The sequence below is a fragment of the Narcine bancroftii genome, chromosome 2 (genome assembly GCF_036971445.1).
Source record: "Narcine bancroftii isolate sNarBan1 chromosome 2, sNarBan1.hap1, whole genome shotgun sequence".
In the NCBI taxonomy this organism is placed as follows: domain Eukaryota; kingdom Metazoa; phylum Chordata; class Chondrichthyes; order Torpediniformes; family Narcinidae; genus Narcine; species Narcine bancroftii.
Genome location: NC_091470.1, coordinates 263536860 through 263607118, shown reverse-complemented (window position 1 = coordinate 263607118; position 70259 = coordinate 263536860).

Here is a 70259-nt window from a genome sequence, read left to right as displayed (position 1 = left end):
CAGGGAATCTGAGGCAGGGAATCAGTAAAAGTTATCAGAGGCAGGGTATCAGAGGCGGGGAATCAGAGGCGGGGTATCAGATGCGGGTCATCAGAGGCGGGAAATCAGAGGCGGGGAATCAGAGGCGGGGAATCAGAGGCGGGGAATCTGAGGCAGGGAATCAGAGGCGGGCAATCAGAGGTGGCGAATCAGAGGCGTGGAATCAGAGGAGGGGAAAGAGATGTGGGGAAACGTAGGCCAGGAAAGTTGCGCGGAAATGGAGGCGGTGAATCAGAGGCAGGGAATCAGAGGCGGGGAATGAGAGGCGGGGAATCAGAGGCGTGGAATCAGAGGTGGGGAAAGAGATGTGGGGAAACAGGCGGGTAAACAGAAGCGGGTAAACATAGGTGCATAAATAGAGGCGGCGAAAGAGATGGGCGAAACATAGTGGTTGGAACTTGTATGTTGAAAATGAGGTACACGGAACAGATCAAAAAGTGTTGTTGAAATTGAGGGATGGAAAGAGAGGCATGGAAAGAGTGGAGGGGAATGAGTGAAGGCAAAGGAGAGGCGTAGAGACAGAGGTGGGGAATCAGAGGCGGGGAATCAGAGGCGGGGAATCCGAGGCATGGAATCAGATGAAGGGAATCTGATGCAGGGAATCTGAGGCAGGGAATCTGAGGCAGGGAATCGGAGTCAGGGAATCTGATGCAGGGAATCAGTAAAAGTTATCAGAGGCAGGGTATCAGAGGCGGGGAATCAGAGGCGGGGTATCAGATGCGGGTCATCAGAGGCGGGAAATCAGAGGCGGGCAGTCAGAGGCGGGGTATCAGAGGCGGGGAAAGATATGTGGGGAAACATAGGCCAGGAAAGTTGAGCGGAAAGGGAGGGAGTGAATCAGAGGTGGGGAATCAGAGGTGGGGAATCAGAGGCGGGGAATCAGAGGCGGGGAATCAGAGGCGGGGAATCAGAAGCGGGGAATCGGAGGTGGGGAATCAGAGGCGGGGAATCAGAGGCGGAGATTCATAGGCGGGCAATCAGATGCAGGGAATCAGAGGCAGGGAATCAGAGGCAGGGAATCAGAGGCAGTGAATCTGAGGTAGGGAATCTGAGGTGGGGAATCAGATGCGGGGAAACAGGCGGGTAAACAGAGGCAGGTAAACATAGGCGGGGAATCAGAGGCGGGGAATCAGAGGCGGGGAATCAGAGGCGGGGAATCAGAGGCGGGGAATCAGAGGCGGGGAATCAGAGGCGGGGAATCAGAGGCGGGGAATCAGAGGCGGGGAATCAGAGGCGGGGAATCAGAGTCGGGGTATCTGAGGAGGGGAATCAGAGGCGGGGAATCAGAGGCGGGGAATCAGAGGCGGGGAATCAGAGGCGTGGAATCAGAGGCGGGGATTCAGAGGCGGGGAATCAGAAGTGGGGAATCAGAGGTGGGGCACCAGAGGCGGGAAATCAGAGGCAGGGAATTAGAGGCGGGCAATCAAATGCAGGGAATCAGATGAAGGGAATCTGATGCACGGAATCTGAGGCAGGGAATCTGAGGCAGGGAATCTGTGGCAGGGAATCTGATGCGGGTTATCTGAAGGGGGAAACGAGATGTGGGAAACGAGATGCAGAGAAAGAGGCACGGAAATAGAGGCAGGGAAAGAGAGGCAGGGTATCAGAGGCGAGTCATCAGAGGCGTGGAATCAGAGGCGGGGAATCAGGGACACAGAAAGAGAGGCGTGGAATCAGAGGTGTGGAATCAGTGCTGGTGAATCTGAGCCGGGAAATCAGAAGCAGAGCAACAGAGGCGGTGAAACATGGGTGCGGAATCGGACGCGGGGAATCAGAGGTGGGGACTCAGAGGCAGGGAATCAGAGGCAGGGAATCAGAGGCAGGTTATCAGAGGCAGGGAATCAGAGGCGCGAATCAGAGGCGGGGACTCAGAGGCAGGGAATCAGAGGTAGGGAATCAGAGGCAGGTTATCAGAGGCAGGGAATCAGAGGCGGGGAATCAGAGGCGGGGAATCAGAGGCGGGGAATCAGAGGCGGGGAATCAGAGGCGGGGAATCAGAGGTGGAGAATAAGAGCCGGGCAATCAGATGCAGGAAATCAGAGGCAGGAAATCAGAGGCAGGGAATCAGAGGCAGGGAATCTGAGGCAGGGAATCAGAGGTGGGGAATCAGAGGCGGGGAATCAGAGGCAGGGAATCAGATGAAGGGAATCTGATGCAGGGAATCTGAGGCAGGGAATCTGAGGCAGGGAATCTGTGGCAGGGAATCTGATGCGGGTTATCAGAATGGGGAAATGAGATGTGGGAAACGAGATGCAGAGAAAGAGGCACGGAAATAGAGGCAGGGAAAGAGAGGCAGGATATCAGAGGCGAGTAATCAGAGGTGTGGAATCAGAGGCGGGGAATCAGAGACACAGAAAGAGAGGCGTGGAATCAGAGGTGCGGAATCAGTGCTGGTGAATCTGAGCCGGGAAATCAGAAGCAGAGCAACAGAGGCGGTGAAACATGGGTGCGGAATCGGACGCGGGGAATCAGAGGTGGGGACTCAGAGACAGGGAATCAGAGGCAGGGAATCAGAGGCAGGTTATCAGAGGCAGGGAATCAGAGGCGGGGAATCAGAGGCGGGGAATCAGAGGCGGGGAATCAGAGGCGGGGAATCAGAGGCGGGGAATCAGAGGCGGAGAATCAGAGGCGGGCAATCAGAAGCAGGAAATCAGAGGCAGGGAATCAGAGGCAGGGAATCAGAGGCAGGGAATCTGAGGCAGGGAATCAGAGGTGGGGAATCAGAGGCGGGGAATCAGAGGCAGGGAATCGGATGAAGGGAATCTGATGCAGGGAATCTGAGGCAGGGAATCTGAGGCAGGGAATCTGTGGCAGGGAATCTGATGCGGGTTATCAGAATGGGGAAATGAGATGTGGGAAACGAGATGCAGAGAAAGAGGCACGGAAATAGAGGCAGGGAAAGAGATGCAGGGAATCAGAGGCGGGGAATCAGAGGTGGGGAATCAGAGGCGGGGAATCAGAGGCGGAGAATCAGAGGGGGGAATCAGAGGCGGGGAATCAGAGGCGGGGAATCAGAGGCAGGGAATCAGAGGCGGGAAATCAGAGGCAGCGAATCTGAGGCGTGGAATCAGAGGTGGGGAAAGAGATGTGGGGAAACGTAGGCCAGGAAAGTTGCGCGGAAAGGGAGGCGGTGAATCAGAGGCGGGGAATCAGAGGCGGGGAATCAGAGGTGTGGAATCAGAGGTGGGGAAAGAGATGTGGGGAAACAGGCGGGTAAACAGAAGCGGGTAAACATAGCTGCATAAATAGAGGCAGCGAAAGAGATGGGCGAAACATAGTGGTTGGAACTTGTGTGTTGAAAATTATGTACACAGAACAGATCAAACAGAGTTGTTGAAATTGAGGGAGGGAAAGAGAGGCACGGAAAGAGTGGAGGGGAAAGAGTGCAGGCAAAAGAGAGGCGTAGAGACAGAGGTGGGGAATTAGAGGCGTGGAATCAGAGGCGGGGAATCAGAGGCAGGGAATCAGATGAAGGGAATCTGATGCAGGGAATCTGGGGCAGGGAATCTGAGGCAGGGAATCGGAGGCAGGGAATCTGAGGCAGGGAATCAGTAAAAAGTTATCAGAGTCAGGGTATCAGAGGCGGAGAATCAGAGGCGGGGTATCAGATGCGGGGAATCAGAGGCGGGGTATCAGAGGCGGGGAATCAGAGACGGGGAATCAGAGGCGGGGAATTAGAGGCGGGAAATCAGAGGCGGGGAATCAGAAGCGAGGAATCAGAGGTGGGGAATCAGAGGCGGGGAATCAGAGGCTGGGAATCAGAGGCGGGGAATCAGAGGGGGGAATCAGAGGTGGGGAATCAGAGGCAGGGAATCAGAGGCAGGGAATCAGAGGCGGGAAATCAGAGGCGGCAAATCTGAGGCGTGGAATCAGAGGTGGGGAAAGAGATGTGGGGAAACGTAGGCAAGGAAAGTTGCGCGGAAAGGGAGGCGGTGAATCAGAGGCGGGGACTCAGAGGCGGGGAATCAGAGGCGGGGAATCAGAGGCGTGGAATCAGAGGTGGGGAAAGAGATGTGGGGAAACAGGCGGGTAAACAGAAGCGGGTAAACATAGCTGCATAAATAGAGGCAGCGAAAGAGATGGGCGAAACATAGTGGTTGGAACTTGTGTGTTGAAAATTAGGTACACAGAACAGATCAAACAGAGTTGTTGAAATTGAGGGAGGGAAAGAGAGGCACAGAAAGAGTGGAGGGGAAAGAGTGCAGGCAAAATAGAGGCGTAGAGACAGAGGTGGGGAATCAGAGGCGGGGAATCAGAGGCGGGGAATCAGAGGCAGGGAATCAGATGAAGGGAATCTGATGCAGGGAATCTGAGGCAGGGAATCTGAGGCAGGGAATCGGAGGCAGGGAATCTGAGGCAGGGAATCAGTAAAAAGTTATCAGAGGCAGGGTATCAGAGGCGGAGAATCAGAGGTGGGGATTCAGAAGTGGGGAATCAGAGGTGGGGAATCAGAGGCGTGGAATCAGAGGCGGGGAATCAGAGGTGGGGAATCAGAAGTGGGGAATCAGAGGTGGGGAATCAGAGGCGGGGAATCAGAGGCGTGGAATCAGAGGCGGGCAATCAGAAGTGGGGAATCAGAGGCTGGGAATCAGAGGCGGGGAATCAGAGGCGGTGAATCAGAGGCGGGGAATCAGAGGCGGGGAATCAGAGGCGGGGAATCAGAAGTGGGGAATCAGAGGTGGGGAATCAGAGGCGGGGAATCAGAGGCGGAGAATCAGAGGCCGGCAATCAGATGCAGGGAATCAGAGGCAGGGAATCAGAGGCAGGGAATCAGAGGCAGGGAATCTGAGGCAGGGAATCAGAGGTGGGGAATCAGAGGCGGGGAATCAGAGGCAGGGAATCAGATGAAGGGAATCTGATGCAGGGAATCTGAGGCAGGGAATCTGTGGCAAGGAAACTGATGCGGGTTATCAGAAGGGGGTAATGAGATGTGGGAAACGAGATGCAGAGAAAGAGGCACGGAAATAGAGGCAGGGAAAGATAGGCAGGGAATCAGAGGCGGGGAATCAGAGGTGGGGAATCAGAGGCGGGGAATCAGAGACGGGGAATCAGAGGCGGGGAATCTGAGGCAGGGAATCAGAGGCGGGCAATCAGAGGCGGCGAATCAGAGGCGTGGAATCAGAGGAGGGGAAAGAGATGTGGGGAAACGTAGGCCAGGAAAGTTGCGCGGAAATGGAGGCGGTGAATCAGAGGCAGGGAATCAGAGGCGGGGAATGAGAGGCGGGGAATCAGTGGCGTGGAATCAGAGGTTGGGAAAGAGATGTGGGGAAACAGGCGGGTAAACAGAAGCGGGTAAACATAGGTGCATAAATAGAGGCGGCGAAAGAGATGGGCGAAACATAGTGGTTGGAACTTGTATGTTGAAAATGAGGTACACGGAACAGATCAAAAAGTGTTGTTGAAATTGAGGGATGGAAAGAGAGGCATGGAAAGAGTGGAGGGGAATGAGTGCAGGAAAAGGAGAGGCGTAGAGACAGAGGTGGGGAATCAGAGGCGGGGAATCAGAGGCGGGGAATCCGAGGCATGGAATCAGATGAAGGGAATCTGATGCAGGGAATCTGAGGCAGGGAATCTGAGGCAGGGAATCGGAGGCAGGGAATCTGAGGCAGGGAATCAGTAAAAGTTATCAGAGGCAGGGTATCAGAGGCGGGGAATCAGAGGCGGGGTATCAGATGCGGGTCATCAGAGGCGGGAAATCAGAGGCGGGCATTCAGAGGCGGGGTATCAGAGGCGGGGAAAGATATGTGGGGAAACATAGGCCAGGAAAGTTGAGCGGAAAGGGAGGGAGTGAATCAGAGGTGGGGAATCAGAGGTGGGGAATCAGAGGCGGGGAATCAGAGGCGGGGAATCAGAGGCGGGGAATCAGAAGCGGGGAATCGGAGGTGGGGAATCAGAGGCGGGGAATCAGAGGCGGAGATTCAGAGGCGGGCAATCAGATGCAGGGAATCAGAGGCAGGGAATCAGAGGCAGGGAATCAGAGGCAGTGAATCTGAGGTAGGGAATCTGAGGTGGGGAATCAGATGCGGGGAAACAGGCGGGTAAACAGAGGCAGGTAAACATAGGCGGGGAATCAGAGGCGGGGAATCAGAGGCGGGGAATCAGAGGCGGGGAATCAGAGGCGGGGAATCAGAGGCGGGGAATCAGAGGCGGGGAATCAGAGGCGGGGAATCAGAGGCGGGGAATCAGAGTCGGGGTATCTGAGGAGGGAAATCAGAAGCAGAGCAACAGAGGCGGTGAAACATGGGTGCGGAATCGGACGCGGGGAATCAGAGGTGGGGACTCAGAGGCAGGGAATCAGAGGCAGGGAATCAGAGGCAGGTTATCAGAGGCAGGGAATCAGAGGCAGGGAATCGGAGGCAGGGAATCTGAAGCAGGGAATCAGTAAAAAGTTATCAGAGGCAGGGTATCAGAGGCGGAGAATCAGAGGTGGGGAATCAGAAGTAGGGAATCAGAGGTGGGGAATCAGAGGCGTGGAATCAGAGGCGGGGAATCAGATGAAGGGAATCTGATGCAGGGAATCTGAGGCAGGGAATCTGAGGCAGGAAATCGGAGGCAGGGAATCTGAAGCAGGGAATCAGTAAAAAGTTATCAGAGGCAGGGTATCAGAGGCGGAGAATCAGAGGTGGGGAATCAGAAGTAGGGAATCAGAGGTGGGGAATCAGAGGCGTGGAATCAGAGGCGGGGAATCAGAGGTGGGGAATCAGAAGTGGGGAATCAGAGGTGGGGAATCAGAGGCGGGGAATCAGAGGCGTGGAATGAGAGGCGGGCAATCAGAAGTGGGGAATCAGAGGCGGGGAATCAGAGGCGGGGAATCAGAGGCGGTGAATCAGAGGCGGGGAATCAGAGGCGGGGAATCAGAGGCGGGGAATCAGAAGTGGGGAATCAGAGGTGGGGAATCAGAGGCGGGGAATCAGAGGCGGAGAATCAGAGGCCGGCAATCAGATGCAGGGAATCAGAGGCAAGGAATCAGAAGCAGGGAATCAGAGGCAGGGAATCTGAGGCAGGGAATCAGAGGTGGGGAATCAGAGGCGGGGAATCAGAGGCAGGGAATCAGATGAAGGGATTCTGATGCAGGGAATCTGAGGCAGGGAATCTGGGGCAGGGAATCTGAGGCAGGGAATCGGAGGCAGGGAATCTGAGGCAGGGAATCAGTAAAAAGTTATCAGAGTCAGGGTATCAGAGGCGGAGAATCAGAGGCGGGGTATCAGATGCGGGGAATCAGAGGCGGGGTATCATAGGCGGGGAATCAGAGACGGGGAATCAGAGGCGGGGAATTAGAGGCGGGAAATCAGAGGCGGGGAATCAGAAGCGAGGAATCAGAGGTGGGGAATCAGAGGCGGTGAATCAGAGGTTGGGAATCAGAGACGGGGAATCAGAGGCGGGGAATTAGAGGCGGGAAATCAGAGGCGGGGAATCAGAAGCGAGGAATCAGAGGTGGGGAATCAGAGGCGGGGAATCAGAGGCTGGGAATCAGAGGCGGGGAATCAGAGGGGGGAATCAGAGGTGGGGAATCAGAGGCAGGGAATCAGAGGCAGGGAATCAGAGGCGGGAAATCAGAGGCGGCAAATCTGAGGCGTGGAATCAGAGGTGGGGAAAGAGATGTGGGGAAACGTAGGCAAGGAAAGTTGCGCGGAAAGGGAGGCGGTGAATCAGAGGCGGGGAATCAGAGGCGGGGAATCAGAGGCGGGGAATCAGAGGCGTGGAATCAGAGGTGGGGAAAGAGATGTGGGGAAACAGGCGGGTAAACAGAAGCGGGTAAACATAGCTGCATAAATAGAGGCAGCGAAAGAGATGGGCGAAACATAGTGGTTGGAACTTGTGTGTTGAAAATTAGGTACACAGAACAGATCAAACAGAGTTGTTGAAATTGAGGGAGGGAAAGAGAGGCACAGAAAGAGTGGAGGGGAAAGAGTGCAGGCAAAATAGAGGCGTAGAGACGGAGGTGGGGAATCAGAGGCGGGGAATCAGAGGCGGGGAATCAGAGGCAGGGAATCAGATGAAGGGAATCTGATGCAGGGAATCTGAGGCAGGGAATCTGAGGCAGGGAATCGGAGGCAGGGAATCTGAGGCAGGGAATCAGTAAAAAGTTATCAGAGGCAGGGTATCAGAGGCGGAGAATCAGAGGTGGGGATTCAGAAGTGGGGAATCCGAGGTGGGGAATCAGAGGCGTGGAATCAGAGGCGGGGAATCAGAGGTGGGGAATCAGAAGTGGGGAATCAGAGGTGGGGAATCAGAGGCGGGGAATCAGAGGCGTGGAATCAGAGGCGGGCAATCAGAAGTGGGGAATCAGAGGCGGGGAATCAGAGGCGGGGAATCAGAGGCGGTGAATCAGAGGCGGGGAATCAGAGGCGGGGAATCAGAGGCGGGGAATCAGAAGTGGGGAATCAGAGGTGGGGAATCAGAGGCGGGGAATCAGAGGCGGAGAATCAGAGGCCGGCAATCAGATGCAGGGAATCAGAGGCAGGGAATCAGAGGCAGGGAATCAGAGGCAGGGAATCTGAGGCAGGGAATCAGAGGTGGGGAATCAGAGGCGGGGAATCAGAGGCAGGGAATCAGATGAAGGGAATCTGATGCAGGGAATCTGAGGCAGGGAATCTGAGGCAGGGAATCTGTGGCAAGGAAACTGATGTGGGTTATCAGAAGGGGGTAATGAGATGTGGGAAACGAGATGCAGAGAAAGAGGCACGGAAATAGAGGCAGGGAAAGATAGGCAGGGAATCAGAGGCGGGGAATCAGAGGTGGGGAATCAGAGGCGGGGAATCAGAGGCGGGGAATCAGAGGCGGGGAATCTGAGGCAGGGAATCAGAGGCGGGCAATCAGAGGCGGCGAATCAGAGGCGTGGAATCAGAGGAGGGGAAAGAGATGTGGGGAAACGTAGGCCAGGAAAGTTGCGCGGAAATGGAGGCGGTGAATCAGAGGCAGGGAATCAGAGGCGGGGAATGAGAGGCGGGGAATCAGTGGCGTGGAATCAGAGGTTGGGAAAGAGATGTGGGGAAACAGGCGGGTAAACAGAAGCGGGTAAACATAGGTGCATAAATAGAGGCGGCGAAAGAGATGGGCGAAACATAGTGGTTGGAACTTGTATGTTGAAAATGAGGTACACGGAACAGATCAAAAAGTGTTGTTGAAATTGAGGGATGGAAAGAGAGGCATGGAAAGAGTGGAGGGGAATGAGTGCAGGAAAAGGAGAGGCGTAGAGACAGAGGTGGGGAATCAGAGGCGGGGAATCAGAGGCGGGGAATCCGAGGCATGGAATCAGATGAAGGGAATCTGATGCAGGGAATCTGAGGCAGGGAATCTGAGGCAGGGAATCGGAGGCAGGGAATCTGAGGCAGGGAATCAGTAAAAGTTATCAGAGGCAGGGTATCAGAGGCGGGGAATCAGAGGCGGGGTATCAGATGCGGGTCATCAGAGGCGGGAAATCAGAGGCGGGCATTCAGAGGCGGGGTATCAGAGGCGGGGAAAGATATGTGGGGAAACATAGGCCAGGAAAGTTGAGCGGAAAGGGAGGGAGTGAATCAGAGGTGGGGAATCAGAGGTGGGGAATCAGAGGCGGGGAATCAGAGGCGGGGAATCAGAGGCGGGGAATCAGAAGCGGGGAATCGGAGGTGGGGAATCAGAGGCGGGGAATCAGAGGCGGAGATTCAGAGGCGGGCAATCAGATGCAGGGAATCAGAGGCAGGGAATCAGAGGCAGGGAATCAGAGGCAGTGAATCTGAGGTAGGGAATCTGAGGTGGGGAATCAGATGCGGGGATACAGGCGGGTAAACAGAGGCAGGTAAACATAGGCGGGGAATCAGAGGCGGGGAATCAGAGGCGGGGAATCAGAGGCGGGGAATCAGAGGCGGGGAATCAGAGGCGGGGAATCAGAGGCGGGGAATCAGAGGCGGGGAATCAGAGGCGGGGAATCAGAGTCGGGGTATCTGAGGAGGGAAATCAGAAGCAGAGCAACAGAGGCGGTGAAACATGGGTGCGGAATCGGACGCGGGGAATCAGAGGTGGGGACTCAGAGGCAGGGAATCAGAGGCAGGGAATCAGAGGCAGGTTATCAGAGGCAGGGAATCAGAGGCAGGGAATCGGAGGCAGGGAATCTGAAGCAGGGAATCAGTAAAAAGTTATCAGAGGCAGGGTATCAGAGGCGGAGAATCAGAGGTGGGGAATCAGAAGTAGGGAATCAGAGGTGGGGAATCAGAGGCGTGGAATCAGAGGCGGGGAATCAGAGGTGGGGAATCAGAAGTGGGGAATCAGAGGTGGGGAATCAGAGGCGGGGAATCAGAGGCGTGGAATGAGAGGCGGGCAATCAGAAGTGGGGAATCAGAGGCGGGGAATCAGAGGCGGGGAATCAGAGGCGGTGAATCAGAGGCGGGGAATCAGAGGCGGGGAATCAGAGGCGGGGAATCAGAAGTGGGGAATCAGAGGTGGGGAATCAGAGGCGGGGAATATGAGGCGGAGAATCAGAGGCCGGCAATCAGATGCAGGGAATCAGAGGCAGGGAATCAGAAGCAGGGAATCAGAGGCAGGGAATCTGAGGCAGGGAATCAGAGGTGGGGAATCAGAGGCGGGGAATCAGAGGCAGGGAATCAGATGAAGGGAATCTGATGCAGGGAATCTGAGGCAGGGAATCTGAGGCAGGGAATCTGTGGCAGGGAAACTGATGCGGGTTATCAGAAGGGGGTAATGAGATGTGGGAAACGAGATGCAGAGAAAGAGGCACGGAAATAGAGGCAGGGAAAGATAGGCAGGGAATCAGAGGCGGGGAATCAGAGGCGGGGAATCAGAGGCGGGGAATCAGAGGCGGGGAATCAGAGGCGGGGAATCTGAGGCAGGGAATCAGAGGCGGGCAATCAGAGGCGGCGAATCAGAGGCGTGGAATCAGAGGAGGGGAAAGAGATGTGGGGAAACGTAGGCCAGGAAAGTTGCGCGGAAATGGAGGCAGTGAATCAGAGGCAGGGAATCAGAGGCGGGGAATGAGAGGCGGGGAATCAGAGGCGTGGAATCAGTGGTGGGGAAAGAGATGTGGGGAAACAGGCGGGTAAACAGAAGCGGGTAAACATAGGTGCATAAATAGAGGCGGCGAAAGAGATGGGCGAAACATAGTGGTTGGAACTTGTATGTTGAAAATGAGGTACACGGAACAGATCAAAAAGTGTTGTTGAAATTGAGGGATGGAAAGAGAGGCATGGAAAGAGTGGAGGGGAATGAGTGCAGGCAAAGGAGAGGCGTAGAGACAGAGGTGGGGAATCAGAGGCGGGGAATCAGAGGCGGGGAATCCGAGGCATGGAATCAGATGAAGGGAATCTGATGCAGGGAATCTGAGGCAGGGAATCTGAGGCAGGGAATCGGAGTCAGGGAATCTGAGGCAGGGAATCAGTAAAAGTTATCAGAGGCAGGGTATCAGAGGCGGGGAATCAGAGGCGGGGTATCAGATGCGGGTCATCAGAGGCGGGAAATCAGAGGCGGGGAATCAGAGGCGGGGAATCAGAGGCGGGGAATCTGAGGCAGGGAATCAGAGGCGGGCAATCAGAGGTGGCGAATCAGAGGCGTGGAATCAGAGGAGGGGAAAGAGATGTGGGGAAACGTAGGCCAGGAAAGTTGCGCGGAAATGGAGGCGGTGAATCAGAGGCAGGGAATCAGAGGCGGGGAATGAGAGGCGGGGAATCAGAGGCGTGGAATCAGAGGTGGGGAAAGAGATGTGGGGAAACAGGCGGGTAAACAGAAGCGGGTAAACATAGGTGCATAAATAGAGGCGGCGAAAGAGATGGGCGAAACATAGTGGTTGGAACTTGTATGTTGAAAATGAGGTACACGGAACAGATCAAAAAGTGTTGTTGAAATTGAGGGATGGAAAGAGAGGCATGGAAAGAGTGGAGGGGAATGAGTGAAGGCAAAGGAGAGGCGTAGAGACAGAGGTGGGGAATCAGAGGCGGGGAATCAGAGGCGGGGAATCCGAGGCATGGAATCAGATGAAGGGAATCTGATGCAGGGAATCTGAGGCAGGGAATCTGAGGCAGGGAATCGGAGTCAGGGAATCTGATGCAGGGAATCAGTAAAAGTTATCAGAGGCAGGGTATCAGAGGCGGGGAATCAGAGGCGGGGTATCAGATGCGGGTCATCAGAGGCGGGAAATCAGAGGCGGGCAGTCAGAGGCGGGGTATCAGAGGCGGGGAAAGATATGTGGGGAAACATAGGCCAGGAAAGTTGAGCGGAAAGGGAGGGAGTGAATCAGAGGTGGGGAATCAGAGGTGGGGAATCAGAGGCGGGGAATCAGAGGCGGGGAATCAGAGGCGGGGAATCAGAAGCGGGGAATCGGAGGTGGGGAATCAGAGGCGGGGAATCAGAGGCGGAGATTCATAGGCGGGCAATCAGATGCAGGGAATCAGAGGCAGGGAATCAGAGGCAGGGAATCAGAGGCAGTGAATCTGAGGTAGGGAATCTGAGGTGGGGAATCAGATGCGGGGAAACAGGCGGGTAAACAGAGGCAGGTAAACATAGGCGGGGAATCAGAGGCGGGGAATCAGAGGCGGGGAATCAGAGGCGGGGAATCAGAGGCGGGGAATCAGAGGCGGGGAATCAGAGGCGGGGAATCAGAGGCGGGGAATCAGAGGCGGGGAATCAGAGGCGGGGAATCAGAGTCGGGGTATCTGAGGAGGGGAATCAGAGGCGGGGAATCAGAGGCGGGGAATCAGAGGCGGGGAATCAGAGGCGTGGAATCAGAGGCGGGGATTCAGAGGCGGGGAATCAGAAGTGGGGAATCAGAGGTGGGGCACCAGAGGCGGGAAATCAGAGGCAGGGAATTAGAGGCGGGCAATCAAATGCAGGGAATCAGATGAAGGGAATCTGATGCACGGAATCTGAGGCAGGGAATCTGAGGCAGGGAATCTGTGGCAGGGAATCTGATGCGGGTTATCTGAAGGGGGAAACGAGATGTGGGAAACGAGATGCAGAGAAAGAGGCACGGAAATAGAGGCAGGGAAAGAGAGGCAGGGTATCAGAGGCGAGTCATCAGAGGCGTGGAATCAGAGGCGGGGAATCAGGGACACAGAAAGAGAGGCGTGGAATCAGAGGTGTGGAATCAGTGCTGGTGAATCTGAGCCGGGAAATCAGAAGCAGAGCAACAGAGGCGGTGAAACATGGGTGCGGAATCGGACGCGGGGAATCAGAGGTGGGGACTCAGAGGCAGGGAATCAGAGGCAGGGAATCAGAGGCAGGTTATCAGAGGCAGGGAATCAGAGGCGCGAATCAGAGGCGGGGACTCAGAGGCAGGGAATCAGAGGTAGGGAATCAGAGGCAGGTTATCAGAGGCAGGGAATCAGAGGCGGGGAATCAGAGGCGGGGAATCAGAGGCGGGGAATCAGAGGCGGGGAATCAGAGGCGGGGAATCAGAGGTGGAGAATAAGAGCCGGGCAATCAGATGCAGGAAATCAGAGGCAGGAAATCAGAGGCAGGGAATCAGAGGCAGGGAATCTGAGGCAGGGAATCAGAGGTGGGGAATCAGAGGCGGGGAATCAGAGGCAGGGAATCAGATGAAGGGAATCTGATGCAGGGAATCTGAGGCAGGGAATCTGAGGCAGGGAATCTGTGGCAGGGAATCTGATGCGGGTTATCAGAATGGGGAAATGAGATGTGGGAAACGAGATGCAGAGAAAGAGGCACGGAAATAGAGGCAGGGAAAGAGAGGCAGGATATCAGAGGCGAGTAATCAGAGGTGTGGAATCAGAGGCGGGGAATCAGAGACACAGAAAGAGAGGCGTGGAATCAGAGGTGCGGAATCAGTGCTGGTGAATCTGAGCCGGGAAATCAGAAGCAGAGCAACAGAGGCGGTGAAACATGGGTGCGGAATCGGACGCGGGGAATCAGAGGTGGGGACTCAGAGACAGGGAATCAGAGGCAGGGAATCAGAGGCAGGTTATCAGAGGCAGGGAATCAGAGGCGGGGAATCAGAGGCGGGGAATCAGAGGCGGGGAATCAGAGGCGGGGAATCAGAGGCGGGGAATCAGAGGCGGAGAATCAGAGGCGGGCAATCAGAAGCAGGAAATCAGAGGCAGGGAATCAGAGGCAGGGAATCAGAGGCAGGGAATCTGAGGCAGGGAATCAGAGGTGGGGAATCAGAGGCGGGGAATCAGAGGCAGGGAATCGGATGAAGGGAATCTGATGCAGGGAATCTGAGGCAGGGAATCTGAGGCAGGGAATCTGTGGCAGGGAATCTGATGCGGGTTATCAGAATGGGGAAATGAGATGTGGGAAACGAGATGCAGAGAAAGAGGCACGGAAATAGAGGCAGGGAAAGAGATGCAGGGAATCAGAGGCGGGGAATCAGAGGTGGGGAATCAGAGGCGGGGAATCAGAGGCGGAGAATCAGAGGGGGGAATCAGAGGCGGGGAATCAGAGGCGGGGAATCAGAGGCAGGGAATCAGAGGCGGGAAATCAGAGGAAGCGAATCTGAGGCGTGGAATCAGAGGTGGGGAAAGAGATGTGGGGAAACGTAGGCCAGGAAAGTTGCGCGGAAAGGGAGGCGGTGAATCAGAGGCGGGGAATCAGAGGCGGGGAATCAGAGGTGTGGAATCAGAGGTGGGGAAAGAGATGTGGGGAAACAGGCGGGTAAACAGAAGCGGGTAAACATAGCTGCATAAATAGAGGCAGCGAAAGAGATGGGCGAAACATAGTGGTTGGAACTTGTGTGTTGAAAATTAGGTACACAGAACAGATCAAACAGAGTTGTTGAAATTGAAGGAGGGAAAGAGAGGCACAGAAAGAGTGTAGGGGAAAGAGTGCAGGCAAAATAGAGGCGTAGAGACAGAGGTGGGGAATTAGAGGCGTGGAATCAGAGGCGGGGAATCAGAGGCAGGGAATCAGATGAAGGGAATCTGATGCAGGGAATCTGGGGCAGGGAATCTGAGGCAGGGAATCGGAGGCAGGGAATCTGAGGCAGGGAATCAGTAAAAATTTATCAGAGTCAGGGTATCAGAGGCGGAGAATCAGAGGCGGGGTATCAGATGCGGGGAATCAGAGGCGGGGTATCAGAGGCGGGGAATCAGAGACGGGGAATCAGAGGCGGGGAATTAGAGGCGGGAAATCAGAGGCGGGGAATCAGAAGCGAGGAATCAGAGGTGGGGAATCAGAGGCGGGGAATCAGAGGCTGGGAATCAGAGGCGGGGAATCAGAGGGGGGAATCAGAGGTGGGGAATCAGAGGCAGGGAATCAGAGGCAGGGAATCAGAGGCGGGAAATCAGAGGCGGCAAATCTGAGGCGTGGAATCAGAGGTGGGGAAAGAGATGTGGGGAAACGTAGGCAAGGAAAGTTGCGCGGAAAGGGAGGCGTTGAATCAGAGGCGGGGAATCAGAGGCGGGGAATCAGAGGCGGGGAATCAGAGGCGTGGAATCAGAGGTGGGGAAAGAGATGTGGGGAAACAGGCGGGTAAACAGAAGCGGGTAAACATAGCTGCATAAATAGAGGCAGCGAAAGAGATGGGCGAAACATAGTGGTTGGAACTAGTGTGTTGAAAATTAGGTACACAGAACAGATCAAACAGAGTTGTTGAAATTGAGGGAGGGAAAGAGAGGCACAGAAAGAGTGGAGGGGAAAGAGTGCAGGCAAAATAGAGGCGTAGAGACAGAGGTGGGGAATCAGAGGCGGGGAATCAGAGGCGGGGATTCAGAGGCAGGTAATCAGATGAAGGGAATCTGATGCAGGGAATCTGAGGCAGGGAATCTGAGGCAGGGAATCGGAGGCAGGGAATCTGAGGCAGGGAATCAGTAAAAAGTTATCAGAGGCAGGGTATCAGAGGCGGAGAATCAGAGGTGGGGATTCAGAAGTGGGGAATCAGAGGTGGGGAATCAGAGGCGTGGAATCAGAGGCGGGGAATCAGAGGTGGGGAATCAGAAGTGGGGAATCAGAGGTGGGGAATCAGAGGCGGGGAATCAGAGGCGTGGAATCAGAGGCGGGCAATCAGAAGTGGGGAATCAGAGGCGGGGAATCAGAGGCGGGGAATCAGAGGCGGTGAATCAGAGGCGGGGAATCAGAGGCGGGGAATCAGAGGCGGGGAATCAGAAGTGGGGAATCAGAGGTGGGGAATCAGAGGCGGGGAATCAGAGGCGGAGAATCAGAGGCCGGCAATCAGATGCAGGGAATCAGAGGCAGGGAATCAGAGGCAGGGAATCAGAGGCAGGGAATCTGAGGCAGGGAATCAGAGGTGGGGAATCAGAGGCGGGGAATCAGAGGCAGGGAATCAGATGAAGGGAATCTGATGCAGGGAATCTGAGGCAGGGAATCTGAGGCAGGGAATCTGTGGCAGGGAAACTGATGCGGGTTATCAGAAGGGGGTAATGAGATGTGGGAAACGAGATGCAGAGAAAGAGGCACGGAAATAGAGGCAGGGAAAGATAGGCAGGGAATCAGAGGCGGGGAATCAGAGGTGGGGAATCAGAGGCGGGGAATCAGAGGCGGGGAATCAGAGGCGGGGAATCTGAGGCAGGGAATCAGAGGCGGGCAATCAGAGGCGGCGAATCAGAGGCGTGGAATCAGAGGAGGGGAAAGAGATGTGGGGAAACGTAGGCCAGGAAAGTTGCGCGGAAATGGAGGCGGTGAATCAGAGGCAGGGAATCAGAGGCGGGGAATGAGAGGCGGGGAATCAGAGGCGTGGAATCAGAGGTTGGGAAAGAGATGTGGGGAAACAGGCGGGTAAACAGAAGCGGGTAAACATAGGTGCATAAATAGAGGCGGCGAAAGAGATGGGCGAAACATAGTGGTTGGAACTTGTATGTTGAAAATGAGGTACACGGAACAGATCAAAAAGTGTTGTTGAAATTGAGGGATGGAAAGAGAGGCATGGAAAGAGTGGAGGGGAATGAGTGCAGGAAAAGGAGAGGCGTAGAGACAGAGGTGGGGAATCAGAGGCGGGGAATCAGAGGCGGGGAATCCGAGGCATGGAATCAGATGAAGGGAATCTGATGCAGGGAATCTGAGGCAGGGAATCTGAGGCAGGGAATCGGAGGCAGGGAATCTGAGGCAGGGAATCAGTAAAAGTTATCAGAGGCAGGGTATCAGAGGCGGGGAATCAGAGGCGGAGTATCAGATGCGGGTCATCAGAGGCGGGAAATCAGAGGCGGGCATTCAGAGGCGGGGTATCAGAGGCGGGGAAAGATATGTGGGGAAACATAGGCCAGGAAAGTTGAGCGGAAAGGGAGGGAGTGAATCAGAGGTGGGGAATCAGAGGTGGGGAATCAGAGGCGGGTAATCAGAGGCGGGGAATCAGAGGCGGGGAATCAGAAGCGGGGAATCGGAGGTGGGGAATCAGAGGCGGGGAATCAGAGGCGGAGATTCAGAGGCGGGCAATCAGATGCAGGGAATCAGAGGCAGGGAATCAGAGGCAGGGAATCAGAGGCAGTGAATCTGAGGTAGGGAATCTGAGGTGGGGAATCTGATGCGGGGAAACAGGCGGGTAAACAGAGGCAGGTAAACATAGGCGGGGAATCAGAGGCGGGGAATCAGAGGCGGGGAATCAGAGGCGGGGAATCTGAGGCGGGGAATCAGAGGCGGGGAATCAGAGGCGGGGAATCAGAGGCGGGGAATCAGAGTCGGGGTATCTGAGGAGGGAAATCAGAAGCAGAGCAACAGAGGCGGTGAAACATGGGTGCGGAATCGGACGCGGGGAATCAGAGGTGGGGACTCAGAGGCAGGGAATCAGAGGCAGGGAATCAGAGGCAGGTTATCAGAGGCAGGGAATCAGAGGCAGGGAATCGGAGGCAGGGAATCTGAAGCAGGGAATCAGTAAAAAGTTATCAGAGGCAGGGTATCAGAGGCGGAGAATCAGAGGTGGGGAATCAGAAGTAGGGAATCAGAGGTGGGGAATCAGAGGCGTGGAATCAGAGGCGGGGAATCAGATGAAGGGAATCTGATGCAGGGAATCTGAGGCAGGGAATCTGAGGCAGGAAATCGGAGGCAGGGAATCTGAAGCAGGGAATCAGTAAAAAGTTTTCAGAGGCAGGGTATCAGAGGCGGAGAATCAGAGGTGGGGAATCAGAAGTAGGGAATCAGAGGTGGGGAATCAGAGGCGGGGAATCAGAGGCGGAGAATCAGAGGCCGGCAATCAGATGCAGGGAATCAGAGGCAGGGAATCAGAAGCAGGGAATCAGAGGCAGGGAATCTGAGGCAGGGAATCAGAGGTGGGGAATCAGAGGCGGGGAATCAGAGGCAGGGAATCAGATGAAGGGAATCTGATGCAGGGAATCTGAGGCAGGGAATCTGAGGCAGGGAATCTGTGGCAGGGAAACTGATGCGGGTTATCAGAAGGGGGTAATGAGATGTGGGAAACGAGATGCAGAGAAAGAGGCACGGAAATAGAGGCAGGGAAAGATAGGCAGGGAATCAGAGGCGGGGAATCAGAGGCGGGGAATCAGAGGCGGGGAATCAGAGGCGGGGAATCAGAGGCGGGGAATCTGAGGCAGGGAATCAGAGGCGGGCAATCAGAGGCGGCGAATCAGAGGCGTGGAATCAGAGGAGGGGAAAGAGATGTGGGGAAACGTAGGCCAGGAAAGTTGCGCGGAAATGGAGGCGGTGAATCAGAGGCAGGGAATCAGAGGCGGGGAATGAGAGGCGGGGAATCAGAGGCGTGGAATCAGTGGTGGGGAAAGAGATGTGGGGAAACAGGCGGGTAAACAGAAGCGGGTAAACATAGGTGCATAAATAGAGGCGGCGAAAGAGATGGGCGAAACATAGTGGTTGGAACTTGTATGTTGAAAATGAGGTACACGGAACAGATCAAAAAGTGTTGTTGAAATTGAGGGATGGAAAGAGAGGCATGGAAAGAGTGGATGGGAATGAGTGCAGGCAAAGGAGAGGCGTAGAGACAGAGGTGGGGAATCAGAGGCGGGGAATCAGAGGCGGGGAATCCGAGGCATGGAATCAGATGAAGGGAATCTGATGCAGGGAATCTGAGGCAGGGAATCTGAGGCAGGGAATCGGAGTCAGGGAATCTGAGGCAGGGAATCAGTAAAAGTTATCAGAGGCAGGGTATCAGAGGCGGGGAATCAGAGGCGGGGTATCAGATGCGGGTCATCAGAGGCGGGAAATCAGAGGCGGGGAATCAGAGGCGGGGAATCAGAGGCGGGGAATCTGAGGCAGGGAATCAGAGGCGGGCAATCAGAGGCGGCGAATCAGAGGCGTGGAATCAGAGGAGGGGAAAGAGATGTGGGGAAACGTAGGCCAGGAAAGTTGCGCCGAAATGGAGGCGGTGAATCAGAGGCAGGGAATCAGAGGCGGGGAATGAGAGGCGGGGAATCAGAGGCGGGGAATCCGAGGCATGGAATCAGATGAAGGGAATCTGATGCAGGGAATCTGAGGCAGGGAATCTGAGGCAGGGAATCGGAGGCAGGGAATCTGAGGCAGGGAATCAGTAAAAGTTATCAGAGGCAGGGTATCAGAGGCGGGGAATCAGAGGCGGGGTATCAGATGCGGGTCATCAGAGGCGGGAAATCAGAGGCGGGCATTCAGAGGCGGGGTATCAGAGGCGGGGTAAGATATGTGGGGAAACATAGGCCAGGAAAGTTGAGCGGAAAGGGAGGGAGTGAATCAGAGGTGGGGAATCAGAGGTGGGGAATCAGAGGCGGGGAATCAGAGGCGGGGAATCAGAGGCGGGGAATCAGAAGCGGGGAATCGGAGGTGGGGAATCAGAGGCGGGGAATCAGAGGCGGAGATTCAGAGGCGGGCAATCAGATGCAGGGAATCAGAGTCGGGGAATCAGAGGCAGGGAATCAGAGGCAGTGAATCTGAGGTAGGGAATCTGAGGTGGGGAATCAGATGCGGGGAAACAGGCGGGTAAACAGAGGCAGGTAAACATAGGCGGGGAATCAGAGGCGGGGAATCAGAGGCGGGGAATCAGAGGCGGGGAATCAGAGGCGGGGAATCAGAGGCGGGGAATCAGAGGCGGGGAATCAGAGGCGGGGAATCAGAGGCAGGGAATCAGATGAAGGGAATCTGATGCAGGGAATCTGAGGCAGGGAATCTGAGGCAGGGAATCTGTGGCAGGGAAACTGATGCGGGTTATCAGAAGGGGGTAATGAGATGTGGGAAACGAGATGCAGAGAAAGAGGCACGGAAATAGAGGCAGGGAAAGATAGGCAGGGAATCAGAGGCGGGGAATCAGAGGCGGGGAATCAGAGGCGGGGAATCAGAGGCGGGGAATCAGAGGCGGGGAATCTGAGGCAGGGAATCAGAGGCGGGCAATCAGAGGCGGCGAATCAGAGGCGTGGAATCAGAGGAGGGGAAAGAGATGTGGGGAAACGTAGGCCAGGAAAGTTGCGCGGAAATGGAGGCGGTGAATCAGAGGCAGCGAATCAGAGGCGGGGAATGAGAGGCGGGGAATCAGAGGCGTGGAATCAGTGGTGGGGAAAGAGATGTGGGGAAACAGGCGGGTAAACAGAAGCGGGTAAACATAGGTGCATAAATAGAGGCGGCGAAAGAGATGGGCGAAACATAGTGGTTGGAACTTGTATGTTGAAAATGAGGTACACGGAACAGATCAAAAAGTGTTGTTGAATTTGAGGGATGGAAAGAGAGGCATGGAAAGAGTGGAGGGGAATGAGTGCAGGCAAAGGAGAGGCGTAGAGACAGAGGTGGGGAATCAGAGGCGGGGAATCAGAGGCGGGGAATCCGAGGCATGGAATCAGATGAAGGGAATCTGATGCAGGGAATCTGAGGCAGGGAATCTGAGGCAGGGAATCGGAGTCAGGGAATCTGAGGCAGGGAATCAGTAAAAGTTATCAGAGGCAGGGTATCAGAGGCGGGGAATCAGAGGCGGGGAATCAGAGGCGGGGAATCAGAGGCGGGGAATCTGAGGCAGGGAATCAGAGGCGGGCAATCAGAGGCGGCGAATCAGAGGCGTGGAATCAGAGGAGGGGAAAGAGATGTGGGGAAACGTAGGCCAGGAAAGTTGCGCGGAAATGGTGGCGGTGAATCAGAGGCAGGGAATCAGAGGCGGGGAATGAGAGGCGGGGAATCAGAGGCGTGGAATCAGAGGTGGGGAAAGAGATGTGGGGAAACAGGCGGGTAAACAGAAGCGGGTAAACATACGTGCATAAATAGAGGCGGCGAAAGAGATGGGCGAAACATAGTGGTTGGAACTTGTATGTTGAAAATGAGGTACACGGAACAGATCAAAAAGTGTTGTTGAAATTGAGGGATGGAAAGAGAGGCATGGAAAGAGTGGAGGGGAATGAGTGCAGGCAAAGGAGAGGCGTAGAGACAGAGGTGGGGAATCAGAGGCGGGGAATCAGAGGCGGGGAATCCGAGGCATGGAATCAGATGAAGGGAATCTGATGCAGGGAATCTGAGGCAGGGAATCTGAGGCAGGGAATCGGAGTCAGGGAATCTGAGGCAGGGAATCAGTAAAAGTTATCAGAGGCAGGGTATCAGAGGCGGGGAATCAGAGGCGGGGTATCAGATGCGGGTCATCAGAGGCGGGAAATCAGAGGCGGGCAGTCAGAGGCGGGGTATCAGAGGCGGGGAAAGATATGTGGGGAAACATAGGCCAGGAAAGTTGAGCGGAAAGGGAGGGAGTGAATCAGAGGTGGGGAATCAGAGGTGGGGAATCAGAGGCGGGGAATCAGAGGCGGGGAATCAGAGGCGGGGAATCAGAAGCGGGGAATCGGAGGTGGGGAATCAGAGGCGGGGAATCAGAGGCGGAGATTCAGAGGCGGGCAATCAGATGCAGGGAATCAGAGGCAGGGAATCAGAGGCAGGGAATCAGAGGCAGTGAATCTGAGGTAGGGAATCTGAGGTGGGGAATCAGATGCGGGGAAACAGGCGGGTAAACAGAGGCAGGTAAACATAGGCGGGGAATCAGAGGCGGGGAATCAGAGGCGGGGAATCAGAGGCGGGGAATCAGAGGCGGGGAATCAGAGGCGGGGAATCAGAGGCGGGGAATCAGAGGCGGGGAATCAGAGGCGGGGAATCAGAGGCGGGGAATCAGAGTCGGGGTATCTGAGGAGGGGAATCAGAGGCGGGGAATCAGAGGCGGGGAATCAGAGGCGGGGAATCAGAGGCGTGGAATCAGAGGCGGGGATTCAGAGGCGGGGAATCAGAAGTGGGGAATCAGAGGTGGGGCACCAGAGGCGGGAAATCAGAGGCAGGGAATTAGAGGCGGGCAATCAAATGCAGGGAATCAGATGAAGGGAATCTGATGCACGGAATCTGAGGCAGGGAATCTGAGGCAGGGAATCTGTGGCAGGGAATCTGATGCGGGTTATCTGAAGGGGGAAATGAGATGTGGGAAACGAGATGCAGAGAAAGAGGCATGGAAATAGAGGCAGGGAAAGAGAGGCAGGGTATCAGAGGCGAGTCATCAGAGGCGTGGAATCAGAGGCGGGGAATCAGGGACACAGAAAGAGAGGCGTGGAATCAGAGGTGTGGAATCAGTGCTGGTGAATCTGAGCCGGGAAATCAGAAGCAGAGCAACAGAGGCGGTGAAACATGGGTGCGGAATCGGACGCGGGGAATCAGAGGTGGGGACTCAGAGGCAGGGAATCAGAGGCAGGGAATCAGAGGCAGGTTATCAGAGGCAGGGAATCAGAGGCGCGAATCAGAGGCGGGGACTCAGAGGCAGGGAATCAGAGGCAGGGAATCAGAGGCAGGTTATCAGAGGCAGGGAATCAGAGGCGGGGAATCAGAGGCGGGGAATCAGAGGCGGGGAATCAGAGGCGGGGAATCAGAGGCGGGGAATCAGAGGCAGGGAATCAGAGGCGGGGAATCAGAGGCAGGGAATCAGAGGCGGGGAATCAGAGGCGGGGAATCAGAGGGGGAGAATCAGAGGCGGGCAATCAGAAGCAGGAAATCAGAGGCAGGGAATCAGAGGCAGGGAATCAGAGGCAGGGAATCTGAGGCAGGGAATCAGAGGTGGGGAATCAGAGGCGGGGAATCAGAGGCAGGGAATCGGATGAAGGGAATCTGATGCAGGGAATCTGAGGCAGGGAATCTGAGGCAGGGAATCTGTGGCAGGGAATCTGATGCGGGTTATCAGAATGGGGAAATGAGATGTGGGAAACGAGATGCAGAGAAAGAGGCACGGAAATAGAGGCAGGGAAAGAGATGCAGGGAATCAGAGGCGGGGAATCAGAGGTGGGGAATCAGAGGCGGGGAATCAGAGGCGGAGAATCAGAGGGGGGAATCAGAGGCGGGGAATCAGAGGCGGGGAATCAGAGGCAGGGAATCAGAGGCGGGAAATCAGAGGCAGCGAATCTGAGACGTGGAATCAGAGGTGGGGAAAGAGATGTGGGGAAACGTAGGCCAGGAAAGTTGCGCGGAAAGGGAGGCGGTGAATCAGAGGCGGGGAATCAGAGGCGGGGAATCAGAGGTGTGGAATCAGAGGTGGGGAAAGAGATGTGGGGAAACAGGCAGGTAAACAGAAGCGGGTAAACATAGCTGCATAAATAGAGGCAGCGAAAGAGATGGGCGAAACATAGTGGTTGGAACATGTGTGTTGAAAATTATGTACACAGAACAGATCAAACAGAGTTGTTGAAATTGAGGGAGGGAAAGAGAGGCACGGAAAGAGTGGAGGGGAAAGAGTGCAGGCAAAAGAGAGGCGTAGAGACAGAGGTGGGGAATCAGAGGCGTGGAATCAGAGGCGGGGAATCAGAGGCAGGGAATCAGATGAAGGGAATCTGATGCAGGAAATCTGGGGCAGGGAATCTGAGGCAGGGAATCGGAGGCAGGGAATCTGAGGCAGGGAATCAGTAAAAAGTTATCAGAGTCAGGGTATCAGAGGCGGGGTATCAGATGCGGGGAATCAGAGGCGGGGTATCAGAGGCGGGGAATCAGAGATGGGGAATCAGAGGCGGGGAATTAGAGGTGGGAAATCAGAGGCGGGGAATCAGAAGCGAGGAATCAGAGGTGGGGAATCAGAGGCGGGGAATCAGAGGCTGGGAATCAGAGGCGGGGAATCAGAGGGGGGAATCAGAGGTGGGGAATCAGAGGCAGGGAATCAGAGGCAGGGAATCAGAGGCGGGAAATCAGAGGCGGCAAATCTGAGGCGTGGAATCAGAGGTGGGGAAAGAGATGTGGGGAAACGTAGGCAAGGAAAGTTGCGCGGAAAGGGAGGCGGTGAATCAGAGGCGGGGAATCAGAGGCGAGGAATCAGAGGCGGGGAATCAGAGGCGTGGAATCAGAGGTGGGGAAAGAGATGTGGGGAAACAGGCGGGTAAACAGAAGCGGGTAAACATAGCTGCATAAATAGAGGCAGCGAAAGAGATGGGCGAAACATAGTGGTTGGAACTTGTGTGTTGAAAATTAGGTACACAGAACAGATCAAACAGAGTTGTTGAAATTGAGGGAGGGAAAGAGAGGCACAGAAAGAGTGGAGGGGAAAGAGTGCAGGCAAAATAGAGGCGTAGAGACAGAGGTGGGGAATCAGAGGCGGGGAATCAGAGGCGGGGAATCAGAGGCAGGGAATCAGATGAAGGGAATCTGATGCAGGGAATCTGAGGCAGGGAATCTGAGGCAGGGAATCGGAGGCAGGGAATCTGAGGCAGGTAATCAGTAAAAAGTTATCAGAGGCAGGGTATCAGAGGCGGAGAATCAGAGGTGGGGATTCAGAAGTGGGGAATCAGAGGTGGGGAATCAGAGGCGTGGAATCAGAGGCGGGGAATCAGAGGTGGGGAATCAGAAGTGGGGAATCAGAGGTGGGGAATCAGAGGCGGGGAATCAGAGGCGTGGAATCAGAGGCGGGCAATCAGAAGTGGGGAATCAGATGCGGGGAATCAGAGGCGGGGAATCAGAGGCGGTGAATCAGAGGCGGGGAATCAGAGGCGGGGAATCAGAGGCAGGGAATCAGAAGTGGGGAATCAGAGGTGGGGAATCAGAGGCGGGGAATCAGAGGCGGAGAATCAGAGGCCGGCAATCAGATGCAGGGAATCAGAGGTGGGGAATCAGAGGCGGAGAATCAGAGGCGGGGATTCAGAGGCGGAGAATCAGAGGCGGTGAATCAGAGGCGGGGAATCAGAGGTGGGGAATCAGAGGCGGGGAATCAGAAGTGGGGAATCAGAGGTGGGGAATCAGAGGCGGGGAATCAGAGGCAGGGAATCAGAGGCGGGGAATCAGAGGCGGGGAATCAGAGGCGGGGAATCAGAGGCGGGGAATCAGAGGCGGGGAATCAGAGGCGGAGAATCAGAGGCGGGCAATCAGAAGCAGGAAATCAGAGGCAGGGAATCAGAGGCAGGGAATCAGAGGCAGGGAATCTGAGGCAGGGAATCAGAGGTGGGGAATCAGAGGCGGGGAATCAGAGGCAGGGAATCGGATGAAGGGAATCTGATGCAGGGAATCTGAGGCAGGGAATCTGAGGCAGGGTATCTGTGGCAGGGAATCTGATGCGGGTTATCAGAATGGGGAAATGAGATGTGGGAAACGAGATGCAGAGAATGAGGCACGGAAATAGAGGCAGGGAAAGAGATGCAGGGAATCAGAGGCGGGGAATCAGAGGTGGGGAATCAGAGGCGGGGAATCAGAGGCGGAGAATCAGAGGGGGGAATCAGAGGCGGGGAATCAGAGGCGGGGAATCAGAGGCAGGGAATCAGAGGCGGGAAATCAGAGGCAGCGAATCTGAGGCGTGGAATCAGAGGTGGGGAAAGAGATGTGGGGAAACGTAGGCCAGGAAAGTTGCGCGGAAAGGGAGGCGGTGAATCAGAGGCGGGGAATCAGAGGCGGGGAATCAGAGGTGTGGAATCAGAGGTGGGGAAAGAGATGTGGGGAAACAGGCAGGTAAACAGAAGCGGGTAAACATAGCTGCATAAATAGAGGCAGCGAAAGAGATGGGCGAAACATAGTGGTTGGAACTTGTGTGTTGAAAATTATGTACACAGAACAGATCAAACAGAGTTGTTGAAATTGAGGGAGGGAAAGAGAGGCACGGAAAGAGTGGAGGGGAAAGAGTGCAGGCAAAAGAGAGGCGTAGAGACAGAGGTGGGGAATCAGAGGCGTGGAATCAGAGGCGGGGAATCAGAGGCAGGGAATCAGATGAAGGGAATCTGATGCAGGGAATCTGGGGCAGGGAATCTGAGGCAGGGAATCGGAGGCAGGGAATCTGAGGCAGGGAATCAGTAAAAAGTTATCAGAGTCAGGGTATCAGAGGCGGAGAATCAGAGGCGGGGTATCAGATGCGGGGAATCAGAGGCGGGGTATCAGAGGCGGGGAATCAGAGACGGGGAATCAGAGGTGGGGAATCTGAGGCGGGAAATCAGACGCGGGGAATCAGAAGCGAGGAATCAGAGGTGGGGAATCAGAGGCGGGGAATCAGAGGCTGGGAATCAGAGGCGGGGAATCAGAGGGGGGAATCAGAGGTGGGGAATCAGAGGCAGGGAATCAGAGGCAGGGAATCAGAGGCGGGAAATCAGAGGCGGCAAATCTGAGGCGTGGAATCAGAGGTGGGGAAAGAGATGTGGGGAAACGTAGGCAAGGAAAGTTGCGCGGAAAGGGAGGCGGTGAATCAGAGGCGGGGAATCAGAGGCGGGGAATCAGAGGCGGGGAATCAGAGGCGTGGAATCAGAGGTGGGGAAAGAGATGTGGGGAAACAGGCGGGTAAACAGAAGCGGGTAAACATAGCTGCATAAATAGAGGCAGCGAAAGAGATGGGCGAAACATAGTGGTTGGAACTTGTGTGTTGAAAATTAGGTACACAGAAGAGATCAAACAGAGTTGTTGAAATTGAGGGAGGGAAAGAGAGGCACAGAAAGAGTGGAGGGGAAAGAGTGCAGGCAAAATAGAGGCGTAGAGACAGAGGTGGGGTATCAGAGGCGGGGAATCAGAGGCGGGGAATCAGAGGCAGGGAATCAGATGAAGGGAATCTGATGCAGGGAATCTGAGGCAGGGAATCTGAGGCAGGGAATCGGAGGCAGGGAATCTGAGGCAGGGAATCAGTAAAAAGTTATCAGAGGCAGGGTATCAGAGGCGGAGAATCAGAGGTGGGGATTCAGAAGTGGGGAATCAGAGGTGGGGAATCAGAGGCGTGGAATCAGAGGCGGGGAATCAGAGGTGGGGAATCAGAAGTGGCGAATCAGAGGTGGGGAATCAGAGGCGGGGAATCAGAGGCGTGGAATCAGAGGCGGGCAATCAGAAGTGGGGAATCAGAGGCGGGGAATCAGAGGCGGGGAATCAGAGGCGGTGAATCAGAGGCGGGGAATCAGAGGCGGGGAATCAGAGGCGGGGAATCAGAAGTGGGGAATCAGAGGTGGGGAATCAGAGGCGGGGAATCAGTAAAAATTTATCAGAGTCAGGGTATCAGAGGCGGAGAATCAGAGGCGGGGTATCAGATGCGGGGAATCAGAGGCGGGGTATCAGAGGCGGGGAATCAGAGACGGGGAATCAGAGGCGGGGAATTAGAGGCGGGAAATCAGAGGCGGGGAATCAGAAGCGAGGAATCAGAGGTGGGGAATCAGAGGCGGGGAATCAGAGGCTGGGAATCAGAGGCGGGGAATCAGAGGGGGGAATCAGAGGTGGGGAATCAGAGGCAGGGAATCAGAGGCAGGGAATCAGAGGCGGGAAATCAGAGGCGGCAAATCTGAGGCGTGGAATCAGAGGTGGGGAAAGAGATGTGGGGAAACGTAGGCAAGGAAAGTTGCGCGGAAAGGGAGGCGTTGAATCAGAGGCGGGGAATCAGAGGCGGGGAATCAGAGGCGGGGAATCAGAGGCGTGGAATCAGAGGTGGGGAAAGAGATGTGGGGAAACAGGCGGGTAAACAGAAGCGGGTAAACATAGCTGCATAAATAGAGGCAGCGAAAGAGATGGGCGAAACATAGTGGTTGGAACTAGTGTGTTGAAAATTAGGTACACAGAACAGATCAAACAGAGTTGTTGAAATTGAGGGAGGGAAAGAGAGGCACAGAAAGAGTGGAGGGGAAAGAGTGCAGGCAAAATAGAGGCGTAGAGACAGAGGTGGGGAATCAGAGGCGGGGAATCAGAGGCGGGGATTCAGAGGCAGGTAATCAGATGAAGGGAATCTGATGCAGGGAATCTGAGGCAGGGAATCTGAGGCAGGGAATCGGAGGCAGGGAATCTGAGGCAGGGAATCAGTAAAAAGTTATCAGAGGCAGGGTATCAGAGGCGGAGAATCAGAGGTGGGGATTCAGAAGTGGGGAATCAGAGGTGGGGAATCAGAGGCGTGGAATCAGAGGCGGGGAATCAGAGGTGGGGAATCAGAAGTGGGGAATCAGAGGTGGGGAATCAGAGGCGGGGAATCAGAGGCGTGGAATCAGAGGCGGGCAATCAGAAGTGGGGAATCAGAGGCGGGGAATCAGAGGCGGGGAATCAGAGGCGGTGAATCAGAGGCGGGGAATCAGAGGCGGGGAATCAGAGGCGGGGAATCAGAAGTGGGGAATCAGAGGTGGGGAATCAGAGGCGGGGAATCAGAGGCGGAGAATCAGAGGCCGGCAATCAGATGCAGGGAATCAGAGGCAGGGAATCAGAGGCAGGGAATCAGAGGCAGGGAATCTGAGGCAGGGAATCAGAGGTGGGGAATCAGAGGCGGGGAATCAGAGGCAGGGAATCAGATGAAGGGAATCTGATGCAGGGAATCTGAGGCAGGGAATCTGAGGCAGGGAATCTGTGGCAGGGAAACTGATGCGGGTTATCAGAAGGGGGTAATGAGATGTGGGAAACGAGATGCAGAGAAAGAGGCACGGAAATAGAGGCAGGGAAAGATAGGCAGGGAATCAGAGGCGGGGAATCAGAGGTGGGGAATCAGAGGCGGGGAATCAGAGGCGGGGAATCAGAGGCGGGGAATCTGAGGCAGGGAATCAGAGGCGGGCAATCAGAGGCGGCGAATCAGAGGCGTGGAATCAGAGGAGGGGAAAGAGATGTGGGGAAACGTAGGCCAGGAAAGTTGCGCGGAAATGGAGGCGGTGAATCAGAGGCAGGGAATCAGAGGCGGGGAATGAGAGGCGGGGAATCAGAGGCGTGGAATCAGAGGTTGGGAAAGAGATGTGGGGAAACAGGCGGGTAAACAGAAGCGGGTAAACATAGGTGCATAAATAGAGGCGGCGAAAGAGATGGGCGAAACATAGTGGTTGGAACTTGTATGTTGAAAATGAGGTACACGGAACAGATCAAAAAGTGTTGTTGAAATTGAGGGATGGAAAGAGAGGCATGGAAAGAGTGGAGGGGAATGAGTGCAGGAAAAGGAGAGGCGTAGAGACAGAGGTGGGGAATCAGAGGCGGGGAATCAGAGGCGGGGAATCCGAGGCATGGAATCAGATGAAGGGAATCTGATGCAGGGAATCTGAGGCAGGGAATCTGAGGCAGGGAATCGGAGGCAGGGAATCTGAGGCAGGGAATCAGTAAAAGTTATCAGAGGCAGGGTATCAGAGGCGGGGAATCAGAGGCGGAGTATCAGATGCGGGTCATCAGAGGCGGGAAATCAGAGGCGGGCATTCAGAGGCGGGGTATCAGAGGCGGGGAAAGATATGTGGGGAAACATAGGCCAGGAAAGTTGAGCGGAAAGGGAGGGAGTGAATCAGAGGTGGGGAATCAGAGGTGGGGAATCAGAGGCGGGTAATCAGAGGCGGGGAATCAGAGGCGGGGAATCAGAAGCGGGGAATCGGAGGTGGGGAATCAGAGGCGGGGAATCAGAGGCGGAGATTCAGAGGCGGGCAATCAGATGCAGGGAATCAGAGGCAGGGAATCAGAGGCAGGGAATCAGAGGCAGTGAATCTGAGGTAGGGAATCTGAGGTGGGGAATCTGATGCGGGGAAACAGGCGGGTAAACAGAGGCAGGTAAACATAGGCGGGGAATCAGAGGCGGGGAATCAGAGGCGGGGAATCAGAGGCGGGGAATCTGAGGCGGGGAATCAGAGGCGGGGAATCAGAGGCGGGGAATCAGAGGCGGGGAATCAGAGTCGGGGTATCTGAGGAGGGAAATCAGAAGCAGAGCAACAGAGGCGGTGAAACATGGGTGCGGAATCGGACGCGGGGAATCAGAGGTGGGGACTCAGAGGCAGGGAATCAGAGGCAGGGAATCAGAGGCAGGTTATCAGAGGCAGGGAATCAGAGGCAGGGAATCGGAGGCAGGGAATCTGAAGCAGGGAATCAGTAAAAAGTTATCAGAGGCAGGGTATCAGAGGCGGAGAATCAGAGGTGGGGAATCAGAAGTAGGGAATCAGAGGTGGGGAATCAGAGGCGTGGAATCAGAGGCGGGGAATCAGATGAAGGGAATCTGATGCAGGGAATCTGAGGCAGGGAATCTGAGGCAGGAAATCGGAGGCAGGGAATCTGAAGCAGGGAATCAGTAAAAAGTTTTCAGAGGCAGGGTATCAGAGGCGGAGAATCAGAGGTGGGGAATCAGAAGTAGGGAATCAGAGGTGGGGAATCAGAGGCGGGGAATCAGAGGCGGAGAATCAGAGGCCGGCAATCAGATGCAGGGAATCAGAGGCAGGGAATCAGAAGCAGGGAATCAGAGGCAGGGAATCTGAGGCAGGGAATCAGAGGTGGGGAATCAGAGGCGGGGAATCAGAGGCAGGGAATCAGATGAAGGGAATCTGATGCAGGGAATCTGAGGCAGGGAATCTGAGGCAGGGAATCTGTGGCAGGGAAACTGATGCGGGTTATCAGAAGGGGGTAATGAGATGTGGGAAACGAGATGCAGAGAAAGAGGCACGGAAATAGAGGCAGGGAAAGATAGGCAGGGAATCAGAGGCGGGGAATCAGAGGCGGGGAATCAGAGGCGGGGAATCAGAGGCGGGGAATCAGAGGCGGGGAATCTGAGGCAGGGAATCAGAGGCGGGCAATCAGAGGCGGCGAATCAGAGGCGTGGAATCAGAGGAGGGGAAAGAGATGTGGGGAAACGTAGGCCAGGAAAGTTGCGCGGAAATGGAGGCGGTGAATCAGAGGCAGGGAATCAGAGGCGGGGAATGAGAGGCGGGGAATCAGAGGCGTGGAATCAGTGGTGGGGAAAGAGATGTGGGGAAACAGGCGGGTAAACAGAAGCGGGTAAACATAGGTGCATAAATAGAGGCGGCGAAAGAGATGGGCGAAACATAGTGGTTGGAACTTGTATGTTGAAAATGAGGTACACGGAACAGATCAAAAAGTGTTGTTGAAATTGAGGGATGGAAAGAGAGGCATGGAAAGAGTGGATGGGAATGAGTGCAGGCAAAGGAGAGGCGTAGAGACAGAGGTGGGGAATCAGAGGCGGGGAATCAGAGGCGGGGAATCCGAGGCATGGAATCAGATGAAGGGAATCTGATGCAGGGAATCTGAGGCAGGGAATCTGAGGCAGGGAATCGGAGTCAGGGAATCTGAGGCAGGGAATCAGTAAAAGTTATCAGAGGCAGGGTATCAGAGGCGGGGAATCAGAGGCGGGGTATCAGATGCGGGTCATCAGAGGCGGGAAATCAGAGGCGGGGAATCAGAGGCGGGGAATCAGAGGCGGGGAATCTGAGGCAGGGAATCAGAGGCGGGCAATCAGAGGCGGCGAATCAGAGGCGTGGAATCAGAGGAGGGGAAAGAGATGTGGGGAAACGTAGGCCAGGAAAGTTGCGCCGAAATGGAGGCGGTGAATCAGAGGCAGGGAATCAGAGGCGGGGAATGAGAGGCGGGGAATCAGAGGCGGGGAATCCGAGGCATGGAATCAGATGAAGGGAATCTGATGCAGGGAATCTGAGGCAGGGAATCTGAGGCAGGGAATCGGAGGCAGGGAATCTGAGGCAGGGAATCAGTAAAAGTTATCAGAGGCAGGGTATCAGAGGCGGGGAATCAGAGGCGGGGTATCAGATGCGGGTCATCAGAGGCGGGAAATCAGAGGCGGGCATTCAGAGGCGGGGTATCAGAGGCGGGGTAAGATATGTGGGGAAACATAGGCCAGGAAAGTTGAGCGGAAAGGGAGGGAGTGAATCAGAGGTGGGGAATCAGAGGTGGGGAATCAGAGGCGGGGAATCAGAGGCGGGGAATCAGAGGCGGGGAATCAGAAGCGGGGAATCGGAGGTGGGGAATCAGAGGCGGGGAATCAGAGGCGGAGATTCAGAGGCGGGCAATCAGATGCAGGGAATCAGAGTCGGGGAATCAGAGGCAGGGAATCAGAGGCAGTGAATCTGAGGTAGGGAATCTGAGGTGGGGAATCAGATGCGGGGAAACAGGCGGGTAAACAGAGGCAGGTAAACATAGGCGGGGAATCAGAGGCGGGGAATCAGAGGCGGGGAATCAGAGGCGGGGAATCAGAGGCGGGGAATCAGAGGCGGGGAATCAGAGGCGGGGAATCAGAGGCGGGGAATCAGAGGCAGGGAATCAGATGAAGGGAATCTGATGCAGGGAATCTGAGGCAGGGAATCTGAGGCAGGGAATCTGTGGCAGGGAAACTGATGCGGGTTATCAGAAGGGGGTAATGAGATGTGGGAAACGAGATGCAGAGAAAGAGGCACGGAAATAGAGGCAGGGAAAGATAGGCAGGGAATCAGAGGCGGGGAATCAGAGGCGGGGAATCAGAGGCGGGGAATCAGAGGCGGGGAATCAGAGGCGGGGAATCTGAGGCAGGGAATCAGAGGCGGGCAATCAGAGGCGGCGAATCAGAGGCGTGGAATCAGAGGAGGGGAAAGAGATGTGGGGAAACGTAGGCCAGGAAAGTTGCGCGGAAATGGAGGCGGTGAATCAGAGGCAGCGAATCAGAGGCGGGGAATGAGAGGCGGGGAATCAGAGGCGTGGAATCAGTGGTGGGGAAAGAGATGTGGGGAAACAGGCGGGTAAACAGAAGCGGGTAAACATAGGTGCATAAATAGAGGCGGCGAAAGAGATGGGCGAAACATAGTGGTTGGAACTTGTATGTTGAAAATGAGGTACACGGAACAGATCAAAAAGTGTTGTTGAATTTGAGGGATGGAAAGAGAGGCATGGAAAGAGTGGAGGGGAATGAGTGCAGGCAAAGGAGAGGCGTAGAGACAGAGGTGGGGAATCAGAGGCGGGGAATCAGAGGCGGGGAATCCGAGGCATGGAATCAGATGAAGGGAATCTGATGCAGGGAATCTGAGGCAGGGAATCTGAGGCAGGGAATCGGAGTCAGGGAATCTGAGGCAGGGAATCAGTAAAAGTTATCAGAGGCAGGGTATCAGAGGCGGGGAATCAGAGGCGGGGAATCAGAGGCGGGGAATCAGAGGCGGGGAATCTGAGGCAGGGAATCAGAGGCGGGCAATCAGAGGCGGCGAATCAGAGGCGTGGAATCAGAGGAGGGGAAAGAGATGTGGGGAAACGTAGGCCAGGAAAGTTGCGCGGAAATGGTGGCGGTGAATCAGAGGCAGGGAATCAGAGGCGGGGAATGAGAGGCGGGGAATCAGAGGCGTGGAATCAGAGGTGGGGAAAGAGATGTGGGGAAACAGGCGGGTAAACAGAAGCGGGTAAACATACGTGCATAAATAGAGGCGGCGAAAGAGATGGGCGAAACATAGTGGTTGGAACTTGTATGTTGAAAATGAGGTACACGGAACAGATCAAAAAGTGTTGTTGAAATTGAGGGATGGAAAGAGAGGCATGGAAAGAGTGGAGGGGAATGAGTGCAGGCAAAGGAGAGGCGTAGAGACAGAGGTGGGGAATCAGAGGCGGGGAATCAGAGGCGGGGAATCCGAGGCATGGAATCAGATGAAGGGAATCTGATGCAGGGAATCTGAGGCAGGGAATCTGAGGCAGGGAATCGGAGTCAGGGAATCTGAGGCAGGGAATCAGTAAAAGTTATCAGAGGCAGGGTATCAGAGGCGGGGAATCAGAGGCGGGGTATCAGATGCGGGTCATCAGAGGCGGGAAATCAGAGGCGGGCAGTCAGAGGCGGGGTATCAGAGGCGGGGAAAGATATGTGGGGAAACATAGGCCAGGAAAGTTGAGCGGAAAGGGAGGGAGTGAATCAGAGGTGGGGAATCAGAGGTGGGGAATCAGAGGCGGGGAATCAGAGGCGGGGAATCAGAGGCGGGGAATCAGAAGCGGGGAATCGGAGGTGGGGAATCAGAGGCGGGGAATCAGAGGCGGAGATTCAGAGGCGGGCAATCAGATGCAGGGAATCAGAGGCAGGGAATCAGAGGCAGGGAATCAGAGGCAGTGAATCTGAGGTAGGGAATCTGAGGTGGGGAATCAGATGCGGGGAAACAGGCGGGTAAACAGAGGCAGGTAAACATAGGCGGGGAATCAGAGGCGGGGAATCAGAGGCGGGGAATCAGAGGCGGGGAATCAGAGGCGGGGAATCAGAGGCGGGGAATCAGAGGCGGGGAATCAGAGGCGGGGAATCAGAGGCGGGGAATCAGAGGCGGGGAATCAGAGTCGGGGTATCTGAGGAGGGGAATCAGAGGCGGGGAATCAGAGGCGGGGAATCAGAGGCGGGGAATCAGAGGCGTGGAATCAGAGGCGGGGATTCAGAGGCGGGGAATCAGAAGTGGGGAATCAGAGGTGGGGCACCAGAGGCGGGAAATCAGAGGCAGGGAATTAGAGGCGGGCAATCAAATGCAGGGAATCAGATGAAGGGAATCTGATGCACGGAATCTGAGGCAGGGAATCTGAGGCAGGGAATCTGTGGCAGGGAATCTGATGCGGGTTATCTGAAGGGGGAAATGAGATGTGGGAAACGAGATGCAGAGAAAGAGGCATGGAAATAGAGGCAGGGAAAGAGAGGCAGGGTATCAGAGGCGAGTCATCAGAGGCGTGGAATCAGAGGCGGGGAATCAGGGACACAGAAAGAGAGGCGTGGAATCAGAGGTGTGGAATCAGTGCTGGTGAATCTGAGCCGGGAAATCAGAAGCAGAGCAACAGAGGCGGTGAAACATGGGTGCGGAATCGGACGCGGGGAATCAGAGGTGGGGACTCAGAGGCAGGGAATCAGAGGCAGGGAATCAGAGGCAGGTTATCAGAGGCAGGGAATCAGAGGCGCGAATCAGAGGCGGGGACTCAGAGGCAGGGAATCAGAGGCAGGGAATCAGAGGCAGGTTATCAGAGGCAGGGAATCAGAGGCGGGGAATCAGAGGCGGGGAATCAGAGGCGGGGAATCAGAGGCGGGGAATCAGAGGCGGGGAATCAGAGGCAGGGAATCAGAGGCGGGGAATCAGAGGCAGGGAATCAGAGGCGGGGAATCAGAGGCGGGGAATCAGAGGGGGAGAATCAGAGGCGGGCAATCAGAAGCAGGAAATCAGAGGCAGGGAATCAGAGGCAGGGAATCAGAGGCAGGGAATCTGAGGCAGGGAATCAGAGGTGGGGAATCAGAGGCGGGGAATCAGAGGCAGGGAATCGGATGAAGGGAATCTGATGCAGGGAATCTGAGGCAGGGAATCTGAGGCAGGGAATCTGTGGCAGGGAATCTGATGCGGGTTATCAGAATGGGGAAATGAGATGTGGGAAACGAGATGCAGAGAAAGAGGCACGGAAATAGAGGCAGGGAAAGAGATGCAGGGAATCAGAGGCGGGGAATCAGAGGTGGGGAATCAGAGGCGGGGAATCAGAGGCGGAGAATCAGAGGGGGGAATCAGAGGCGGGGAATCAGAGGCGGGGAATCAGAGGCAGGGAATCAGAGGCGGGAAATCAGAGGCAGCGAATCTGAGACGTGGAATCAGAGGTGGGGAAAGAGATGTGGGGAAACGTAGGCCAGGAAAGTTGCGCGGAAAGGGAGGCGGTGAATCAGAGGCGGGGAATCAGAGGCGGGGAATCAGAGGTGTGGAATCAGAGGTGGGGAAAGAGATGTGGGGAAACAGGCAGGTAAACAGAAGCGGGTAAACATAGCTGCATAAATAGAGGCAGCGAAAGAGATGGGCGAAACATAGTGGTTGGAACATGTGTGTTGAAAATTATGTACACAGAACAGATCAAACAGAGTTGTTGAAATTGAGGGAGGGAAAGAGAGGCACGGAAAGAGTGGAGGGGAAAGAGTGCAGGCAAAAGAGAGGCGTAGAGACAGAGGTGGGGAATCAGAGGCGTGGAATCAGAGGCGGGGAATCAGAGGCAGGGAATCAGATGAAGGGAATCTGATGCAGGAAATCTGGGGCAGGGAATCTGAGGCAGGGAATCGGAGGCAGGGAATCTGAGGCAGGGAATCAGTAAAAAGTTATCAGAGTCAGGGTATCAGAGGCGGGGTATCAGATGCGGGGAATCAGAGGCGGGGTATCAGAGGCGGGGAATCAGAGATGGGGAATCAGAGGCGGGGAATTAGAGGTGGGAAATCAGAGGCGGGGAATCAGAAGCGAGGAATCAGAGGTGGGGAATCAGAGGCGGGGAATCAGAGGCTGGGAATCAGAGGCGGGGAATCAGAGGGGGGAATCAGAGGTGGGGAATCAGAGGCAGGGAATCAGAGGCAGGGAATCAGAGGCGGGAAATCAGAGGCGGCAAATCTGAGGCGTGGAATCAGAGGTGGGGAAAGAGATGTGGGGAAACGTAGGCAAGGAAAGTTGCGCGGAAAGGGAGGCGGTGAATCAGAGGCGGGGAATCAGAGGCGAGGAATCAGAGGCGGGGAATCAGAGGCGTGGAATCAGAGGTGGGGAAAGAGATGTGGGGAAACAGGCGGGTAAACAGAAGCGGGTAAACATAGCTGCATAAATAGAGGCAGCGAAAGAGATGGGCGAAACATAGTGGTTGGAACTTGTGTGTTGAAAATTAGGTACACAGAACAGATCAAACAGAGTTGTTGAAATTGAGGGAGGGAAAGAGAGGCACAGAAAGAGTGGAGGGGAAAGAGTGCAGGCAAAATAGAGGCGTAGAGACAGAGGTGGGGAATCAGAGGCGGGGAATCAGAGGCGGGGAATCAGAGGCAGGGAATCAGATGAAGGGAATCTGATGCAGGGAATCTGAGGCAGGGAATCTGAGGCAGGGAATCGGAGGCAGGGAATCTGAGGCAGGTAATCAGTAAAAAGTTATCAGAGGCAGGGTATCAGAGGCGGAGAATCAGAGGTGGGGATTCAGAAGTGGGGAATCAGAGGTGGGGAATCAGAGGCGTGGAATCAGAGGCGGGGAATCAGAGGTGGGGAATCAGAAGTGGGGAATCAGAGGTGGGGAATCAGAGGCGGGGAATCAGAGGCGTGGAATCAGAGGCGGGCAATCAGAAGTGGGGAATCAGATGCGGGGAATCAGAGGCGGGGAATCAGAGGCGGTGAATCAGAGGCGGGGAATCAGAGGCGGGGAATCAGAGGCAGGGAATCAGAAGTGGGGAATCAGAGGTGGGGAATCAGAGGCGGGGAATCAGAGGCGGAGAATCAGAGGCCGGCAATCAGATGCAGGGAATCAGAGGTGGGGAATCAGAGGCGGAGAATCAGAGGCGGGGATTCAGAGGCGGAGAATCAGAGGCGGTGAATCAGAGGCGGGGAATCAGAGGTGGGGAATCAGAGGCGGGGAATCAGAAGTGGGGAATCAGAGGTGGGGAATCAGAGGCGGGGAATCAGAGGCAGGGAATCAGAGGCGGGGAATCAGAGGCGGGGAATCAGAGGCGGGGAATCAGAGGCGGGGAATCAGAGGCGGGGAATCAGAGGCGGAGAATCAGAGGCGGGCAATCAGAAGCAGGAAATCAGAGGCAGGGAATCAGAGGCAGGGAATCAGAGGCAGGGAATCTGAGGCAGGGAATCAGAGGTGGGGAATCAGAGGCGGGGAATCAGAGGCAGGGAATCGGATGAAGGGAATCTGATGCAGGGAATCTGAGGCAGGGAATCTGAGGCAGGGTATCTGTGGCAGGGAATCTGATGCGGGTTATCAGAATGGGGAAATGAGATGTGGGAAACGAGATGCAGAGAATGAGGCACGGAAATAGAGGCAGGGAAAGAGATGCAGGGAATCAGAGGCGGGGAATCAGAGGTGGGGAATCAGAGGCGGGGAATCAGAGGCGGAGAATCAGAGGGGGGAATCAGAGGCGGGGAATCAGAGGCGGGGAATCAGAGGCAGGGAATCAGAGGCGGGAAATCAGAGGCAGCGAATCTGAGGCGTGGAATCAGAGGTGGGGAAAGAGATGTGGGGAAACGTAGGCCAGGAAAGTTGCGCGGAAAGGGAGGCGGTGAATCAGAGGCGGGGAATCAGAGGCGGGGAATCAGAGGTGTGGAATCAGAGGTGGGGAAAGAGATGTGGGGAAACAGGCAGGTAAACAGAAGCGGGTAAACATAGCTGCATAAATAGAGGCAGCGAAAGAGATGGGCGAAACATAGTGGTTGGAACTTGTGTGTTGAAAATTATGTACACAGAACAGATCAAACAGAGTTGTTGAAATTGAGGGAGGGAAAGAGAGGCACGGAAAGAGTGGAGGGGAAAGAGTGCAGGCAAAAGAGAGGCGTAGAGACAGAGGTGGGGAATCAGAGGCGTGGAATCAGAGGCGGGGAATCAGAGGCAGGGAATCAGATGAAGGGAATCTGATGCAGGGAATCTGGGGCAGGGAATCTGAGGCAGGGAATCGGAGGCAGGGAATCTGAGGCAGGGAATCAGTAAAAAGTTATCAGAGTCAGGGTATCAGAGGCGGAGAATCAGAGGCGGGGTATCAGATGCGGGGAATCAGAGGCGGGGTATCAGAGGCGGGGAATCAGAGACGGGGAATCAGAGGTGGGGAATCTGAGGCGGGAAATCAGACGCGGGGAATCAGAAGCGAGGAATCAGAGGTGGGGAATCAGAGGCGGGGAATCAGAGGCTGGGAATCAGAGGCGGGGAATCAGAGGGGGGAATCAGAGGTGGGGAATCAGAGGCAGGGAATCAGAGGCAGGGAATCAGAGGCGGGAAATCAGAGGCGGCAAATCTGAGGCGTGGAATCAGAGGTGGGGAAAGAGATGTGGGGAAACGTAGGCAAGGAAAGTTGCGCGGAAAGGGAGGCGGTGAATCAGAGGCGGGGAATCAGAGGCGGGGAATCAGAGGCGGGGAATCAGAGGCGTGGAATCAGAGGTGGGGAAAGAGATGTGGGGAAACAGGCGGGTAAACAGAAGCGGGTAAACATAGCTGCATAAATAGAGGCAGCGAAAGAGATGGGCGAAACATAGTGGTTGGAACTTGTGTGTTGAAAATTAGGTACACAGAAGAGATCAAACAGAGTTGTTGAAATTGAGGGAGGGAAAGAGAGGCACAGAAAGAGTGGAGGGGAAAGAGTGCAGGCAAAATAGAGGCGTAGAGACAGAGGTGGGGTATCAGAGGCGGGGAATCAGAGGCGGGGAATCAGAGGCAGGGAATCAGATGAAGGGAATCTGATGCAGGGAATCTGAGGCAGGGAATCTGAGGCAGGGAATCGGAGGCAGGGAATCTGAGGCAGGGAATCAGTAAAAAGTTATCAGAGGCAGGGTATCAGAGGCGGAGAATCAGAGGTGGGGATTCAGAAGTGGGGAATCAGAGGTGGGGAATCAGAGGCGTGGAATCAGAGGCGGGGAATCAGAGGTGGGGAATCAGAAGTGGCGAATCAGAGGTGGGGAATCAGAGGCGGGGAATCAGAGGCGTGGAATCAGAGGCGGGCAATCAGAAGTGGGGAATCAGAGGCGGGGAATCAGAGGCGGGGAATCAGAGGCGGTGAATCAGAGGCGGGGAATCAGAGGCGGGGAATCAGAGGCGGGGAATCAGAAGTGGGGAATCAGAGGTGGGGAATCAGAGGCGGGGAATCAGAGGCGGAGAATCAGAGGCCGGCAATCAGATGCAGGGAATCAGAGGCAGGGAATCAGAGGCAGGGAATCAGAGGCAGGGAATCTGAGGCAGGGAATCAGAGGTGGGGAATCAGAGGCGGGGAATCAGAGGCAGGGAATCAGATGAAGGGAATCTGATGCAGGGAATCTGAGGCAGGGAATCTGAGGCAGGGAATCTGTGGCAGGGAAACTGATGCGGGTTATCAGAAGGGGGTAATGAGATGTGGGAAACGAGATGCAGAGAAAGAGGCACGGAAATGGAGGCAGGGAAAGATAGGCAGGGAATCAGAGGCGGGGAATCAGAGGTGGGGAATCAGAGGCGGGGAATCAGAGGCGGGGAATCAGAGGCGGGGAATCTGAGGCAGGGAATCAGAGGCGGGCAATCAGAGGCGGCGAATCAGAGGCGTGGAATCAGAGGAGGGGAAAGAGATGTGGGGAAACGTAGGCCAGGAAAGTTGCGCGGAAATGGAGGCGGTGAATCAGAGGCAGGGAATCAGAGGCGGGGAATGAGAGGCGGGGAATCAAAGGCGTGGAATCAGAGGTTGGGAAAGAGATGTGGGGAAACAGGCGGGTAAACAGAAGCGGGTAAACATAGGTGCATAAATAGAGGCGGCGAAAGAGATGGGCGAAACATAGTGGTTGGAACTTGTATGTTGAAAATGAGGTACACGGAACAAATCAAAAAGTGTTGTTGAAATTGAGGGATGGAAAGAGAGGCATGGAAAGAGTGGAGGGGAATGAGTGCAGGAAAAGGAGAGGCGTAGAGACAGAGGTGGGGAATCAGAGGCGGGGAATCAGAGGCGGGGAATCCGAGGCATGGAATCAGATGAAGGGAATCTGATGCAGGGAATCTGAGGCAGGGAATCTGAGGCAGGGAATCGGAGGCAGGGAATCTGAGGCAGGGAATCAGTAAAATTTATCAGAGGCAGGGTATCAGAGGCGGGGAATCAGAGGCGGAGTATCAGATGTGGGTCATCAGAGGCGGGAAATCAGAGGCGGGCATTCAGAGGCGGGGTATCAGAGGCGGGGAAAGATATGTGGTGAAACATAGGCCAGGAAAGTTGAGCGGAAAGGGAGGGAGTGAATCAGAGGTGGGGAATCAGAGGTGGGGAATCAGAGGCGGGGAATCAGAGGCGGGGAATCAGAGGCGGGGAATCAGAAGCGGGGAATCGGAGGTGGGGAATCAGAGGCGGGGAATCAGAGGCGGAGATTCAGAGGCGGGCAATCAGATGCAGGGAATCAGAGGCAGGGAATCAGAGGCAGGGAATAAGAGGCAGTGAATCTGAGGTAGGGAATCTGAGGTGGGGAATCAGATGCGGGGAAACAGGCGGGTAAACAGAGGCAGGTAAACATAGGCGGGGAATCAGAGGCGGGGAATCAGAGGCGGGGAATCAGAGGCGGGGAATCAGAGGCGGGGAATCAGAGGCGGGGAATCAGAGGCGGGGAATCAAAGGCGGGGAATCAGAGGCGGGGAATCAGATGAAGGGAATCTGATGCAGGGAATCTGAGGCAGGGAATCTGAGGCAGGGAATCTGTGGCAGGGAAACTGATGCGGGTTATCAGAAGGGGGTAATGAGATGTGGGAAACGAGATGCAGAGAAAGAGGCACGGAAATAGAGGCAGGGAAAGATAGGCAGGGAATCAGAGGCGGGGAATCAGAGGCGGGGAATCAGAGGCAGGGAATCAGAGGCGGGGAATCAGAGGCGGGGAATCTGAGGCAGGGAATCAGAGGCGGGCAATCAGAGGCGGCGAATCAGAGGCGTGGAATCAGAGGAGGGGAAAGAGATGTGGGGAAACGTAGGCCAGGAAAGTTGCGCGGAAATGGAGGCGGTGAATCAGAGGCAGGGAATCAGAGGCGGGGAATGAGAGGCGGGGAATCAGAGGCGTGGAATCAGTGGTGGGGAAAGAGATGTGGGGAAACAGGCGGGTAAACAGAAGCGGGTAAACATAGGTGCATAAATAGAGGCGGCGAAAGAGATGGGCGAAACATAGTGGTTGGAACTTGTATGTTGAAAATGAGGTACACGGAACAGATCAAAAAGTGTTGTTGAAATTGAGGGAGGGAAAGAGAGGCATGGAAAGAGTGGAGGGGAATGAGTGCAGGCAAAGGAGAGGCGTAGAGATAGAGGTGGGGAATCAGAGGCGGGGAATCAGAGGCGGGGAATCCGAGGCATGGAATCAGATGAAGGGAATCTGATGCAGGGAATCTGAGGCAGGGAATCTGAGGCAGGGAATCGGAGTCAGGGAATCTGAGGCAGGGAATCAGTAAAAGTTATCAGAGGCAGGGTATCAGAGGCGGGGAATCAGAGGCGGGGAATCAGAGGCGGGGAATCAGAGGCGGGGAATCTGAGGCAGGGAATTAGAGGCGGGCAATCAGAGGCGGCGAATCAGAGGCGTGGAATCAGAGGAGGGGAAAGAGATGTGGGGAAACGTAGGCCAGGAAAGTTGCGCGGAAATGGAGGCGGTGAATCAGAGGCAGGGAATCAGAGGCGGGGAATGAGAGGCAGGGAATCAGAGGCGTGGAATCAGAGGTGGGGAAAGAGATGTGGGGAAACAGGCGGGTAAACAGAAGCGGGTAAACATACGTGCATAAATAGAGGCGGCGAAAGAGATGGGCGAAACATAGTGGTTGGAACTTGTATGTTGAAAATGAGGTACACGGAACAGATCAAAAAGTGTTGTTGAAATTGAGGGATGGAAAGAGAGGCATGGAAAGAGTGGAGGGGAATGAGTGCAGGCAAAGGAGAGGCGTAGAGACAGAGGTGGGGAATCAGAGGCGGGGAATCAGAGGCGGGGAATCCGAGGCATGGAATCAGATGAAGGGAATCTGATGCAGGGAATCTGAGGCAGGGAATCTGAGGCAGGGAATCGGAGTCAGGGAATCTGAGGCAGGGAATCAGTAAAAGTTATCAGAGGCAGGGTATCAGAGGCGGGGAATCAGAGGCGGGGTATCAGATGCGGGTCATCAGAGGCGGGAAATCAGAGGCGGGCAGTCAGAGGCGGGGTATCAGAGGCGGGGAAAGATATGTGGGGAAACATAGGCCAGGAAAGTTGAGCGGAAAGGGAGGGAGTGAATCAGAGGTGGGGAATCAGAGGTGGGGAATCAGAGGCGGGGAATCAGAGGCGGGGAATCAGAGGCGGGGAATCAGAAGCGGGGAATCGGAGGTGGGGAATCAGAGGCGGGGAATCAGAGGCGGAGATTCAGAGGCGGGCAATCAGATGCAGGGAATCAGAGGCAGGGAATCAGAGGCAGGGAATCAGAGGCAGTGAATCTGAGGTAGGGAATCTGAGGTGGGGAATCAGATGCGGGGAAACAGGCGGGTAAACAGAGGCAGGTAAACATAGGCGGGGAATCAGAGGCGGGGAATCAGAGGCGGGGAATCAGAGGCGGGGAATCAGAGGCGGGGAATCAGAGGCGAGGTATCTGAGGCGGGGAATCAGAGGCGGGGAATCAGAGGCGGGGAATCAGAGGCGGGGAATCAGAGTCGGGGTATCTGAGGAGGGGAATCAGAGGCGGGGAATCAGAGGCGGGGAATCAGAGGCGGGGAATCAGAGGCGTGGAATCAGAGGCGGGGATTCAGAGGCGGGGAATCAGAAGTGGGGAATCAGAGGTGGGGCACCAGAGGCGGGAAATCAGAGGCAGGGAATTAGAGGCGGGCAATCAAATGCAGGGAATCAGATGAAGGGAATCTGATGCACGGAATCTGAGGCAGGGAATCTGAGGCAGGGAATCTGTGGCAGGGAATCTGATGCGGGTTATCTGAAGGGGGAAATGAGATGTGGGAAACGAGATGCAGAGAAAGAGGCACGGAAATAGAGGCAGGGAAAGAGAGGCTGGGTATCAGAGGCGAGTCATCAGAGGCGTGGAATCAGAGGCGGGGAATCAGGGACACAGAAAGAGAGGCGTGGAATCAGAGGTGTGGAATCAGTGCTGGTGAATCTGAGCCGGGAAATCAGAAGCAGAGCAACAGAGGCGGTGAAACATGGGTGGGGAATCGGACGCGGGGAATCAGAGGTGGGGACTCAGAGGCAGGGAATCAGAGGCAGGGAATCAGAGGCAGGTTATCAGAGGCAGGGAATCAGAGGCGCGAATCAGAGGCGGGGACTCAGAGGCAGGGAATCAGAGGCAGGGAATCAGAGGCAGGTTATCAGAGGCAGGGAATCAGAGGCGGGGAATCAGAGGCGGGGAATCAGAGGCGGGGAATCAGAGGCGGGGAATCAGAGGCGGGGAATCAGAGGTGGAGAATAAGAGCCGGGCAATCAGATGCAGGAAATCAGAGGCAGGAAATCAGAGGCAGGGAATCAGAGGCAGGGAATCTGTGGCAGGGAATCAGAGGTGGGGAATCAGAGGCGGGGAATCAGAGGCAGGGAATCAGATGAAGGGAATCTGATGCAGGGAATCTGAGGCAGGGAATCAGAGGCGGGGAATCAGAGGCGGGGAATCTGAGGCAGGGAATCAGAGGCGGGCAATCAGAGGCGGCGAATCAGAGGCGGGGAATCAGAGGTGGAGAATAAGAGCCGGGCAATCAGATGCAGGAAATCAGAGGACGGAAATCAGAGGCAGGGAATCAGAGGCAGGGAATCTGTGGCAGGGAATCAGAGGTGGGGAATCAGAGGCGGGGAATCAGAGGCAGGGAATCAGATGAAGGGAATCTGATGCAGGGAATCTGAGGCAGGGAATCTGAGGCAGGGAATCTGTGGCAGGGAATCTGATGCGGGTTATCAGAATGGGGAAATGAGATGTGGGAAACGAGATGCAGAGAAAGAGGCACGGAAATAGAGGCAGGGAAAGAGAGGCAGGATATCAGAGGCGAGTAATCAGAGGTGTGGAATCAGAGGCGGGGAATCAGAGACACAGAAAGAGAGGCGTGGAATCAGAGGTGCGGAATCAGTGCTGGTGAATCTGAGCCGGGAAATCAGAAGCAGAGCAACAGAGGCGGTGAAACATGGGTGCGGAATCGGACGCGGGGAATCAGAGGTGGGGACTCAGAGACAGGGAATCAGAGGCAGGGAATCAGAGGCAGGTTATCAGAGGCAGGGAATCAGAGGCGGGGAATCAGAGGCGGGGAATCAGAGGCGGGGAATCAGAGGCGGGGAATCAGAGGCGGGGAATCAGAGGCGGAGAATCAGAGGCGGGCAATCAGAAGCAGGAAATCAGAGGCAGGGAATCAGAGGCAGGGAATCAGAGGCAGGGAATCTGAGGCAGGGAATCAGAGGTGGGGAATCAGAGGCGGGGAATCAGAGGCAGGGAATCGGATGAAGGGAATCTGATGCAGGGAATCTGAGGCAGGGAATCTGAGGCAGGGAATCTGTGGCAGGGAATCTGATGCGGGTTATCAGAATGGGGAAATGAGATGTGGGAAACGAGATGCAGAGAAAGAGGCACGGAAATAGAGGCAGGGAAAGAGATGCAGGGAATCAGAGGCGGGGAATCAGAGGTGGGGAATCAGAGGCGGGGAATCAGAGGCGGAGAATCAGAGGGGGGAATCAGAGGCGGGGAATCAGAGGCGGGGAATCAGAGGCAGGGAATCAGAGGCGGGAAATCAGAGGCAGCGAATCTGAGGCGTGGAATCAGAGGTGGGGAAAGAGATGTGGGGAAACGTAGGCCAGGAAAGTTGCGCGGAAAGGGAGGCGGTGAATCAGAGGCGGGGAATCAGAGGCGGGGAATCAGAGGTGTGGAATCAGAGGTGGGGAAAGAGATGTGGGGAAACAGGCAGGTAAACAGAAGCGGGTAAACATAGCTGCATAAATAGAGGCAGCGAAAGAGATGGGCGAAACATAGTGGTTGGAACTTGTGTGTTGAAAATTATGTACACAGAACAGATCAAACAGAGTTGTTGAAATTGAGGGAGGGAAAGAGAGGCACGGAAAGAGTGGAGGGGAAAGAGTGCAGGCAAAAGAGAGGCGTAGAGACAGAGGTGGGGAATCAGAGGCGTGGAATCAGAGGTGGGGAATCAGAGGCAGGGAATCAGATGAAGGGAATCTGATGCAGGGAATCTGGGGCAGGGAATCTGAGGCAGGGAATCGGAGGCAGGGAATCTGAGGCAGGGAATCAGTAAAAAGTTATCAGAGTCAGGGTATCAGAGGCGGAGAATCAGAGGCGGGGTATCAGATGCGGGGAATCAGAGGCGGGGTATCAGAGGCGGGGAATCAGAGACGGGGAATCAGAGGCGGGGAATTAGAGGCGGGAAATCAGAGGCGGGGAATCAGAAGCGAGGAATCAGAGGTGGGGAATCAGAGGCGGGGAATCAGAGGCTGGGAATCAGAGGCGGGGAATCAGAGGGGGGAATCAGAGGTGGGGAATCAGAGGCAGGGAATCAGAGGCAGGGAATCAGAGGCGGGAAATCAGAGGCGGCAAATCTGAGGCGTGGATTCAGAGGTGGGGAAAGAGATGTGGGGAAACGTAGGCAAGGAAAGTTGCGCGGAAAGGGAGGCGGTGAATCAGAGGCGGGGAATCAGAGGCGGGGAATCAGAGGCGGGGAATCAGAGGCGTGGAATCAGAGGTGGGGAAAGAGATGTGGGGAAACAGGCGGGTAAACAGAAGCGGGTAAACATAGCTGCATAAATAGAGGCAGCGAAAGAGATGGGCGAAACATAGTGGTTGGAACTTGTGTGTTGAAAATTAGGTACACAGAACAGATCAAACAGAGTTGTTGAAATTGAGGGAGGGAAAGAGAGGCACAGAAAGAGTGGAGGGGAAAGAGTGCAGGCAAAATAGAGGCGTAGAGACAGAGGTGGGGAATCTGAGGCAGGGAATCGGAGGCAGGGAATCTGAGGCAGGGAATCAGTAAAAGTTATCAGAGGCAGGGTATCAGAGGCGGGGAATCAGAGGCGGAGTATCAGATGCGGGTCATCAGAGGCGGGAAATCAGAGGCGGGCATTCAGAGGCGGGGTTTCAGAGGCGGGGAAAGATATGTGGGGAAACATAGGACAGGAAAGTTGAGCGGAAAGGGAGGGAGTGAATCAGAGGTGGGGAATCAGAGGTGGGGAATCAGAGGCGGGGAATCAGAGGCGGGGAATCAGAGGCGGGGAATCAGAGGTGGGGAATCAGAGGCGGGGAATCTGAGGCAGGGAATCAGAGGCGGGCAATCAGAGGCGGCGAATCAGAGGCGTGGAATCAGAGGAGGGGAAAGAGATGTGGGGAAACGTAGGCCAGGAAAGTTGCGCGGAAATGGAGGCGGTGAATCAGAGGCAGGGAATCAGAGGCGGGGAATGAGAGGCGGGGAATCAGAGGCGTGGAATCAGTGGTGGGGAAAGAGATGTGGGGAAACAGGCGGGTAAACAGAAGCGGGTAAACATAGGTGCATAAATAGAGGCGGCGAAAGAGATGGGCGAAACATAGTGGTTGGAACTTGTATGTTGAAAATGAGGTACACGGAACAGATCAAAAAGTGTTGTTGAAATTGAGGGATGGAAAGAGAGGCATGGAAAGAGTGGAGGGGAATGAGTGCAGGCAAAGGAGAGGCGTAGAGACAGAGGTGGGGAATCAGAGGCGGGGAATCAGAGGCGGGGAATCCGAGGCATGGAATCAGATGAAGGGAATCTGATGCAGGGAATCGGAGTCAGGGAATCTGAGGCAGGGAATCAGTAAAAGTTATCAGAGGCAGGGTATCAGAGGCGGGGAAAGATATGTGGGGAAACATAGGCCAGGAAAGTTGAGCGGAAAGGGAGGGAGTGAATCAGAGGTGGGGAATCAGAGGTGGGGAATCAGAGGCGGGGAATCAGAGGCGGGGAATCAGAGGCGGGGAATCAGAAGCGGGGAATCGGAGGTGGGGAATCAGAGGCGGGGAATCAGAGGCGGAGATTCAGAGGCGGGCAATCAGATGCAGGGAATCAGAGGCAGGGAATCAGAGGCAGGGAATCAGAGGCAGTGAATCTGAGGTAGGGAATCTGAGGTGGGGAATCAGATGCGGGGAAACAGGCGGGTAAACAGAGGCAGGTAAACATAGGCGGGGAATCAGAGGCGGGGAATCAGAGGCGGGGAATCAGAGGCGGGGAATCAGAGGCGGGGAATCAGAGGCGGGGAATCAGAGGCGGGGAATCAGAGGCGGGGAATCAGAGGCGGGGAATCAGAGTCGGGGTATCTGAGGAGGGAAATCAGAAGCAGAGCAACAGAGGCGGTGAAACATGGGTGCGGAATCGGACGCGGGGAATCAGAGGTGGGGACTCAGAGGCAGGGAATCAGAGGCAGGGAATCAGAGGCAGGTTATCAGAGGAGAGGGAATCAGAGGCAGGGAATCGGAGGCAGGGAATCTGAAGCAGGGAATCAGTAAAAAGTTATCAGAGGCAGGGTATCAGAGGCGGAGAATCAGAGGTGGGGAATCAGAAGTAGGGAATCAGAGGTGGGGAATCAGAGGCGTGGAATCAGAGGCGGGGAATCAGATGAAGGGAATCTGATGCAGGGAATCTGAGGCAGGGAATCTGAGGCAGGAAATCGGAGGCAGGGAATCTGAAGCAGGGAATCAGTAAAAAGTTATCAGAGGCAGGGTATCAGAGGCGGAGAATCAGAGGTGGGGAATCAGAAGTAGGGAATCAGAGGTGGGGAATCAGAGGCGTGGAATCAGAGGCGGGGAATCAGAGGTGGGGAATCAGAAGTGGGGAATCAGAGGTGGGGAATCAGAGGCGGGGAATCAGAGGCGTGGAATCAGAGGCGGGCAATCAGAAGTGGGGAATCAGAGGCGGGGAATCAGAGGCGGGGAATCAGAGGCGGTGAATCAGAGGCGGGGAATCAGAGGCGGGGAATCAGAGGCGGGGAATCAGAAGTGGGGAATCAGAGGTGGGGAATCAGAGGCGGGGAATCAGAGGCGGAGAATCAGAGGCTGGCAATCAGATGCAGGGAATCAGAGGCAGGGAATCAGAGGCAGGGAATCAGAGGCAGGGAATCTGAGGCAGGGAATCAGAGGTGGGGAATCAGAGGCGGGGAATCAGAGGCAGGGAATCAGATGAAGGGAATCTGATGCAGGGAATCTGAGGCAGGGAATCTGAGGCAGGGAATCTGTGGCAGGGAAACTGATGCGGGTTATCAGAAGGGGGTAATGAGATGTGGGAAACGAGATGCAGAGAAAGAGGCACGGAAATAGAGGCAGGGAAAGATAGGCAGGGAATCAGAGGCGGGGAATCAGAGGCGGGGAATCAGAGGCGGGGAATCAGAGGCGGGGAATCAGAGGCGGGGAATCTGAGGCAGGGAATCAGAGGCGGGCAATCAGAGGCGGCGAATCAGAGGCGTGGAATCAGAGGAGGGGAAAGAGATGTGGGGAAACGTAGGCCAGGAAAGTTGCGCGGAAATGGAGGCGGTGAATCAGAGGCAGGGAATCAGAGGCGGGGAATGAGAGGCGGGGAATCAGAGGCGTGGAATCAGTGGTGGGGAAAGAGATGTGGGGAAACAGGCGGGTAAACAGAAGCGGGTAAACATGGGTGCATAAATAGAGGCGGCGAAAGAGATGGGCGAAACATAGTGGTTGGAACTTGTATGTTGAAAATGAGGTACACGGAACAGATCAAAAAGTGTTGTTGAAATTGAGGGATGGAAAGAGAGGCATGGAAAGAGTGGAGGGGAATGAGTGCAGGCAAAGGAGAGGCGTAGAGACAGAGGTGGGGAATCAGAGGCGGGGAATCAGAGGCGGGGAATCCGAGGCATGGAATCAGATGAAGGGAATCTGATGCAGGGAATCGGAGTCAGGGAATCTGAGGCAGGGAATCAGTAAAAGTTATCAGAGGCAGGGTATCAGAGGCGGGGAATCAGAGGCGGGGTATCAGATGCGGGTCATCAGAGGCGGGAAATCAGAGGCGGGGAATCAGAGGCGGGGAATCAGAGGCGGGGAATCTGAGGCAGGGAATCAGAGGCGGGCAATCAGAGGCGGCGAATCAGAGGCGTGGAATCAGAGGAGGGGAAAGAGATGTGGGGAAACGTAGGCCAGGAAAGTTGCGCGGAAATGGAGGCGGTGAATCAGAGGCAGGGAATCAGAGGCGGGGAATGAGAGGCGGGGAATCAGAGGCGTGGAATCAGAGGTGGGGAAAGAGATGTGGGGAAACAGGCGGGTAAACAGAAGCGGGTAAACATAGGTGCATAAATAGAGGCGGCGAAAGAGATGGGCGAAACATAGTGGTTGGAACTTGTATGTTGAAAATGAGGTACACGGAACAGATCAAAAAGTGTTGTTGAAATTGAGGGATGGAAAGAGAGGCATGGAAAGAGTGGAGGGGAATGAGTGCAGGCAAAGGAGAGGCGTAGAGACAGAGGTGGGGAATCAGAGGCGGGGAATCAGAGGCGGGGAATCCGAGGCATGGAATCAGATGAAGGGAATCTGATGCAGGGAATCTGAGGCAGGGAATCTGAGGCAGGGAATCGGAGGCAGGGAATCTGAGGCAGGGAATCAGTAAAAGTTATCAGAGGCAGGGTATCAGAGGCGGGGAATCAGAGGCGGGGTATCAGATGCGGGTCATCAGAGGCGGGAAATCAGAGGCGGGCATTCAGAGGCGGGGTATCAGAGGCGGGGAAAGATATGTGGGGAAACATAGGCCAGGAAAGTTGAGCGGAAAGGGAGGGAGTGAATCAGAGGTGGGGAATCAGAGGTGGGGAATCAGAGGCGGGGAATCAGAGGTGGGGAATCAGAGGCGGGGAATCAGAGGCGGGGAATCAGAGTCGGGGTATCTGAGGAGGGAAATCAGAAGCAGAGCAACAGAGGCGGTGAAACATGGGTGCGGAATCGGACGCGGGGAATCAGAGGTGGGGACTCAGAGGCAGGGAATCAGAGGCAGGGAATCAGAGGCAGGTTATCAGAGGAGAGGGAATCAGAGGCAGGGAATCGGAGGCAGGGAATCTGAAGCAGGGAATCAGTAAAAAGTTATCAGAGGCAGGGTATCAGAGGCGGAGAATCAGAGGTGGGGAATCAGAAGTAGGGAATCAGAGGTGGGGAATCAGAGGCGTGGAATCAGAGGCGGGGAATCAGATGAAGGGAATCTGATGCAGGGAATCTGAGGCAGGGAATCTGAGGCAGGAAATCGGAGGCAGGGAATCTGAAGCAGGGAATCAGTAAAAAGTTATCAGAGGCAGGGTATCAGAGGCGGAGAATCAGAGGTGGGGAATCAGAAGTAGGGAATCAGAGGTGGGGAATCAGAGGCGTGGAATCAGAGGCGGGGAATCAGAGGTGGGGAATCAGAAGTGGGGAATCAGAGGTGGGGAATCAGAGGCGGGGAATCAGAGGCGTGGAATCAGAGGCGGGCAATCAGAAGTGGGGAATCAGAGGCGGGGAATCAGAGGCGGGGAATCAGAGGCGGTGAATCAGAGGCGGGGAATCAGAGGCGGGGAATCAGAGGCGGGGAATCAGAAGTGGGGAATCAGAGGTGGGGAATCAGAGGCGGGGAATCAGAGGCGGAGAATCAGAGGCTGGCAATCAGATGCAGGGAATCAGAGGCAGGGAATCAGAGGCAGGGAATCAGAGGCAGGGAATCTGAGGCAGGGAATCAGAGGTGGGGAATCAGAGGCGGGGAATCAGAGGCAGGGAATCAGATGAAGGGAATCTGATGCAGGGAATCTGAGGCAGGGAATCTGAGGCAGGGAATCTGTGGCAGGGAAACTGATGCGGGTTATCAGAAGGGGGTAATGAGATGTGGGAAACGAGATGCAGAGAAAGAGGCACGGAAATAGAGGCAGGGAAAGATAGGCAGGGAATCAGAGGCGGGGAATCAGAGGCGGGGAATCAGAGGCGGGGAATCAGAGGCGGGGAATCAGAGGCGGGGAATCTGAGGCAGGGAATCAGAGGCGGGCAATCAGAGGCGGCGAATCAGAGGCGTGGAATCAGAGGAGGGGAAAGAGATGTGGGGAAACGTAGGCCAGGAAAGTTGCGCGGAAATGGAGGCGGTGAATCAGAGGCAGGGAATCAGAGGCGGGGAATGAGAGGCGGGGAATCAGAGGCGTGGAATCAGTGGTGGGGAAAGAGATGTGGGGAAACAGGCGGGTAAACAGAAGCGGGTAAACATGGGTGCATAAATAGAGGCGGCGAAAGAGATGGGCGAAACATAGTGGTTGGAACTTGTATGTTGAAAATGAGGTACACGGAACAGATCAAAAAGTGTTGTTGAAATTGAGGGATGGAAAGAGAGGCATGGAAAGAGTGGAGGGGAATGAGTGCAGGCAAAGGAGAGGCGTAGAGACAGAGGTGGGGAATCAGAGGCGGGGAATCAGAGGCGGGGAATCCGAGGCATGGAATCAGATGAAGGGAATCTGATGCAGGGAATCGGAGTCAGGGAATCTGAGGCAGGGAATCAGTAAAAGTTATCAGAGGCAGGGTATCAGAGGCGGGGAATCAGAGGCGGGGTATCAGATGCGGGTCATCAGAGGCGGGAAATCAGAGGCGGGGAATCAGAGGCGGGGAATCAGAGGCGGGGAATCTGAGGCAGGGAATCAGAGGCGGGCAATCAGAGGCGGCGAATCAGAGGCGTGGAATCAGAGGAGGGGAAAGAGATGTGGGGAAACGTAGGCCAGGAAAGTTGCGCGGAAATGGAGGCGGTGAATCAGAGGCAGGGAATCAGAGGCGGGGAATGAGAGGCGGGGAATCAGAGGCGTGGAATCAGAGGTGGGGAAAGAGATGTGGGGAAACAGGCGGGTAAACAGAAGCGGGTAAACATAGGTGCATAAATAGAGGCGGCGAAAGAGATGGGCGAAACATAGTGGTTGGAACTTGTATGTTGAAAATGAGGTACACGGAACAGATCAAAAAGTGTTGTTGAAATTGAGGGATGGAAAGAGAGGCATGGAAAGAGTGGAGGGGAATGAGTGCAGGCAAAGGAGAGGCGTAGAGACAGAGGTGGGGAATCAGAGGCGGGGAATCAGAGGCGGGGAATCCGAGGCATGGAATCAGATGAAGGGAATCTGATGCAGGGAATCTGAGGCAGGGAATCTGAGGCAGGGAATCGGAGGCAGGGAATCTGAGGCAGGGAATCAGTAAAAGTTATCAGAGGCAGGGTATCAGAGGCGGGGAATCAGAGGCGGGGTATCAGATGCGGGTCATCAGAGGCGGGAAATCAGAGGCGGGCATTCAGAGGCGGGGTATCAGAGGCGGGGAAAGATATGTGGGGAAACATAGGCCAGGAAAGTTGAGCGGAAAGGGAGGGAGTGAATCAGAGGTGGGGAATCAGAGGTGGGGAATCAGAGGCGGGGAATCAGAGGCGGGGAATCAGAGGCGGGGAATCAGAAGCGGGGAATCGGAGGTGGGGAATCAGAGGCGGGGAATCAGAGGCGGAGATTCAGAGGCGGGCAATCAGATGCAGGGAATCAGAGGCAAGGAATCAGAGGCAGGGAATCAGAGGCAGTGAATCTGAGGTAGGGAATCTGAGGTGGGGAATCAGATGCGGGGAAACAGGCGGGTAAACAGAGGCAGGTAAACATAGGCGGGGAATCAGAGGCGGGGAATCAGAGGCGGGGAATCAGAGGCGGGGAATCAGAGGCGGGGAATCAGAGGCGGGGAATCAGAGGCGGGGAATCAGAGGCGGGGAATCAGAGGCAGGGAATCAGATGAAGGGAATCTGATGCAGGGAATCTGAGGCAGGGAATCAGAGGCGGGGAATCAGAGGCGGGGAATCTGAGGCAGGGAATCAGAGGCGGGCAATCAGAGGCGGCGAATCAGAGGCGGGGAATCAGAGGTGGAGAATAAGAGCCGGGCAATCAGATGCAGGAAATCAGAGGCAGGAAATCAGAGGCAGGGAATCAGAGGCAGGGAATCTGTGGCAGGGAATCAGAGGTGGGGAATCAGAGGCGGGGAATCAGAGGCAGGGAATCAGATGAAGGGAATCTGATGCAGGGAATCTGAGGCAGGGAATCTGAGGCAGGGAATCTGTGGCAGGGAATCTGATGCGGGTTATCAGAATGGGGAAATGAGATGTGGGAAACGAGATGCAGAGAAAGAGGCACGGAAATAGAGGCAGGGAAAGAGAGGCAGGATATCAGAGGCGAGTAATCAGAGGTGTGGAATCAGAGGCGGGGAATCAGAGACACAGAAAGAGAGGCGTGGAATCAGAGGTGCGGAATCAGTGCTGGTGAATCTGAGCCGGGAAATCAGAAGCAGAGCAACAGAGGCGGTGAAACATGGGTGCGGAATCGGACGCGGGGAATCAGAGGTGGGGACTCAGAGACAGGGAATCAGAGGCAGGGAATCAGAGGCAGGTTATCAGAGGCAGGGAATCAGAGGCGGGGAATCAGAGGCGGGGAATCAGAGGCGGGGAATCAGAGGCGGGGAATCAGAGGCGGGGAATCAGAGGCGGAGAATCAGAGGCGGGCAATCAGAAGCAGGAAATCAGAGGCAGGGAATCAGAGGCAGGGAATCAGAGGCAGGGAATCTGAGGCAGGGAATCAGAGGTGGGGAATCAGAGGCGGGGAATCAGAGGCAGGGAATCGGATGAAGGGAATCTGATGCAGGGAATCTGAGGCAGGGAATCTGAGGCAGGGAATCTGTGGCAGGGAATCTGATGCGGGTTATCAGAATGGGGAAATGAGATGTGGGAAACGAGATGCAGAGAAAGAGGCACGGAAATAGAGGCAGGGAAAGAGATGCAGGGAATCAGAGGCGGGGAATCAGAGGTGGGGAATCAGAGGCGGGGAATCAGAGGCGGAGAATCAGAGGGGGGAATCAGAGGCGGGGAATCAGAGGCGGGGAATCAGAGGCAGGGAATCAGAGGCGGGAAATCAGAGGCAGCGAATCTGAGGCGTGGAATCAGAGGTGGGGAAAGAGATGTGGGGAAACGTAGGCCAGGAAAGTTGCGCGGAAAGGGAGGCGGTGAATCAGAGGCGGGGAATCAGAGGCGGGGAATCAGAGGTGTGGAATCAGAGGTGGGGAAAGAGATGTGGGGAAACAGGCAGGTAAACAGAAGCGGGTAAACATAGCTGCATAAATAGAGGCAGCGAAAGAGATGGGCGAAACATAGTGGTTGGAACTTGTGTGTTGAAAATTATGTACACAGAACAGATCAAACAGAGTTGTTGAAATTGAGGGAGGGAAAGAGAGGCACGGAAAGAGTGGAGGGGAAAGAGTGCAGGCAAAAGAGAGGCGTAGAGACAGAGGTGGGGAATCAGAGGCGTGGAATCAGAGGTGGGGAATCAGAGGCAGGGAATCAGATGAAGGGAATCTGATGCAGGGAATCTGGGGCAGGGAATCTGAGGCAGGGAATCGGAGGCAGGGAATCTGAGGCAGGGAATCAGTAAAAAGTTATCAGAGTCAGGGTATCAGAGGCGGAGAATCAGAGGCGGGGTATCAGATGCGGGGAATCAGAGGCGGGGTATCAGAGGCGGGGAATCAGAGACGGGGAATCAGAGGCGGGGAATTAGAGGCGGGAAATCAGAGGCGGGGAATCAGAAGCGAGGAATCAGAGGTGGGGAATCAGAGGCGGGGAATCAGAGGCTGGGAATCAGAGGCGGGGAATCAGAGGGGGGAATCAGAGGTGGGGAATCAGAGGCAGGGAATCAGAGGCAGGGAATCAGAGGCGGGAAATCAGAGGCGGCAAATCTGAGGCGTGGAATCAGAGGTGGGGAAAGAGATGTGGGGAAACGTAGGCAAGGAAAGTTGCGCGGAAAGGGAGGCGGTGAATCAGAGGCGGGGAATCAGAGGCGGGGAATCAGAGGCGGGGAATCAGAGGCGTGGAATCAGAGGTGGGGAAAGAGATGTGGGGAAACAGGCGGGTAAACAGAAGCGGGTAAACATAGCTGCATAAATAGAGGCAGCGAAAGAGATGGGCGAAACATAGTGGTTGGAACTTGTGTGTTGAAAATTAGGTACACAGAACAGATCAAACAGAGTTGTTGAAATTGAGGGAGGGAAAGAGAGGCACAGAAAGAGTGGAGGGGAAAGAGTGCAGGCAAAATAGAGGCGTAGAGACAGAGGTGGGGAATCTGAGGCAGGGAATCGGAGGCAGGGAATCTGAGGCAGGGAATCAGTAAAAGTTATCAGAGGCAGGGTATCAGAGGCGGGGAATCAGAGGCGGAGTATCAGATGCGGGTCATCAGAGGCGGGAAATCAGAGGCGGGCATTCAGAGGCGGGGTTTCAGAGGCGGGGAAAGATATGTGGGGAAACATAGGCCAGGAAAGTTGAGCGGAAAGGGAGGGAGTGAATCAGAGGTGGGGAATCAGAGGTGGGGAATCAGAGGCGGGGAATCTGAGGCGGGGAATCAGAGGCGGGGAATCAGAGGCGGGGAATCAGAGGCGGGGAATCTGAGGCAGGGAATCAGAGGCGGGCAATCAGAGGCGGCGAATCAGAGGCGTGGAATCAGAGGAGGGGAAAGAGATGTGGGGAAACGTAGGCCAGGAAAGTTGCGCGGAAATGGAGGCGGTGAATCAGAGGCAGGGAATCAGAGGCGGGGAATGAGAGGCGGGGAATCAGAGGCGTGGAATCAGTGGTGGGGAAAGAGATGTGGGGAAACAGGCGGGTAAACAGAAGCGGGTAAACATAGGTGCATAAATAGAGGCGGCGAAAGAGATGGGCGAAACATAGTGGTTGGAACTTGTATGTTGAAAATGAGGTACACGGAACAGATCAAAAAGTGTTGTTGAAATTGAGGGGTGGAAAGAGAGGCATGGAAAGAGTGGAGGGGAATGAGTGCAGGCAAAGGAGAGGCGTAGAGACAGAGGTGGGGAATCAGAGGCGGGGAATCAGAGGCGGGGAATCCGAGGCATGGAATCAGATGAAGGGAATCTGATGCAGGGAATCTGAGGCAGGGAATCTGAGGCAGGGAATCAGAGGCGGAGATTCAGAGGCGGGGTATCAGAGGCGGGGAAAGATATGTGGGGAAACATAGGCCAGGAAAGTTGAGCGGAAAGGGAGGGAGTGAATCAGAGGTGGGGAATCAGAGGTGGGGAATCAGAGGCGGGGAATCAGAGGCGGGGAATCAGAGGCGGGGAATCAGAAGCGGGGAATCGGAGGTGGGGAATCAGAGGCGGGGAATCAGAGGCGGAGATTCAGAGGCGGGCAATCAGATGCAGGGAATCAGAGGCAGGGAATCAGAGGCAGGGAATCAGAGGCAGTGAATCTGAGGTAGGGAATCTGAGGTGGGGAATCAGATGCGGGGAAACAGGCGGGTAAACAGAGGCAGGTAAACATAGGCGGGGAATCAGAGGCGGGGAATCAGAGGCGGGGAATCAGAGGCGGGGAATCAGAGGCGGGGAATCAGAGGCGGGGAATCAGAGGCGGGGAATCAGAGGCGGGGAATCAGAGTCGGGGTATCTGAGGAGGGAAATCAGAAGCAGAGCAACAGAGGCGGTGAAACATGGGTGCGGAATCGGACGCGGGGAATCAGAGGTGGGGACTCAGAGGCAGGGAATCAGAGGCAGGGAATCAGAGGCAGGTTATCAGAGGAGAGGGAATCAGAGGCAGGGAATCGGAGGCAGGGAATCTGAAGCAGGGAATCAGTAAAAAGTTATCAGAGGCAGGGTATCAGAGGCGGAGAATCAGAGGTGGGGAATCAGAAGTAGGGAATCAGAGGTGGGGAATCAGAGGCGTGGAATCAGAGGCGGGGAATCAGATGAAGGGAATCTGATGCAGGGAATCTGAGGCAGGGAATCTGAGGCAGGAAATCGGAGGCAGGGAATCTGAAGCAGGGAATCAGTAAAAAGTTATCAGAGGCAGGGTATCAGAGGCGGAGAATCAGAGGTGGGGAATCAGAAGTAGGGAATCAGAGGTGGGGAATCAGAGGCGTGGAATCAGAGGCGGGGAATCAGAGGTGGGGAATCAGAAGTGGGGAATCAGAGGTGGGGAATCAGAGGCGGGGAATCAGAGGCGTGGAATCAGAGGCGGGCAATCAGAAGTGGGGAATCAGAGGCGGGGAATCAGAGGCGGGGAATCAGAGGCGGTGAATCAGAGGCGGGGAATCAGAGGCGGGGAATCAGAGGCGGGGAATCAGAAGTGGGGAATCAGAGGTGGGGAATCAGAGGCGGGGAATCAGAGGCGGAGAATCAGAGGCTGGCAATCAGATGCAGGGAATCAGAGGCAGGGAATCAGAGGCAGGGAATCAGAGGCAGGGAATCTGAGGCAGGGAATCAGAGGTGGGGAATCAGAGGCGGGGAATCAGAGGCAGGGAATCAGATGAAGGGAATCTGATGCAGGGAATCTGAGGCAGGGAATCTGAGGCAGGGAATCTGTGGCAGGGAAACTGATGCGGGTTATCAGAAGGGGGTAATGAGATGTGGGAAACGAGATGCAGAGAAAGAGGCACGGAAATAGAGGCAGGGAAAGATAGGCAGGGAATCAGAGGCGGGGAATCAGAGGCGGGGAATCAGAGGCGGGGAATCAGAGGCGGGGAATCAGAGGCGGGGAATCTGAGGCAGGGAATCAGAGGCGGGCAATCAGAGGCGGCGAATCAGAGGCGTGGAATCAGAGGAGGGGAAAGAGATGTGGGGAAACGTAGGCCAGGAAAGTTGCGCGGAAATGGAGGCGGTGAATCAGAGGCAGGGAATCAGAGGCGGGGAATGAGAGGCGGGGAATCAGAGGCGTGGAATCAGTGGTGGGGAAAGAGATGTGGGGAAACAGGCGGGTAAACAGAAGCGGGTAAACATGGGTGCATAAATAGAGGCGGCGAAAGAGATGGGCGAAACATAGTGGTTGGAACTTGTATGTTGAAAATGAGGTACACGGAACAGATCAAAAAGTGTTGTTGAAATTGAGGGATGGAAAGAGAGGCATGGAAAGAGTGGAGGGGAATGAGTGCAGGCAAAGGAGAGGCGTAGAGACAGAGGTGGGGAATCAGAGGCGGGGAATCAGAGGCGGGGAATCCGAGGCATGGAATCAGATGAAGGGAATCTGATGCAGGGAATCGGAGTCAGGGAATCTGAGGCAGGGAATCAGTAAAAGTTATCAGAGGCAGGGTATCAGAGGCGGGGAATCAGAGGCGGGGTATCAGATGCGGGTCATCAGAGGCGGGAAATCAGAGGCGGGGAATCAGAGGCGGGGAATCAGAGGCGGGGAATCTGAGGCAGGGAATCAGAGGCGGGCAATCAGAGGCGGCGAATCAGAGGCGTGGAATCAGAGGAGGGGAAAGAGATGTGGGGAAACGTAGGCCAGGAAAGTTGCGCGGAAATGGAGGCGGTGAATCAGAGGCAGGGAATCAGAGGCGGGGAATGAGAGGCGGGGAATCAGAGGCGTGGAATCAGAGGTGGGGAAAGAGATGTGGGGAAACAGGCGGGTAAACAGAAGCGGGTAAACATAGGTGCATAAATAGAGGCGGCGAAAGAGATGGGCGAAACATAGTGGTTGGAACTTGTATGTTGAAAATGAGGTACACGGAACAGATCAAAAAGTGTTGTTGAAATTGAGGGATGGAAAGAGAGGCATGGAAAGAGTGGAGGGGAATGAGTGCAGGCAAAGGAGAGGCGTAGAGACAGAGGTGGGGAATCAGAGGCGGGGAATCAGAGGCGGGGAATCCGAGGCATGGAATCAGATGAAGGGAATCTGATGCAGGGAATCTGAGGCAGGGAATCTGAGGCAGGGAATCGGAGGCAGGGAATCTGAGGCAGGGAATCAGTAAAAGTTATCAGAGGCAGGGTATCAGAGGCGGGGAATCAGAGGCGGGGTATCAGATGCGGGTCATCAGAGGCGGGAAATCAGAGGCGGGCATTCAGAGGCGGGGTATCAGAGGCGGGGAAAGATATGTGGGGAAACATAGGCCAGGAAAGTTGAGCGGAAAGGGAGGGAGTGAATCAGAGGTGGGGAATCAGAGGTGGGGAATCAGAGGCGGGGAATCAGAGGCGGGGAATCAGAGGCGGGGAATCAGAAGCGGGGAATCGGAGGTGGGGAATCAGAGGCGGGGAATCAGAGGCGGAGATTCAGAGGCGGGCAATCAGATGCAGGGAATCAGAGGCAAGGAATCAGAGGCAGGGAATCAGAGGCAGTGAATCTGAGGTAGGGAATCTGAGGTGGGGAATCAGATGCGGGGAAACAGGCGGGTAAACAGAGGCAGGTAAACATAGGCGGGGAATCAGAGGCGGGGAATCAGAGGCGGGGAATCAGAGGCGGGGAATCAGAGGCGGGGAATCAGAGGCGGGGAATCAGAGGCGGGGAATCAGAGGCGGGGAATCAGAGGCGGGGAATCAGAGTCGGGGTATCTGAGGAGGGAAATCAGAAGCAGAGCAACAGAGGCGGTGAAACATGGGTGCGGAATCGGACGCGGGGAATCAGAGGTGGGGACTCAGAGGCAGGGAATCAGAGGCAGGGAATCAGAGGCAGGGAATCAGAGGCAGGGAATCAGAGGCAGGTTATCAGAGGCAGGGAATCTGAGGCAGGGAATCTGAGGCAGGGAATCTGTGGCAGGGAATCTGATGCGGGTTATCAGAATGGGGAAATGAGATGTGGGAAACGAGATGCAGAGAAAGAGGCACGGAAATAGAGGCAGGGAAAGAGAGGCAGGATATCAGAGGCGAGTAATCAGAGGTGTGGAATCAGAGGCGGGGAATCAGAGACACAGAAAGAGAGGCGTGGAATCAGAGGTGCGGAATCAGTGCTGGTGAATCTGAGCCGGGAAATCAGAAGCAGAGCAACAGAGGCGGTGAAACATGGGTGCGGAATCGGACGCGGGGAATCAGAGGTGGGGACTCAGAGACAGGGAATCAGAGGCAGGGAATCAGAGGCAGGTTATCAGAGGCAGGGAATCAGAGGCGGGGAATCAGAGGCGGGGAATCAGAGGCGGGGAATCAGAGGCGGGGAATCAGAGGCGGGGAATCAGAGGCGGAGAATCAGAGGCGGGCAATCAGAAGCAGGAAATCAGAGGCAGGGAATCAGAGGCAGGGAATCAGAGGCAGGGAATCTGAGGCAGGGAATCAGAGGTGGGGAATCAGAGGCGGGGAATCAGAGGCAGGGAATCGGATGAAGGGAATCTGATGCAGGGAATCTGAGGCAGGGAATCTGAGGCAGGGAATCTGTGGCAGGGAATCTGATGCGGGTTATCAGAATGGGGAAATGAGATGTGGGAAACGAGATGCAGAGAAAGAGGCACGGAAATAGAGGCAGGGAAAGAGATGCAGGGAATCAGAGGCGGGGAATCAGAGGTGGGGAATCAGAGGCGGGGAATCAGAGGCGGAGAATCAGAGGGGGGAATCAGAGGCGGGGAATCAGAGGCGGGGAATCAGAGGCAGGGAATCAGAGGCGGGAAATCAGAGGCAGCGAATCTGAGGCGTGGAATCAGAGGTGGGGAAAGAGATGTGGGGAAACGTAGGCCAGGAAAGTTGCGCGGAAAGGGAGGCGGTGAATCAGAGGCGGGGAATCAGAGGCGGGGAATCAGAGGTGTGGAATCAGAGGTGGGGAAAGAGATGTGGGGAAACAGGCAGGTAAACAGAAGCGGGTAAACATAGCTGCATAAATAGAGGCAGCGAAAGAGATGGGCGAAACATAGTGGTTGGAACTTGTGTGTTGAAAATTATGTACACAGAACAGATCAAACAGAGTTGTTGAAATTGAGGGAGGGAAAGAGAGGCACGGAAAGAGTGGAGGGGAAAGAGTGCAGGCAAAAGAGAGGCGTAGAGACAGAGGTGGGGAATCAGAGGCGTGGAATCAGAGGTGGGGAATCAGAGGCAGGGAATCAGATGAAGGGAATCTGATGCAGGGAATCTAGGGCAGGGAATCTGAGGCAGGGAATCGGAGGCAGGGAATCTGAGGCAGGGAATCAGTAAAAAGTTATCAGAGTCAGGGTATCAGAGGCGGAGAATCAGAGGCGGGGTATCAGATGCGGGGAATCAGAGGCGGGGTATCAGAGGCGGGGAATCAGAGACGGGGAATCAGAGGCGGGGAATTAGAGGCGGGAAATCAGAGGCGGGGAATCAGAAGCGAGGAATCAGAGGTGGGGAATCAGAGGCGGGGAATCAGAGGCGGGGAATCAGAGGCGTGGAATCAGAGGTGGGGAAAGAGATGTGGGGAAACAGGCGGGTAAACAGAAGCGGGTAAACATAGCTGCATAAATAGAGGCAGCGAAAGAGATGGGCGAAACATAGTGGTTGGAACTTGTGTGTTGAAAATTAGGTACACAGAACAGATCAAACAGAGTTGTTGAAATTGAGGGAGGGAAAGAGAGGCACAGAAAGAGTGGAGGGGAAAGAGTGCAGGCAAAATAGAGGCGTAGAGACAGAGGTGGGGAATCTGAGGCAGGGAATCGGAGGCAGGGAATCTGAGGCAGGGAATCAGTAAAAGTTATCAGAGGCAGGGTATCAGAGGCGGGGAATCAGAGGCGGAGTATCAGATGCGGGTCATCAGAGGCGGGAAATCAGAGGCGGGCATTCAGAGGCGGGGTTTCAGAGGCGGGGAAAGATATGTGGGGAAACATAGGCCAGGAAAGTTGAGCGGAAAGGGAGGGAGTGAATCAGAGGTGGGGAATCAGAGGTGGGGAATCAGAGGCGGGGAATCTGAGGCGGGGAATCAGAGGCGGGGAATCAGAGGCGGGGAATCAGAGGCGGGGAATCTGAGGCAGGGAATCAGAGGCGGGCAATCAGAGGCGGCGAATCAGAGGCGTGGAATCAGAGGAGGGGAAAGAGATGTGGGGAAACGTAGGCCAGGAAAGTTGCGCGGAAATGGAGGCGGTGAATCAGAGGCAGGGAATCAGAGGCGGGGAATGAGAGGCGGGGAATCAGAGGCGTGGAATCAGTGGTGGGGAAAGAGATGTGGGGAAACAGGCGGGTAAACAGAAGCGGGTAAACATAGGTGCATAAATAGAGGCGGCGAAAGAGATGGGCGAAACATAGTGGTTGGAACTTGTATGTTGAAAATGAGGTACACGGAACAGATCAAAAAGTGTTGTTGAAATTGAGGGATGGAAAGAGAGGCATGGAAAGAGTGGAGGGGAATGAGTGCAGGCAAAGGAGAGGCGTAGAGACAGAGGTGGGGAATCAGAGGCGGGGAATCAGAGGCGGGGAATCCGAGGCATGGAATCAGATGAAGGGAATCTGATGCAGGGAATCTGAGGCAGGGAATCTGAGGCAGGGAATCAGAGGCGGAGATTCAGAGGCGGGGTATCAGAGGCGGGGAAAGATATGTGGGGAAACATAGGCCAGGAAAGTTGAGCTAAAGGGAGGGAGTGAATCAGAGGTGGGGAATCAGAGGTGGGGAATCAGAGGCGGGGAATCAGAGGCGGGGAATCAGAGGCGGGGAATCAGAAGCGGGGAATCGGAGGTGGGGAATCAGAGGCGGGGAATCAGAGGCGGAGATTCAGAGGCGGGCAATCAGATGCAGGGAATCAGAGGCAGGGAATCAGAGGCAGGGAATCAGAGGCAGTGAATCTGAGGTAGGGAATCTGAGGTGGGGAATCAGATGCGGGGAAACAGGCGGGTAAACAGAGGCAGGTAAACATAGGCGGGGAATCAGAGGCGGGGAATCAGAGGCGGGGAATCAGAGGCGGGGAATCAGAGGCGGGGAATCAGAGGCGGGGAATCAGAGGCGGGGAATCAGAGGCGGGGAATCAGAGGCGGGGAATCAGAGGCGGGGAATCAGAGTCGGGGTATCTGAGGAGGGAAATCAGAAGCAGAGCAACAGAGGCGGTGAAACATGGGTGCGGAATCGGACGCGGGGAATCAGAGGTGGGGACTCAGAGGCAGGGAATCAGAGGCAGGGAATCAGAGGCAGGTTATCAGAGGAGAGGGAATCAGAGGCAGGGAATCGGAGGCAGGGAATCTGAAGCAGGGAATCAGTAAAAAGTTATCAGAGGCAGGGTATCAGAGGCGGAGAATCAGAGGTGGGGAATCAGAAGTAGGGAATCAGAGGTGGGGAATCAGAGGCGTGGAATCAGAGGCGGGGAATCAGATGAAGGGAATCTGATGCAGGGAATCTGAGGCAGGGAATCTGAGGCAGGAAATCGGAGGCAGGGAATCTGAAGCAGGGAATCAGTAAAAAGTTATCAGAGGCAGGGTATCAGAGGCGGAGAATCAGAGGTGGGGAATCAGAAGTAGGGAATCAGAGGTGGGGAATCAGAGGCGTGGAATCAGAGGCGGGGAATCAGAGGTGGGGAATCAGAAGTGGGGAATCAGAGGTGGGGAATCAGAGGCGTGGAATCAGAGGCGGGCAATCAGAAGTGGGGAATCAGAGGCGGGGAATCAGAGGCGGGGAATCAGAGGCGGTGAATCAGAGGCGGGGAATCAGAGGCGGGGAATCAGAGGCGGGGAATCAGAAGTGGGGAATCAGAGGTGGGGAATCAGAGGCGGGGAATCAGAGGCGGAGAATCAGAGGCTGGCAATCAGATGCAGGGAATCAGAGGCAGGGAATCAGAGGCAGGGAATCAGAGGCAGGGAATCTGAGGCAGGGAATCAGAGGTGGGGAATCAGAGGCGGGGAATCAGAGGCAGGGAATCAGATGAAGGGAATCTGATGCAGGGAATCTGAGGCAGGGAATCTGAGGCAGGGAATCTGTGGCAGGGAAACTGATGCGGGTTATCAGAAGGGGGTAATGAGATGTGGGAAACGAGATGCAGAGAAAGAGGCACGGAAATAGAGGCAGGGAAAGATAGGCAGGGAATCAGAGGCGGGGAATCAGAGGCGGGGAATCAGAGGCGGGGAATCAGAGGCGGGGAATCAGAGGCGGGGAATCTGAGGCAGGGAATCAGAGGCGGGCAATCAGAGGCGGCGAATCAGAGGCGTGGAATCAGAGGAGGGGAAAGAGATGTGGGGAAACGTAGGCCAGGAAAGTTGCGCGGAAATGGAGGCGGTGAATCAGAGGCAGGGAATCAGAGGCGGGGAATGAGAGGCGGGGAATCAGAGGCGTGGAATCAGTGGTGGGGAAAGAGATGTGGGGAAACAGGCGGGTAAACAGAAGCGGGTAAACATGGGTGCATAAATAGAGGCGGCGAAAGAGATGGGCGAAACATAGTGGTTGGAACTTGTATGTTGAAAATGAGGTACACGGAACAGATCAAAAAGTGTTGTTGAAATTGAGGGATGGAAAGAGAGGCATGGAAAGAGTGGAGGGGAATGAGTGCAGGCAAAGGAGAGGCGTAGAGACAGAGGTGGGGAATCAGAGGCGGGGAATCAGAGGCGGGGAATCCGAGGCATGGAATCAGATGAAGGGAATCTGATGCAGGGAATCGGAGTCAGGGAATCTGAGGCAGGGAATCAGTAAAAGTTATCAGAGGCAGGGTATCAGAGGCGGGGAATCAGAGGCGGGGTATCAGATGCGGGTCATCAGAGGCGGGAAATCAGAGGCGGGGAATCAGAGGCGGGGAATCAGAGGCGGGGAATCTGAGGCAGGGAATAAGAGGCGGGCAATCAGAGGCGGCGAATCAGAGGCGTGGAATCAGAGGAGGGGAAAGAGATGTGGGGAAACGTAGGCCAGGAAAGTTGCGCGGAAATGGAGGCGGTGAATCAGAGGCAGGGAATCAGAGGCGGGGAATGAGAGGCGGGGAATCAGAGGCGTGGAATCAGAGGTGGGGAAAGAGATGTGGGGAAACAGGCGGGTAAACAGAAGCGGGTAAACATAGGTGCATAAATAGAGGCGGCGAAAGAGATGGGCGAAACATAGTGGTTGGAACTTGTATGTTGAAAATGAGGTACACGGAACAGATCAAAAAGTGTTGTTGAAATTGAGGGATGGAAAGAGAGGCATGGAAAGAGTGGAGGGGAATGAGTGCAGGCAAAGGAGAGGCGTAGAGACAGAGGTGGGGAATCAGAGGCGGGGAATCAGAGGCGGGGAATCCGAGGCATGGAATCAGATGAAGGGAATCTGATGCAGGGAATCTGAGGCAGGGAATCTGAGGCAGGGAATCGGAGGCAGGGAATCTGAGGCAGGGAATCAGTAAAAGTTATCAGAGGCAGGGTATCAGAGGCGGGGAATCAGAGGCGGGGTATCAGATGCGGGTCATCAGAGGCGGGAAATCAGAGGCGGGCATTCAGAGGCGGGGTATCAGAGGCGGGGAAAGATATGTGGGGAAACATAGGCCAGGAAAGTTGAGCGGAAAGGGAGGGAGTGAATCAGAGGTGGGGAATCAGAGGTGGGGAATCAGAGGCGGGGAATCAGAGGCGGGGAATCAGAGGCGGGGAATCAGAAGCGGGGAATCGGAGGTGGGGAATCAGAGGCGGGGAATCAGAGGCGGAGATTCAGAGGCGGGCAATCAGATGCAGGGAATCAGAGGCAAGGAATCAGAGGCAGGGAATCAGAGGCAGTGAATCTGAGGTAGGGAATCTGAGGTGGGGAATCAGATGCGGGGAAACAGGCGGGTAAACAGAGGCAGGTAAACATAGGCGGGGAATCAGAGGCGGGGAATCAGAGGCGGGGAATCAGAGGCGGGGAATCAGAGGCGGGGAATCAGAGGCGGGGAATCAGAGGCGGGGAATCAGAGGCGGGGAATCAGAGGCGGGGAATCAGAGTCGGGGTATCTGAGGAGGGAAATCAGAAGCAGAGCAACAGAGGCGGTGAAACATGGGTGCGGAATCGGACGCGGGGAATCAGAGGTGGGGACTCAGAGGCAGGGAATCAGAGGCAGGGAATCAGAGGCAGGTTATCAGAGGCAGGGAATCAGAGGCAGGGAATCGGAGGCAGGGAATCTGAAGCAGGGAATCAGTAAAAAGTTATCAGAGGCAGGGTATCAGAGGCGGAGAATCAGAGGTGGGGAATCAGAAGTAGGGAATCAGAGGTGGGGAATCAGAGGCGTGGAATCAGAGGCGGGGAATCAGATGAAGGGAATCTGATGCAGGGAATCTGAGGCAGGGAATCTGAGGCAGGAAATCGGAGGCAGGGAATCTGAAGCAGGGAATCAGTAAAAAGTTATCAGAGGCAGGGTATCAGAGGCGGAGAATCAGAGGTGGGGAATCAGAAGTAGGGAATCAGAGGTGGGGAATCAGAGGCGTGGAATCAGAGGCGGGGAATCAGAGGTGGGGAATCAGAAGTGGGGAATCAGAGGTGGGGAATCAGAGGCGGGGAATCAGAGGCGTGGAATCAGAGGCGGGCAATCTGAAGTGGGGAATCAGAGGCGGGGAATCAGAGGCGGGGAATCAGAGGCGGGGAATCAGAGGCGGGGAATCAGAGGCGGGGAATCAGAGGCGGGGAATCTGAGGCAGGGAATCAGAGGCGGGCAATCAGAGGCGGCGAATCAGAGGCGTGGAATCAGAGGAGGGGAAAGAGATGTGGGGAAACGTAGGCCAGGAAAGTTGCGCGGAAATGGAGGCGGTGAATCAGAGGCAGGGAATCAGAGGCGGGGAATGAGAGGCAGGGAATCAGAGGCGTGGAATCAGTGGTGGGGAAAGAGATGTGGGGAAACAGGCGGGTAAACAGAAGCGGGTAAACATAGGTGCATAAATAGAGGCGGCGAAAGAGATGGGCGAAACATAGTGGTTGGAACTTGTATGTTGAAAATGAGGTACACGGAACAGATCAAAAAGTGTTGTTGAAATTGAGGGATGGAAAGAGAGGCATGGAAAGAGTGGAGGGGAATGAGTGCAGGCAAAGGAGAGGCGTAGAGACAGAGGTGGGGAATCAGAGGCGGGGAATCAGAGGCGGGGAATCCGAGGCATGGAATCAGATGAAGGGAATCTGATGCAGGGAATCTGAGGCAGGGAATCTGAGGCAGGGAATCGGAGTCAGGGAATCTGAGGCAGGGAATCAGTAAAAGTTATCAGAGGCAGGGTATCAGAGGCGGGGAATCAGAGGCGGGGTATCAGATGCGGGTCATCAGAGGCGGGAAATCAGAGGCGGGGAATCAGAGGCGGGGAATCAGAGGCGGGGAATCTGAGGCAGGGAATGAGAGGCGGGCAATCAGAGGCGGCGAATCAGAGGCGTGGAATCAGAGGAGGGGAAAGAGATGTGGGGAAACGTAGGCCAGGAAAGTTGCGCGGAAATGGAGGCGGTGAATCAGAGGCAGGGAATCAGAGGCGGGGAATGAGAGGCGGGGAATCAGAGGCGTGGAATCAGAGGTGTGGAAAGAGATGTGGGGTAACAGGCGGGTAAACAGAAGCGGGTAAACATAGGTGCATAAATAGAGGCGGCGAAAGAGATGGGCGAAACATAGTGGTTGGAACTTGTATGTTGAAAATGAGGTACACGGAACAGATCAAAAAGTGTTGTTGAAATTGAGGGATGGAAAGAGAGGCATGGAAAGAGTGGAGGGGAATGAGTGCAGGCAAAGGAGAGGCGTAGAGACAGAGGTGGGGAATCAGAGGCGGGGAATCAGAGGCGGGGAATCCGAGGCATGGAATCAGATGAAGGGAATCTGATGCAGGAAATCTGAGGCAGGGAATCTGAGGCAGGGAATCGGAGTCAGGGAATCTGAGGCAGGGAATCAGTAAAAGTTATCAGAGGCAGGGTATCAGATGCGGGTCATCAGAGGCGGGAAATCAGAGGCGGGCAGTCAGAGGCGGGGTATCAGAGGCGGGGAAAGATATGTGGGGAAATATAGGCCAGGAAAGTTGAGCGGAAAGGGAGGGAGTGAATCAGAGGTGGGGAATCAGAGGTGGGGAATCAGAGGCGGGGAATCAGAGGCGGGGAATCAGAGGCGGGGAATCAGAAGCGGGGAATCGGAGGTGGGGAATCAGAGGCGGGGAATCAGAGGCGGAGATTCAGAGGCGGGCAATCAGATGCAGGGAATCAGAGGCAGGGAATCAGAGGCAGGGAATCAGAGGCAGTGAATCTGAGGTAGGGAATCTGAGGTGGGGAATCAGATGCGGGGAAACAGGCGGGTAAACAGAGGCAGGTAAACATAGGCGGGGAATCAGAGGCGGGGAATCAGAGGCGGGGAATCAGAGGCGGGGAATCAGAGGCGGGGAATCAGAGGCGGGGAATCAGAGGCGGGGAATCAGAGGCGGGGAATCAGAGGCGGGGAATCAGAGGCGGGGAATCAGAGTCGGGGTATCTGAGGAGGGGAATCAGAGGCGGGGAATCAGAGGCGGGGAATCAGAGGCGGGGAATCAGAGGCGTGGAATCAGAGGCGGGGATTCAGAGGCGGGGAATCAGAAGTGGGGAATCAGAGGTGGGGCACCAGAGGCGGGAAATCAGAGGCAGGGAATTAGAGGCGGGCAATCAAATGCAGGGAATCAGATGAAGGGAATCTGATGCACGGAATCTGAGGCAGGGAATCTGAGGCAGGGAATCTGTGGCAGGGAATCTGATGCGGGTTATCTGAAGGGGGAAATGAGATGTGGGAAACGAGATGCAGAGAAAGAGGCACGGAAATAGAGGCAGGGAAAGAGAGACAGGGTATCAGAGGCGAGTCATCAGAGGCGTGGAATCAGAGGCGGGGAATCAGGGACACAGAAAGAGAGGCGTGGAATCAGAGGTGTGGAATCAGTGCTGGTGAATCTGAGCCGGGAAATCAGAAGCAGAGCAACAGAGGCGGTGAAACATGGGTGCGGAATCGGACGCGGGGAATCAGAGGTGGGGACTCAGAGGCAGGGAATCAGAGGCAGGGAATCAGAGGCAGGTTATCAGAGGCAGGGAATCAGAGGCGCGAATCAGAGGCGGGGACTCAGAGGCAGGGAATCAGAGGCAGGGAATCAGAGGCAGGTTATCAGAGGCAGGGAATCAGAGGTGGGGAATCAGAGGTGGGGAATCAGAGGCGGGGAATCAGAGGCGGGGAATCAGAGGCGGGGAATCAGAGGCGGAGAATCAGAGGCGGGCAATCAGATGCAGGAAATCAGAGGCAGGGAATCAGAGGCAGGGAATCAGAGGCAGGGAATCTGAGGCAGGGAATCAGAGGTGGGGAATCAGAGGCGGGGAATCAGAGGCAGGGAATCGGATGAAGGGAATCTGATGCAGGGAATCTGAGGCAGGGAATCTGAGGCAGGGAATCTGTGGCAGGGAATCTGATGCGGGTTATCAGAATGGGGAAATGAGATGTGGGAAACGAGATGCAGAGAAAGAGGCACGGAAATAGAGGCAGGGAAAGAGATGCAGGGAATCAGAGGCGGGGAATCAGAGGTGGGGAATCAGAGGTGGGGAATCAGAGGCGGAGAATCAGAGGGGGGAATCAGAGGCGGGGAATCAGAGGCAGGGAATCAGAGGCAGGGAATCAGAGGCGGGAAATCAGAGGCAGCGAATCTGAGGCGTGGAATCAGAGGTGGAGAAAGAGATGTGGGGAAACGTAGGCCAGGAAAGTTGCGCGGAAAGGGAGGCGGTGAATCAGAGGCGGGGAATCAGAGGCGGGGAATCAGAGGTGTGGAATCAGAGGTGGGGAAAGAGATGTGGGGAAACAGGCGGGTAAACAGAAGCGGGTAAACATAGCTGCATAAATAGAGGCAGCGAAAGAGATGGGCGAAACATAGTGGTTGGAACTTGTGTGTTGAAAATTATGTACACAGAACAGATCAAACAGAGTTGTTGAAATTGAGGGAGGGAAAGAGAGGCACGGAAAGAGTGGAGGGGAAAGAGTGCAGGCAAAAGAGAGGCGTAGAGACAGAGGTGGGGAATCAGAGGCGTGGAATCAGAGGCGGGGAATCAGAGGCAGGGAATCAGATGAAGGGAATCTGATGCAGGGAATCTGGGGCAGGGAATCAGTAAAAAGTTATCAGAGTCAGGGTATCAGAGGCGGAGAATCAGAGGCGGGGTATCAGATGCGGGGAATCAGAGGCGGGGTATCAGAGGCGGGGAATCAGAGACGGGGAATCAGAGGCGGGGAATTAGAGGCGGGAAATCAGAGGCGGGGAATCAGAAGCGAGGAATCAGAGGTGGGGAATCAGAGGCGGGGAATCAGAGGCGGAGAATCAGAGGCCGGCAATCAGATGCAGGGAATCAGAG